At 39.3% G+C, this 72,089-nt stretch overlaps 1 protein-coding gene across 1 annotated transcript; it reads right to left on the bottom strand.

The window, feature by feature from the left end:
- Nucleotides 1–37,973: 37,973 nt before the first annotated feature.
- Nucleotides 37,974–69,002, bottom strand: LOC139730628 (bcl-2 homologous antagonist/killer-like). Its single transcript, XM_071641485.1, has 5 exons — nucleotides 68,943–69,002; nucleotides 63,802–64,503; nucleotides 58,662–58,805; nucleotides 49,924–50,101; nucleotides 37,974–39,547 (listed from the first exon to the last, which is right to left on the bottom strand). Exons 2-5 carry the CDS (start codon nucleotides 64,059–64,061, stop codon nucleotides 39,434–39,436), a joined length of 696 nt encoding a protein of 231 aa, XP_071497586.1. The 5' UTR covers nucleotides 64,062–64,503; nucleotides 68,943–69,002; the 3' UTR covers nucleotides 37,974–39,433.
- Between the last annotated feature and the right edge of the window lie 3,087 nt (nucleotides 69,003–72,089).

The following is a 72,089-nucleotide window of genomic DNA, read 5'->3' as shown; positions in this document are numbered from 1 at the left end:
ATTATGGATACATTACATAACATATTAAATCAAAAGTGTGCGCCAGAAATGCCACATCTTTGAATCGCAATCATAAAGATGCAAACGCTCTCTCATGTAGGAGGGGGATACATCCTCCCACATCCTTCTCCCGCTTGCTCTCCCTCCATAGATGACTTACTACACTCGTCTGAAACAAATTCCAAAATATTCCTCCTAGATTTTGCATCAGATCGTTGTACAATGTATTTCAATTCTAAAAAGGCAAAAGCTCCCTCGTGTGGGAGGGGGCTACCCCTCCCATCCCCGCCTCCTCAACTTCCATACATTTATTACACAGTGATGATACACATGCAGAATAAGAGTTGATTATACTCCAATTTTATGGTCATTCACATTTTTGTAAATATTATTTTTCATATATACTTATTAAAAATATCAACAAAAGTGTGCGCCAGATCGCTGAATTTCAGGTCTGAAATTTCAAAATCTCCCTCACACCCTCCCCCTTTAGGTCTCCTTTCATGAACTTATACAAAGTAGAGATCCACACACACGAAACTCTGATACAACTTTCTAGATATTCCGCCAAGAGTGTGCATCAGATCATTGTATTTCAATTCTAAAAATGCAAAAGCTCAATCGTGTGGAAGGGGCCTGGCTATCCCTCTAATCCTTGCCTCATCAACTTCCAGTAATTTATTACACAGTGATGACGCACACGCGGAACAAGAGTTGTTCATACCCCGATTTGATGGACTTTGATATTTCTGTGAATATTTATCCTTTATACATTTTTTTTTCTTCAAATTTCACCAAAAGTGTGCACCAGATCGCTGAATTTCAGGTCTGAAAATCCAAAGCTCCCTTGTGTGGGAGGGGAATACCCCCTCCCACACCCTCCCCCCTTAGGTTCCCTTCCATGGACTTATACAAATTGAAGACCCACACACAATTCTCAGATACAAATATGGTCATATTCCACCAAGAGTGTGTATCAAACGTTGTAATTAAATTCTACAAATGGAAAAGCTTCGTCGCATTGTAGCCCCCCTCCCCTCCCCGCCTCATCAACTTCCATACAGTTATTTCACAGTGATGACGCACGCATGGAACAAGAGTTGATTGTAGTCCGATTTAACGGTCATTCACATTTCTGGGAATATTTTTTTTTTCATACTTTTTAAAAATTTTTCACCAAAAGTGTGCACCAGATCGCTGAATTTCAGGTCTGAAAATTCAACATCTCTCTAGTATGAAAGGGGGATACCCCCTCCACACCCTCCCCCTGTAGGTCCCCTTCAATGGACTTATATTCAAAGTGAAGACCCACACTTGGATCAAGAGATAACAGATACCTTGTTCAACAACATTACATCCATGAACATACTCCAGTATTAACTTTTCTTTCTGTTTTGATTGAAGAATTTCATAATTTACGATGATTTATAAAGTGTGTTGAATTGCACTAAAAATGCAAAAGTTTCCTTGTGTGGTACAGGGCTTTCTTACCCTCGATGTCCCAATCCCCTCCCTTCACCTACCCCTACCCCCCCCCCCCCCCCATTGTCGACAGTGCTTGTATGGCCTATGCATCCTCCCCCCCCCCCCCCCCCCGCCTTATACTGAAACGCTGCTATTATGGTCCGGCAACCAAACGGGTGAATCAGGGGTTCTGCACCCCTGTGAAAAAAGTTGCTCCCAGGGGCCTGCCTCCCATTGACCTAAACTTCTATCCCCCTCCCATAGAAAAGATAGGATAATGCTGAATACCGCCAACATTAAAATTGCCTCTTAATAATTGCCTTACTCTGTATTACGATTTATCATTGTTCGTATTTCATTCAATGTCTTTGCGGTAACGCACTTGTGTCTCCAGTTTACATGTTCCAAGGCTTTTTTTTTTCAGAAAGCTACAAAATACTCTGAGAAGAGATGATAACAAGAAACAACCAAAGACAAACGTATGATATGAGAAGGGAAACTTAACGACGACTATACAGCAGGAGATAAACATACAGCGTTTGTTTCATTTAATGATGTAATATAATAGTATAATGTAGTATAATATTCCCTTTAATTCTTTTAGTAATCTTTTATAGGGTTACTATCTTTTTACGTTTCATTTTCTGACGTTAACAGCCCTATACACGGCCTTTTGGGTGGCTTCGGTTGTGACCCTTTCGATCACTATTCTAGTAGTTGCTACAGCCCTTTAAATTGTTCGGCCGCGGCCCTTCCATGGCTTTGGTTTGGGGCCTTTCATTCACTATGTGTTGGGCAGCCCTTTTAATCGTTTTGCCGCGGCCCTTCAGTGGCTTTGGATGTGGCCCTTTCATTCACTAGTTTGTGCAGCCCTTTTGATCATATTTTGGCCACGGCGTTGGTTGTGGCCTTTCATTCACTACAGCCTCGTCTTAACAGACCTTCTCCCCGGGTGCGCCCGGGCGCGCCCGGGTTCACCCGGCGAAGATATACATTCCACAGATTCCATGAAACACAGAGTACCCCGTTTTAACTCTTTATGTGCCATGGTGGAAACCCCCTGTGTGCCACGTTATTCCGAGACACGAAGGTAGTCATGTTAAGAGAAAGAATTCTGCTTTTCCAATTTGTATAACTTCTACAAATTTTTGTTAAGGTGGACATAATAGTAAGCAAAGTTAAAGGGAAATTCCAAACTTTGCTTCGATATAAATTGTATGGCAAATCTATTTTTAATTTGTATTTTGAATGACCAGTTGCTACATTACTGTAAAGGCATGACTTTTGCACATAAAACCGTGGATTCCATGACATTTGCTCCGGCGACATATGCTCCGACGACAATTGCTCCGAAAAATGCGACAAATGCTCCGCGACATTTGCTCCGCGACGTATTGCTCCGCAGAAATTTGCTCCGCCGACAAATGCTCCGGCGATATTTGCTCCAGCGACATTTGCTCCGGCGACGTTTGCTCCTGCGACAAATGCTCCGGCGACATTTGCTCCAGCGACATTTCCTCCGGCGACGTTTGCTCCTACGACAAATGCTCCGGCGACATTTGCTCCAGCGACGTTTGCTCCGGCGACATCTGCTCCTACGACAAATGCTCCTAAGGTGCGACAATTGCTCCGGTGACATTTGCTCCGGCGTTATTTGCTCCTACGACATTTGCTCCGACGTCATTATGATACAAATGTCTGAAAGTACACACAGGTACGACATTTGCTCCGGCGACAATTGCACCGGTGACAATTGCTCCTACGACATTTGCTCCGACGTCATATGATGCAAAGGTCTGAAGATACTCACAGGTACCTTTGCTCTTCCGACGTTTGCTCCTACGACAAATGTTCCGGCGACATTTGCTTCAGCGACGTTTGCTCCGGCGACATTTGCTCCGATGTCATATGATGTAAGGGTCTGAAGGTACACACAGGTACGAAATTTGCTCCGGCGACAATTGCTCCGACGACAATTGCTCGAAGGACATTTGATGTAAAGGTCTGAAGGTACAGACAGGTACGACATTTGCTCCTCCGACATTTGCTCCGGAGACAAAATGCTCCGGCGACAGTTGCTCCAGCGACAAATGAAAGTTAAGAACATCAAACACGACACCGTCAGCGTTGGAATAACAATTAAATTAGAATTGAAATACATTAATTTTAAGTGCCCCGTCCAGCAGGGGCGAAAATTTCGCAATTTTCAGTTATATTATTGACAAGTTTTAGACAAGAAAAGTGCCTTATTGTTTAATTTTGTCTTTAATTAATTGATTTATTAATTATTTCTTGACCGTCCGGGGGCACATTCGTTCCCCCCGAAGAAAAATTCTTGGGGGGGGGGGGGGTGGGGGGAGGGCAAGGGCCCACTCTGTCTCCCGATCCGGCGCCCATGTGTTCAATTCAATTCAATTCAATTCATTTGAGTTTATTGATCTGATCCAAACAAAAAGGATTACAATAAATTTTCGACAAATAGTATATGATTTTCACAATTGAGGAAATAACGAAATAATATGACTTTCACAATTTTCAAAATAACAAATTAATATGACTTTTACAATTGACAAAATAACAAATACATGAATAGCAAAATCAGAAAATACGTATCTATGAAACATTACCATTAACATAATTCAGCGAACTGTAACATTGCTAAAACAATTATAGTGTTATCAAAGTAATAAGTGGTGTATCATGATGATTAACTACCGAAATAAAATCGCAGATTTCTTCTGGCCATGTTTTAACACCCCCCGAAACCCAATAACAAATCCATTATCCACCCATTCTTTTTCGCACTAGGAAATAATGTAAATTTTAGACCCACATATAGGTTTATAGTGAGGGGGCAATCCTTTTTTTTAAATCCTCGCTCTTTCTCTTCTCCTTTCCCTTTTCTTTTTGTTTCTTTAGTTTTTTTCTTTTTCTTTCTTTCTTTTTTTAAAGCAAAATCATAGGGGGCGCCTTGGCGCCGCCCTGCACCAATACATAAATAAAAAACAAACCAGTAAACAAACAAAACAAAAAGTCCGTTAAGGATGTTTTGGATTGCGTGTAAGCTTTAAACAAATACCTTTTTTCAATGTACTCCTGCTCTTAGCATGAAAGAGAGATATCACAAAGGGTTGTTGTTTTTCAGGGTTAGCTCAATGAGGTTATTAGGTGATCTCTTTTAGTTGCAGGATAGGTGTAGACCAGAACAATTTCTATCGGCATGTTTTGTGTGTCTCTAATTTAAATCAACTTCGGATCCTGAAAGAAATTTTGAAATGGTCTTGTAACTAACAAACAGTCAAACAACATCCCAATTTGAGGAGAACTTTTGCTTTGCATTCTTTGGACTGTGTTCTCGCATATGTTTTGCTTCTGCTGAACGCATTTTTGTAATTTGTTGACGACACGCTTCATTCCGAAAAAGAGTACTGGAGTATTTATGGCAAAGAAGCGAAGGAGTAGCAATTGCAATGGAGCCATAGCTCCATTGCAATTGTCTTGCAAAAGTCTTTTGTGTTTCCTCTATTCGTATTATAGTTCTGTGTTACCCAAAAACGTTATTGTTTTGATTCTGTAATTGCTCTCCTGATTCTGATCAATAAACAAAATAATTTATTTCATCACAACTTTTTACTCCGCTTCAGACTCGGAAGTATAAATCCAGCATGCTTTCTTTCTAGAAATCACTACAAAAGAACTACATACCTAGCAGACTTAGGCTGTATGCAGTATTTTACCCTGTGTATGTGTTAAATTTATTTTATTTATTTATTTCACATCTTTAAAAATGGTAGCCCGAGTCAGCATTAGCTGGTTTTAATCGGGGCCCATTAAAACACAATACATAAAAACAGTGCAGAATCACAGTTACCAGCAATACATTTCAAAACATTTAAATACAAATCGAAGGACAAAGCATGATGATATTAGTATGGTAATTAATAAAAATGAAATACTAAAACGATTCCTGGGTTAAACGAAGGTGAAAAAAACATACATCAAAATTACGTTAAAATTGGTACCCCGAATAAATTCAGTAGATACAATGAGAATAGGTTTTAGGAATTGAAAGACATATGCTTACAACAATCCAGTGTACAATGGTAACTTCAGATATTGCATATAGAATCATATATAATAATATACATACTCATATTTCATAATAAACCGTTTTATAAAAATGGCATAAGTACATGGGTTAAACAAATCATAATTGATAGAAACAGAATTGGATAAAATGGACTTTGCAACAGGTGACATAATTGATGTAAATATAACAACTTCAAGTATAATTGTTTTCTGGTAGGAAAAAAAAGGAATTCTTGCATTTAGTCATTTACTACTGGGAAGATTTTTAAAAGTTGAATTGTGAAATTAATTGGGGGAAAATGAACGATAACATTTTTATTACACAAATTAAACCTCTGGTATAATTTATCCTGGGTGGGTATTGACTATTGAGAAGGGGTCCTCCTGGTATGAAAAACATATATGCATATCATAATTTACTTTTAAACAATTCTAAATTAGGGGAACAGCGTGTCTCTATGGGCAGATTATTCTAATCGGATATTGATGAACATATATATATATATATATATATATATATATATATATATAAATGATCGCTTGTAAAATTCAGTATTACATCTAGGAGGCTCAAGTTTGAGTTGACGTGAATTACGTGTTATACGTTGCGCTACGTCATCGTGCAAAACAAATTTGTTTTGTGTGTGTGTGTGTGGGGGGGGGGGTTCGGGTGTGTGGGGGTGTGGGTGTGTGTCAAGGAGGATTATCTACAATAATTCGATATACGTGCGCTATATATCGTATTAAACCGGGGGCCCAGAAGATTTATTCAGCTGAAAAGGGTTACACTTTTTGATGGTCTCATCATAATTTATAAGGATGTGGCCAAGGGTCAATAAAATGAATTGCTGGCAAGTCACATCCTGTACCGTAAGCCCAGGGGCCACAAAGAGGGGCCCCGAAAATGGATTTATTCAGCCGAAGGGGGTCACGAACAAAAGTTGGTGGATATTGTTCCTTTGGGTGTACTTATCATGAAAACAGCAATGCCAGCTATTTTAACTTGTACGGGGCCCTAGACAGTAGCCCCAAAGGGCCTCACAAACATTGATTTTATTCAGCTGAAAAGAGTCACGGCTAATTTCTTTTGCAATGGAAGGAGTACCCATCAGAGATATCCAAATCACCAAAGCCAGCTTTTTTATCCTGTACGGGCCCCGGACAGTAGCCCAAAAGTGCCCCCCCCCCCCCCCCCGGCACACACACACACACACATTAGTTTCATTCAGCTAAAAAGGGTCACGGCTAATTTCTTATGCAATGGAAGTAGTGCCCATCACAGGGCCGGCACAGCGTTTTCAAAAGTGTGGGGGCCCACTTCCGGGTTTCATGAGCTAACAAGCAGAAAAAAAAAGGTCCTCAGCTATGATGCACATAAAGTGTGGGGGCCCGAGCCCCCACGGCCCCCACGGCTGCGCCGCCCCTGCATCAGAGATATCCAAAATACCAAAGCCAGCTATTTTGTCCTGCACAGGGCCCCAGTCAGTAGCCCCAAATTGCTCCCTTCCCCCCCCCCCCCCCACACACACACAATTCATATTGATTTTATTCAGCAGAAAAGGGTCATGGCTACTTTCTTCTGCAATCGGAAGTATAGTGGGCATATCAGAGATATCCAAAACACTAAAGCAGTTATTTTATCCTGTACGGGGCCCCAGACAGTAGCCCCAAAGTGGCACCCTACACACACACACACACACACACACACACACACACAATAGTTTCATTCGACATAAAAGGGTCACGGCTAATTTCTTTTGCATTGGAAGTAGTACCCATCAGAGATATCCAAAGCACCAAACAATTGCCAAAGCCACTTATTTAATCCTGTACGGGCCCCCAGACAGTAGCCCCAAAGTGCCCCCGCCCCCTCTATTGCACATGCATATACACACACATACACACATACACACACACACACACACATTAGTTTCACTCAGCTGAAAAGGGTCACGGCTAATTTCTTTTGCAATGGAATTAGTACCCATCAGAGATATCCAAAATACCAAAGCCAGTTATTCTATCCTGTACGGGGCCCCAGACAGTATAGCCCCAAACACGGGTAATTTCTTTTGCACTGGAAGAAGTACCTATCAGAGATATTCAACACACCAAGGCCAGTTATTTTATCCCGTACGGAGCCCCAGATAGCTCCACAGTGTCCCATCTATTATACAATCATGTACTGTGAATCAGCTGAAAATGGTCTTACAAATTCTTTTGTAACGTAATCAGGGCCTACTGAACAGAGATATCACAAACACCAAAGCAAGTCATCTTATCCTGTATACGGGGTCCTATAGGTTACAGTAGCAAAACACCCAAGAAATTTGCAAAGGAAGCATACTTCTGTATAGTGCACAACCGAGATGACCGTAATTATTACGAAAACCAGTCATTTCATCCTGTACTGGGCGCAGTACAGTAGCCATAAAGTGCCCCTTCCTCACATAATTATTATGACATCAATTAGCTGAAAAGAGTCATAGTTGTTTTTCTTTTACAATTGAAGTAGGCCTTAGTTTACATCATAGATACCCAAAACATCAAAGCCAGTTAGGTTTTCCCAACCAATTTCGCACTTTTGTCGGTTCATTTGATAGAAGGTTCGAATTCGTAAAATGGGTTTTCAAATTGGATGGTACCCTACGTTCATTCAAATTCGCCCTAACTTGCCGAAAAGGGTATTTCAGTCATTAAATTTCGTGAAAGACAGTCAAACTCCAAACGTGTTCATTCAAATTTACATCATGCCATTTCTTTGTTTTTATAGGTGAGAACATTTTAACGTGTCTTTCTATATGTGTTTTTGCTTCATCTATAAATTACTGTTATAAAGCAGTAAAATTATCATATTTTTTTATCTAGTATGATTGGATTTGGTTCTGTAACGCTCCTTCTCTTTCATACATGTCATTATAGGCCTATACGTGTACCAGTAATGCAGATTAACTTCATTTTTTATAGTCATGACAGCACAATCTAGAAGACATAGAAAGAATTATTTAGAAAAAAATTTGAGGATCATAACCTTGACTTCCTGGAACTGGCCGACCGCTCGTAATAAAGCGCTCGTAACGGCCAGATAATTTGTGGTTTCTTACTTCTTCGGATTCAATAAGCACGTTTAAAAAAACTGTTGTCAAAGTCTCTTAAACGAATACGAAAATATCAAATGTTATGATGCTTACAAAACAATAACTACGATGAAAGGAAATAAGGAAAGAGGTAAAGCATGAACATATCTGTTTACTGCAGAACATGTTAAATTAGATGCCAAGAAATCAATCTGAATGAACGAGCGCAGCATGTGATCACGTGACTATAACATTATGAATTTATGAATGAACGGATAATGGAATGGTGCTTGTCTTATGGATTTCAGTTGAAAAAGTGTTATTTAGAATAAGGTTAGAGGTAATGTGAATGTTTCAAAATGAATTTGAATGAAGAGATCATGACATTGAACTATCATGTCATCTAGGCGAAATTTTTGCTAAATTTCATTCAGCATTAAAGAATTGGAATAAAAGAGGTGCGAATTGGCCCGGATACAGGGCCCTTGACAGGTATAGCCCCAAGGTATTCCCACCCCATATGAATTAAGTGTTTTTAGGTGAACAGAGTAATGTATGCCTATTTTCCTTGGCAGTGGAATTAACAGCTGAAATACCTAAAACACAAACCCATCCAGTTATTTTTATTCTTTAAGGGGCCCCCAGCCAGTAGCTGGAAAGTGCTCCCTTATTATTTTGTTCTCAGTGAAAAGAATCACTGCTATAATTTCTTTTGCAATGGAAGTAAGTAGTACTCAACGAGGTATCAAAAACATCGAAACCAGTTATAGCTGTACGGGGCCCCACGGAGTGTTCCTAAAGTGTCCCCACATGTAATTCCACTATCAAGACCTGCATCCCGATCTATTCAATCTGTCAGATCGGGAGAGAGCGGCAAAAGTGTACGGGGACCGGGAGCATCGTAGCAGCAGCGTTTGGGTGGTGGATCTGGCAATTTTACAGATCGGGAAGAAATTTTGAACTGGTTCAAATTTTCTTCCCCATCTCCCCATCAAGATTGACCTATTTTGAATCGTAGCTCAAACGGGGAGAGAGCAGTGACAGTGTAAATACCGCGGGATGAGCGTAACGTTCCAGGTTTTTCTGACCGTAGTAACAGCGGCACAAGAACGGAAAGTAGTCTTAACTAGACACCGACGTGGTCCCGCTGCTGCGCCGCTTTCTTGATCAAAGCACGACCTTCCCGCTTTATAACGACGTTCTCTCTATAAGTTCTCTACTCTTGTATAAAATCAAGGCCTGTTCCTACGACGCTTCATTCCTGCTTCGATAACGCTGTTGGCCGCTTTAGCTACGCTGTTCCTACGCTTTCCCAGACTTAATTACGCATTACGAACGTAGCCGATACGCTGGAAAATGTTTGCCAGAACAGCAAAACTAATGATGATGAGGAGGACGTAGGAGCTTTAGATTTTAGACGCGCGGACGTTCAAAGGGAAAAAACAGGATCTGAGCGTGCGCAGTAGCGCGGATCATTATACTGCGCACGCTCAGATCCTGTTTTTTTTCCCTTTGAACGTCCGCGCGTCTAAAATCTAAAGCTCCCTAATGAAGACGAAGGATCGCATATTTAAGAAGAAGAAAAAGAGATGAAGACAAAGAAGAGAAGAAAGCAAAGCACTTTGGAGCTACTGTCTGGGGCCCCGTGCAGAATAGAATATCTGACTTTGGTATTTTGGATATCCGATGGGTACTACTTCCATTGCAAAAGAAATTAGCCGTGACCCTTTTCGGCTTAATGAAACCAATATAGTGTAGCGCCCTACGTCTGATTTCAGGCCTGCTAGTATTCAGATACTCCTTACCTTTAAATGCAGCAAGTGTTATTTGTACAGGATGAATACTGATGTAAGCTATGCATGATCACTTACCGTTGACTGTAGATGCATCTATAGGCATTCCCTTAGTGCAGTCGGTGCCGTCGACGTGATGTAGACCTATATAGCGAGTCTTTCTGGCCATCCTTTAGAAATCAATTGTTATATATCTGTAATTTAACCGAATGAGGAGCATCCCTATATAAATTCTTGTAGTTAGATAGCTGGATTTAGGATGAATTGACGGCTCCATGTTGATATGACCAGCGTTAGACGGTAAATGAATACTGTACAGTACTTGAGCACTACGCGCAGCGCGTATTGTTCATTCATGATTGTTTCCGGAATGAAACTCATTTACATACGAGCTGCATTTGGATCCGTCAAACTTACTCTTAAATGTCTAAAATTGTTATCATAATGAAATAGTAGAATTTGAAGACAGGCAAATGATATCAGTCAACGGCATTTTGTTATGACTACGGAGATATGTTTTCGTATGTTAGTGTGTAGTAACTTCGAAATATGAGATTTTAATGTCATAAGTGTTTGGTTGTGCCAGGGAGGTATACCTCCCTGGTTGTGCCGGGATTCGTGTCCGCGGAGAATGTGCACTGAAGTGAATTGGAATACGTTGTGTTTCTCGGATATTTTCACCTTTTCGGCTTATTATTGATTGCGCGGACAATAAGAAAAAGGATAATCTACATGATATTAATAAAAATTGTATTTTCTTTCCAGTGATGTTTATCATACATCAGGTCTAAAGTTATATTTTAAGATAAAGGCAATATTACGTCATTAAAATAGTACGGAATTGGCACGGATCGCCATTTTCGGGCAAGTGCACGTAGTCTCCGCGGATCGCGATCCGCGTAGTAGGGTGTTTCCTACTACGTCTGCAATAAGCGTATATAAAGGGCAAATTTTAGCGTGAAAATCAGAAGGGGATGGGGTTACCGCCGTGAGCGGTCAAGGTGTAGACAACCCAATAAGCGGTCTGCCGACTGACATAGTCCAATGTAAGGACAAAGTTAACCGCTGAGAGCGGTCTTTTATAATTATAGTTCAAAGAATAATTTAGCCCCCATATTAACTTAAGATATAGAAAGACAGGATTTTATAGTATGATGAGTATTCCATAGAGGTTCTGTATATGATGTAACAGTGGCGATAAATTGGTTTGTAAAGATGAGTTAATAAATTGATGTTTAGTGTTATTTCACTTTGAATTCAAAGACAAATCTCTTCTGGCTTTTTATTTGTGTGATTACTAAAGTTACAAACATTCCGGTATACAACCTCTGAAACATCTTACGCATTCAGATTTCCCTTTACTTCAAGATCATATATTTTGATCGAAACGAACTTATTCATTTGATGGATAGTGCCCCCTGCTTTATTACGAGAATTAGCTTCAAAGATTAGTTAGCTTCAAAGATTAGTCTTTCCGCTCGGGACTTAACAATCTTACACGCGGCCTGATTACACGATGAATCCTGACAAACGACAACACAAGACAGAACACGATACAACACTGGTCAAAGATGGTGTAGGCTACACTCTCGAACCCCCAATAATGATGAGCGAGGAGAACAACGGCTCGGACAACGAAGTAGAAGCGGGGGGCCGCCACAATATATATATATATATATATATATATATATATATATATATACATATGTATAATATATATATATATATATATATATATATATATATATATGTGTGTGTGTGTGTGTGTGTGTAGGGGGCACTTTGGGGCTACTGTCTGGGACCCCGTACACGATAAAATAACTGGCTTTAGTACTTTGGATATCTCTGATGGGTACTACTTCCATTGCAAAAGAAATTTGCCGTTACTCTTATCAGCTGAATAAAGTCAATGTGTGTGTGTGTGTGTGTGTGTGTGTGTGTGTGTTTGTACGTAAGGCCTTTAGGGGGTGGGGCACTTTGGGGCTACTGTCTGGGGCCCCGTGCAGGATAAAATAGCTGGCTTTGGTGTTTTGGATATCTGTGATTGGTACTCCTTCCATTGCAAAAGAAATTAGCCGTGACTCTTTTCAGCTGAATAAGATCAATGTTTGTGTGTGTTTGTACGGAGGGCCTATGGGGGTGGGGCACTTTGGGGCTACTGTCTGGGGCCCCGTACAGGATAAAATAGCTGGCATTTGTGTTTTGGATATCTCTGATGGGAACTACTTCCATTGCAAAAGAAATTAGCCGTGACCCTTTTCAACTGAATAACACCATATTTGTGGGGCCCTTTGGGGCTACTGTCTGGGGATCCGTACAGAATAAAATAGCTGGCATTGCTGTTTTCATGATAAGTACGCCCAAAGGAACAATATCCACCAACTTTTGTCCGTGACCTCCTTCGGCCGAATAAATCCATTTTTCGGGGCCTCTTTTTGTGGCCCCTAGGCTTACGGTACAGGATGTGACTTGCCAGCAATTCATTTTATTGACCCTTGGCCACATCCTTATATGATGAGACCATCAAAAAGTGTGACCCTTTTCAGCTGAATAAATCCTCTGGGCCCCCGGTTTATATAGTCTTTTCTAAACCGTTACGAATAATGTCCTGAAACAAAAACTTGACAAGCACACAGTTTGAATATCCAACGACGAACAATAATGGGGGAAATGTGACAAGATTGAATTATCACGTTACGCAGCTTTAACAATGCGGTATACATGATTATGAGTAAAGGTGTATACAAAATACGAAGATAACATTCCTGCAATACCAATTATTGACATCAAGAAAATACGATCTAACATTTTTCTTGGAACATTGACCTTCAATCTATTGTGTCACTTTCAGGAAAGTTCCAGAGACTTGGATCAGTATGTGAAAGCGTAATTTGAGTTAATGATATTGTGAGAAGAAGAAACTATGGGTTTCCTTGTTTAATTGTGTATTTCGTTTCATTCGTTCGTTATCTTTATTAAGGATTCTGCATTTGATCTTTCAAAAGTAATTTAAAAAGAGTCAATATGCAATAACTATGAATAAAACAAAGAAACAAAAACATGTATAATTGTTAGGAGAAGTCCAGGAAGATTTTTTTTTTTTTTTCCGCCGGAGAAGTTGTGAGGAGGGCATTTTTCACCCTTGAAATTGTCTCATCTTCTAAACAAATTTCGTCTGATATAATTTCACCAGATCAATTATCGAACCGTTGGAACAAATTGCCGTCGGAGGACCGTCCGAGCAAATGTCTCTGGAGCATTCGTCGCCGGAGCAAATGTCTTACCTTGTATAGCAAAGGTGGTACAAGAAGTTTTCGTAGGAGCAATTCTCGCTGGATTAAATGTCGCCAGAGCAAATGTCGTACCTGTCTTTACCTTAAGACTTTTGCATCATATGACGTCGGAACAAATGTCGTAGGAGCAATTGTCACTGGAGCAAATGTTGTACCTGTCTGAAGGTACAGACGTACCTTCAGACTTTTGCATTAGGCCTATATGACGTCGGAGCATTTGCGGTAGGAGCAATTGTCGCCGGAGCAAATGTCCCCGGAGCAATTGTCGTGGGAGCAATTATCGCCGGAGCAATTATCGCCGGAGCAAATGTCGCCGGAGCATTTGACGCCAGAGCAATTGTCGCAGGAGCAACTGTCCCCCGGAGCAATTGTCGCACATTAGGAGCAATTGTCGTAGGAGCAATTATCGCCGGAGCAAATGTCGCCGGAGCATTTGACGCCAGAGCAATTGTCGTAGGAGCAATTGTGACAGGAGCAATTGTCGCCAGAGCAAATATCGCCGGAGCATTTGTCGCGGAGCAAATGTCGCGGAGCATTTGTCGCATTTTTCGGAGTAATTGTCGTCGGAGCATTTGTCGCAGGAGCATATGTCGTGTCACCATGACTTTCTGCTTCCTCTGGTATAATCAGATCCACTTTGGTACATTTAGGGCTGTCTTTCTTGTGCTGCTTCCAGACGAGATTGATTGTCTCTGCCAATTTCTGCATGTCTATCAGTCGGTGACCTGTTGCCAAGCCATGCTCAGGTGTCAAAATTTTGTCAGCAGCGGTCGGTTCTGTCCTCTTTGGCCGTAAAAGCATCACTGTTTTACTTTGTTGGGAAACATAATCTGGATCTTGATGACCATTTCCATATGTGTCAGAATTTGTTGTGCGTTCAAAATCTTCTCTCGTCAGGCGAATATAAGTCGTTTGTGACTTAACATTTGATCTTCCTCCTTTAAATGTCATCCCTTTGTTCCACGGTTGGTTACCGGGTAAGAAAAGGTTCTTTTTTTTTTAATACAAAGCAGTTTAGGCCCCATGTACTCTTCTTTCTGTAAAAAGGAGGGGGTTGTGCGGTAGATATATATACACTCCCTCAGTCTATATTGCTTTATTTCAATCCAACCCTTGTTGCAACCTTATGTATCCCAAGTTCATGTGTTAAGACGTTCTTCTTTTTTTTCATACTCCACTAAACTTCTTAGTAAAGGATTATTTCTTGGAAAAGCCAGTGACATATTCTAGGATTTGCTCATGATGGAATAAATGGGGTATCATGACCATTTTCCAAACATTCTTGATAAGGTCAGTTAGTGATGTCATCACGAGTTTATGCTGTTCTATTCTGTCTTTCATTCCATCCTTTCTCACAGTTACAACCATGGAGACAGTCTGCATTCGGTGATTGATGACAGCTCAGGGAACATAATCCATAACGACTGGTACACACACTCTAAACCGTCAAACTACCAAGCTCACACACAGGCAGAAAGCACCCAGCTAGATTGACCTACTTTCCCCATACAAGCTCTGCTGGTCTATGTTGATCTATTCTGTGAACTCTTCCCCCCCCCCCCTCTCTCTCTCTCTCTCCCTCCCTCTCTCTCTCTCTCTCTGTCTCTAACTCTGCTTAACTACATTTTGTTTTCTTTCATGTTCTTGTGATACTAGATCTTGAATCAATAGATAATAAAGTAGTCATTATCACACAAGTTTGAATGATTGTGGTATTTCAATGTATTTCTTTGTTTTGGCTGCCACTGAAACATAGTTCAAAATACAGAAAGTTAATCTGTTTGATAAATCAAAGTCTTTTACAGTACTTTGCAGACATAAGATGATAATGATTCCCCCTTTTCCAAGGATAACTGCACATATTCATATATTCATCTTATGTAGAACTACATTGACACTGCAAGATTTTTTTTTTTGAAAATACCTCAATGTGCATCATTTTCAAAAGTGTCCCTTTGCGCAGCTTTAAAACCCTTTAATGCGCAATTTCTCATATGATGTAGGGGCAAATATCATTAAAAACACATTTATGATGTTAGAAAGTCAAATAAGAAATATGACCTCCACTATAGGGCTCACACCTGTAAATAAAATGGAATGTTCCAGACCCCTTCACAAATTCGTACCAAAGATACCAAAATAAATGAAGAAAAAAATTAATTAAAAATCAGAGAAAGCAGTGTGGTGAAAAGTGAATAGCTGCAGAGATTGAGTATGAATTCCTCTACAAACTGCATTTTGATTGGAAGATGAAAGCTTTTCTCATGGGATTTGAAGGGACTATATTTCATTGGGTGTATGTATGGAAAATATGTGATTTTTTGAGTAAACAGAACTCGTAGTCTGGCTTTGCGGACCCTTGGACAGAGTTTGAGCCGAAGAACCCCCCTTGAAAATTTGATGGATGAAAGGGTATATCTCACTTTTTCATGTTACCGAAGATGAAATACCTCATTTCTCCCAGCTATTTTACAGAACTTTTTGCATTTTGAATTTTAACACACGTCTCTATGGAGAATTATTTACCCGTGTGAGCCCTATACTGTGTAACAGTACGAACTCAACGCCTAACTGCGAGGTCCATGCACATGCGTTCAAAAACCAACTTGTACACTGATAGTCTTTGCTCAAGTGACACAATTGGCAATTTCGACGCGTTAGGGTTACGTAAAAAAAAAAAAAAAAAATCGCCTCCGATTTTTTTTTTCCGTAACCCTAACGCGTCAAAGACTATCAGTGTACTGGCTGGTTTTTGTACGCATGCGCGTGGACTTGAATAGGCATGCTGTACTGTCGCACAGTACTAGTGGCATGGTCGTCTGCTAACACAGAATTAGATTCGAATGGCACGCCTTCATGCCTTGCAAACATAACGACGGGTTTGTGTGTGTGTGTGTGTGTGTGTGTGTGTGTATGTGTGTGTGTGTGTAGTGTTAAAAAAAGAAGGTGATTCTGCAACACAAGTGTTTGCGTATTAACCCTATCAAGCCCAAGCTATTTTGACCCCTCGCAGGCCCAAGGGGGGGCACATTGTGCCCCCCCTATATAACTTTTTTATTATTTGATGTATCATCGTTATATTTGGCACATGGGTAGAGTAACTCACACTCTACATGACTGTACATTTGAATTTTCTCAAGGTTACCCATGGAGGGCGCTATTTTCCAAAATATAAAGAAATACATAAGAAATATGCCAAAAACATGATTTTTCTGTATAATTTCTTTATCCCCATTATATATGTCTTATTATAGACCAATCATTTTCATATTTGTCACAAATGATAAGCAAGTGAAATCTTATTATTTGTTACGGTTGAAATTTCTCAAGGTCACCACATGGGGGCGCTATTCATGTCAACATAATAATACATTATGAGACCTGAGATGAAATGTTTCGTATGGGTACATATATAATTATGACACTTCATATTTGCATAATAGTGGAATTTCAAGATTGCAAATTGATAATGTGATAAACTAATGATATTAGAGGCATAACTTGGGTAAGGGAATCAAAATAACACAAAATAGAAGGGCAATCTTTAGAAAATATTATTTTTTTTCAATTATCTCTATTATATCTATTGTTTTATGCCTTTGTCTCATAAAAACAAAGGAAATAATAAGAAAAACTTTCAAGGACCATAATTACTTCAAATTTTGCTCCTTCAACAAATTTCAGCGAAGAAATACCCATTTCATCCACTGTAATGCTCTTAGATAAAATGGGAACAGAAAAAAGATGCAAAATCTGACTGACATGGTTGTCAGTTTATGGTTACCATGGCAACCAGCAACATCAAATATACTGAAATTATATATCAAAATGTTCGCAATAAGATTTTAGGAAAAGTCACCAAATTTGGTTGAAATCGGATAAAGGGCGAAGGAGTGGCAAATGAAAATCTGGTAGGGGGGCACAATGTGCCCCCCCCCCCCCTTGGGCTTTATAGGGTTAACGGAAGACAGATATGGATTGGCTTAAAATTACTATAGTGTAAGTATTAAATCAGAAAGCTTTTTCTAAGATTCATGCAGACTTCTATGACAATATTTTATGCATGCTATTTTATGCATGGTACAACTTGTATATATAGGCCTATATTGTACTGTATATTAAGAAAAATATGATTTAGGCCGGCTACAAGAGATAAGAATTCAGCTGCTTATTTTTTGTTCAAATTAATTTCATTGTAAACATGGGCCTGATGTCGATGAAATTCTAATAAAGAATATCATTAAAAAAATGTTAGGTGTATTGGTCTGCTCGCAGTGAAGTATACACATAACAGTAACATGTTCCCATTAATTGACGTTACAGAGGAAACTGAGACGTTAGGAAACAAGTCGTACATGGTAAATTGGAGCATTATTCGAAGATGTTTCGCATGAGCAAGTCGTTTAGGATCATCATTAGGATCATTAGTCATCATTTACAAAACTCAGTAGTCAGTATACGTGTACAACATCAGAAGGGAGGTGACTCACCTCGCCGGCATTAGCAGGGAGGTGAGACTAAATTCTCTCACCTCCTTGGTATTAGCATGGAGCTACAAACGCTCTTTGGTATTAGCAGGGAGGTGAGTACTCCCTGGTATTAGGCAGATTGAAACGAAAGGGTGCTTTTTTCTCTGGTCACTTTCATGCACTGACAGCGATCACTTTGTTTTCAGATCATTTATGGGCTGTCTTACTTTTACACATTAACCCGCGGCAGCCAAAAGTGGAGTGAGCGCCAGGTGGTGTCCGTTGACAAGCCATGAATGATGTTTTATTTTTTTAATGGGGGGGGGGGGGGGGGAGGGAATAGGATGATAGTGCTGCATGATGTAATGATGTGTACATAGGCCGTGAGGGGGAAAGAAATTGCATTTGCATCCATATGATTGCTTTTTGTTTGTTTGTTTGTTTTACAACAGCTATATACTGTACGATAGTAATTTGCTATTCAAGAGTGTCAGGATGGGGTTAACAGATGTCTGTGAAGGGTACCGTTAGTGCAGGATTGCATTTGTATTACATCAAATTGATTGTTTAAATGTTTGATCTACGGTATTAAGATGTTAAAAGGAATGATAATATTAAGTGAAAAAAATGTGTCAACATCCATGTGGCGTGATGAAGTAATAGAACTGTCATCACAGAGGTTATTATTTTGTAAAATATTTGGAGTGATTACCATAGAGGATGCATTTAAAATGGAATATGATGTATTTTAAAGGTCCTGTTTACCTTTTGGGGCAGTGATTTTTTTTAAAAAAAATGTTCAAGATATTACTTTTGATGCATATCATGTGTAGGTCAGTTGTATCACAAAACATCCTACCATATAAAATGTTTTCAATAAAGCATAAAAGGACATAAAAGGACATATCACGGGTTTTCTCATGAAACCATGACTGTATAAAACTGTTTAATCTGGAAACATTCTTAATTATTGAAACTATTTTAACATTTTGTATATCTAATAATAACATCGACGATAATGGTTCAAATATTTATATTGATTGTTTCTATTTCTACGGCGCATATTTTAGAACTATTCTTAAGCACCAATGATGTGTTTTAGTTTCATTTGCATATGTATTATGCCTTTGAGTTACAATGTTATTTTTAAATACATGTACTTTCTTTTCTATTCTCTTGTATAAGAAGTCGCTGGAAACGTCATAGATTTCCTGATTTTATTGATCGATTATAATTTGTTACAAATTAGAATGATACCTTTCGTACGTAAGTTTTCCTCAAATTTTAACCAATCACATATATTTTTTTATTATTGTCACGGGTTTATTTCTATAGAAGAAGTTATCTTTGAGGGTGAACTTCCCCTTTAGGTTTCACACCCAGACCTGTGAATTCATCTATTTCAACGTTTGACGTTGTATCTCAGCTCAGCAAAAGTTGTCGATTTCTACAGCCTGGATGTATTGATATAGGATGCATGCAGAAAATGCACAGAAATTGGTTTGAGTAAAAAAAAATAGCACTAATACTATATATACACTGTAGTCATGGTTGAATTGGAAGAAAGGAATGGAACCAACTTTATGATGAATATCCCAGCTAGCAGACGGAGGTCAAAAGGACGTCTTAATTATTTTGGTCGCAACTGGTCAAAGTGGTCGCACGTCTGATAATGACCAGGAAATGACGTGATTCCAACGTATTTTTGAAACGAATTTATCACGTCATGTTATGGACATCCTGACGTGAATTTTAAGTCAGTTTTCCGACATATTTATTACGTAATATTAGTGACATTTTAAAGACGTATTAATGACGTAAAATCTATGTTGCTTTGCAATGTATTCATAGCGTTATTTAAATGTCTTGCATACCGCAATATTTACTTTGTTTTGCAACGCATTTATGACGTCATATGAGCGACGTATTAACATGAACTTTTCCTCAGTTTTGCGACGTATTTATGACGTCATATTAGCGACGTACTAAAGACTTAAAATTCAAGTCAGTTTTGTGACGTATTATTCACGTCATATATACGACGTATTAGTGAAGTAAAATTCACGTTGCTTTGCAACCTGTTTACCACGTCATATTAATAACGTATTAATGACGTTAGATTTACGTCAGTTTTGCGACGTCTTGCAAAGAAAACAGACGTCATTTAGAGGTCTCGACCTGACGCCAGAAAGTCGTATATCTGCTCAAATGGAAGGAATCTTAGAGACGTCATATTTGTGACGTCTCTCTGACGCCTGGGTGGTTATACAAAGACGTCGTAAAGACTTGTAAATTACTGATTTAAAGTCTTTTAGACAAAAATAAACAACGATTCTTGACGTCATATAAACGTTTAAAACTGACGTGAATATGTCGTATTTTTCAAACTGACGTCAATATGTATTTTTGATCGATGGAAGTTGTCCCAAAGATGTTATTGGTGGTCAAAGAGTCGTCTTAGTGACGTGTAAATCACAATTCTAAAGACAAGATGTACGTGAGAATAACGTCATGAGCACGTCGTTACACGTCAATTCATGACTTTTTCACGTATATTGGTAAAGAAAACAAGAAAGACTTCTGAAAGACGCCTTTTTCACGAAAACTAAACAAGGAAAATGGACGTGATTTTGACGTCATTTTTAAGGTCGTGGCCGGTTGGTTAATCAGTATTTCATTTTAAGATCTAATAAAGCGCCTGTGAGCACCTCAAGGTACAACCATGGTACAAATCTGGTTCCCAGCTAACATTTGAAAGTTTTCTCAACGTTCTTGAAACGTTCCAAGTTTGTTATATGGACGTTTTGTCTAAACGTTTTCAGAACGTCTTTCTGTGGAAGGTTTTTAACGTATTGAAAACGTTTCAAATGGACTTTTTTTAGACGTTAAAAAACAAAAACCTTTCGGAATTTTTAAGGAACTGCAGAAAACCTTTTGGACATTATAGACGTCAGTAAAACCTTTTAAGAACATTCAAAACGTTTTGTGGACGTTCTGCGGACGTCCAGAGAACTTTTGAAAACTGTCTAGAGAACGTCTAAAAAGTCTTATGACCCGTTCCAGAACGTTTAGGGAACCTTCCATATCCGTTTTGAACGACCAGAAAACCTTTTGAGAAGGTCTAATGTTTATTTTATTATTGGGTATTTAAAATAATGTAGGCACGTACCAGAACGTTTAGAGAACCTTCCATATTCGTCTAGAACGACCAGAAAACCTTTTGAGAACGTCTGTTTATTTTATTATTGGGTATTTAAAAAAAAATGTAGGCACGTATATCTGGGATTAATGCACCTTAATCCTAATCCTACGTATATAATCCTATCCTAACCTGTTCCTAATGTCCTATAACCTATACCTATACTACATCCTATTCCAAATTGATGAATCTGTATCACATTCTTTTATATATCAGCAAAATGATGAGATGCATGAAGACATGGTTACGAAGATTAGATCACACACACCTTAAATTAGGCCTATCAACATATGAAAATAACTTTTCATAACACAATTTGAAATTGTGAGTGACTGAAGAATAACTTAAGCATATTCTTATGATCACAGAAAGTTTGGACCCAGCATAAATCTTTAGATTTCAATGTTTTTTATCTATTTCCACTAGTTTTCAAATTATTTTAATACTTTTTATTTGAATATTCATAAATAGGCATGGATATTCATAATAATGAAACCAATGACGAACACGTAGCGGACCAAATAAAAACCTTTTTTAAACGTTCATTAAAGACGAAGTGGACGAACGAAAACGTTTTGTGGGCGTTTATAAAGGACGAAGACGTAGTAGACATAATAAAAACGTTTTTTAACGTCCATTAACGTTTTTAAAACGTTTCCGCAAAAATCCTGTGCTTTGCGGTAAATGATAATTCCAACTTTGACGTTGTATGTACGTTTTAAAAATGTCCCTTTTTACGAATACGTACGGAACCTCAAAAAAACGTTTATGAAACGTTCTGAAAACGTTATGCATTTACCAGGCTGGGTTACAGTTCGTTATTCCAAAGGTTCTTTATTCCGAAGGTTCGTTATTCCGAAGATGCGTTATTCCGAATGTTCGTTAATCCGGAAATAAAATAGGATTCGCTATTCCGAAGGTTTGTTAATCTGAAAATGAAATAAGGCTCGTTAGCGATTTTTTTTTCCGTAACCCTAATGCGTCGAAATTGCCAATTGTGGCACTTGAGCAAGGACTATCAATGTACCAGATGGGTTCTGTACGCATGCGCGTGGACTTCTTTTCTGCCGGTGGTATGGTACCACCGAACTACTGCTAACACAGGATAGACTCGAATGTGAATGGAAGGCGAATGACGTGTTTCCACTCTACACTCTACACAATTCAATGTACAATTACGTATCGTCGCGATTGGCATGGTCGTTTGCTAACACTGGATCATTAATTCTCTCTTTCGCCTGCATTCTTACCGATATAATTCTGTATAAAAATTTTGCATATTAAATGTAGGTTGTATTTTATCATGGAATCCAGCTTGCTTGCATCCACGATGAAACGTGCTGTAGTTTTTTTCCCTTTTTTCCTTGTTTTCTTCTTTCTTTGTTCTTTTTCTTTCTTTACCCCTTCCTTCTTTTTTTTGACAAACAAGTGTTTGTGCCTGCAAACTAACTTTTCATACCAACTGGTAGTTCAGGTGACGCTGATCGCTATTTCAAAGTAGATTGTTCTAAAGCAGATGAGATGAAGCAAAAAATATTTTTCAAATAGAGGTAGTAGCTTGAAACTTGGCACCAATCTTGTTAAGACAGAATTTAGATCAACCACTCAAAAAAAAAAATCAAGATGACAGCCATCAAAGTTGACATAGTGTATTGCGCCAAATTAAATGTATTATTTCGATTTTGATACAAGTTTGTCTGTTGTGCTATCTATTTATATGTTTTTATATATTTTGAACATTGTAATGCTATTTTAAACCGTCTTAGGTTTTTATGGAGACATAAAACCAGTGATATTCTACTCTCCGAAAAAGAAAAAAAAATCAAATGGAAGTTTTCACTTTGAAGGAGTGAATAACAGAAAACATTGAATTTAGAGTGAAATTGGAGTGAGTTTTGAGTGAAAATGTTCATTTTCACTCATTTTAGAGTGTCCTTATGGGTCACTCGTCACTCTTCGAGTGATCCCTGAGGTCACTCTAAAATGAATTAAAATGGCTGAACATTTTCACTCTCAGGTGATCCTGATATCTAATACACGGGAAAGCATCTACCAATGGCACAAGTTCAGATCAATTGTGACACTATAACCCACATGAAATCAGCCTAAAAACAATGTAAGAAAAATCTAATAATAGTAAATACAGTTTCAGCATGCTTATTTGTAAATGTGAATATACAGCACGAATAATCAATTTGGAAAGTTTTATTCGAACAATATAGTGAAAAGTAATTTCGCACAACACAAATTTGAGAAATTGCCGCCATGTCGGATTTTTTTTCGGGAGGGGGGTGGGCGGTTTTTTTTTTTCTCGGATCAGAAGGGCTTTCAAGGACATCTACGGATCAGACATTATTACACATATACCATCATCATTCACGTTTCTACAACAGCAGAGTAACATACAAGTAAAAAAACATATCTTTGATACAGAAGCATGTCTTTTTTTTTTAAATCAAAGATCGGGCCTTACCCAAACACTGGAATGAGCTCCACCCCCCCCCCCCCCAAAAAAAGACCCTTAATATGGTTTACACTAGTACAATATCGTTCGGATGTATAGAAACATATAATAGATGGCAATATAAGAAGATTAAAAAATATATCAAATCATAAGTTGAGATTTAACTTTGACGCAACACACTAACGGTATTTACCATTGGGAGAGATATCACATTCGATTTATACGTGCAGGGTAATTGTATCACAAAACATTCTACCATGTAAAAAAAAATTGTAATAAAGCCCAAAACATACGGAGATATCACCATTTCTTTTGAAGAAACCATAACCATGATAACTGTTGAAAGCTTAGTATAAAGAAAAAACATTCTTATCAGATCTGTTTAGTATATCTCACAATATTTAGCATTAATTATAATACTGATTTAAGTACATTAGTTGTTCTATCCCTAACTCACAGTTTAGAACTAGTTTGAGGAATGAACTAAAGCTGGGCTTTTGTTTCACGTGCACTAATGGTAAATAATGCCTTTGACAACCTCGATTAATTACCGCCATCTTGAATTTTGTGTGGATACTATTTTTGTCGCTAAATATGACACATTGGCAAAATTTGTGCCAAATTGCAAGCTCCTATCTCTTTTTGGAAAATACTTTCTGTTCAATCTTATCTACCTCAGAACAATCTACTACATGTATGAAATGCTACAGTAATAGCGACCAGCGTCACCTACCATGCTCTTGGCATGAAAAGTAGTTTGCAGGCACTTGCAAGTCATTAGACCATTACAGTATTACATGTGACCATGGTAAACACATTGTATGCAAATTTATAGTGTATAAATATAATTTTTTCAAGTTTGAGATGTTAAATTGTCAACAGTGTATGATATTGCCTGTAATTCCATAAATATGAATTGTGTCTCAATCTCAGTAAATCTCAATCTCAATCGCAGGTTTCAAAATAATCCTTCACTTCTTTTTTGATAAGTACTAAATCATATATTTTTTAATCTTCTTCAGTGTGTGCGACTTTATGTTCGTTTTGAGGTGCACGATCACATATTATTATGAAAAGACAGCAAAACAGACAAAATTGTATCAAAATCGAAATAACACATTTACTTTGGTGCAATACACCATGTCAACTTTGATGGCCTGCAATCTTGAATTTTTTGAGTGCTGTTGATCCAAATTTTGTTTTAAACTTTCTATAGCAAGGTTGTTTCAAGCTTCTAATTTCTATTTGAAAAATATTTTTTGCTTCATCTCATCTGCTTCAGAACAATCTACTTTGAAATAATAGCGATCAGCGTCACCTGAGCTACCACTTGGTATGAAAAGTTAGTTTGCAGGCACAAACCCATTGTTTGTCAATAAAAAAAGTCTACGTTTGCCAAGACTACTACACGCACACTGGCACTGCTACAAGCGCCAGTGCCAGTAGTGCGTGTAGTAGTCTTGGCGCGCGCAGACTTCTTTACGACCAATAAAGTCTCGGTCACAACTAAAGTGGCCATTTTTACATAGTGAGTTTGAGACATTATAACTCCTGAACCGAAAATGGTACTGACCCCTAATTTTCTCCAAATATTAGTTATATGTCAAACAAAATTCTTGAAACGTTTCAAGATAATCCTTTAGTCTTTCTCTGATTTATGATGAATCAAGCATTTTCATGATTTTCCTTTTTTTTCAGAAGAATATAAAAAAATGAGTGTTTTTGCTTAAAATCTCAATCCAGTTATCACAACAACCCACAAAAATTGTATCAACTTGTAACAAATTTTATTCTTTTTCATATGATATCAAATTGGTTGAAATCTGATGTTTCTATCAAATTCTATCTTTCAAATAACAAATTCAGTAAATATGGCGGCCATCTTGGACGTCATCTTGGATTTGGAGGCTTTCGCAACAAATTTGTTGAGGTAGACCAGTGGAATGTTGTTTGTTACAATTAAAAATTGAAAATAAGCATGGTCTACTTAGTAGTTTGTAGAGAGAGTGAAACTCACTCGAAAAGTAAGCGAGTTTTGGGGGTTTGACTCTCCGGTTAAACAGCGCAATTTTCGATTTTAACTACCAGTTTCAAACTTTGCTCCACACTATCGCAAACAAACAAGAGCGGGGACAAACTCCCACACGGGGGACAAAACGTTTGCTTCCGCGGCAATTGCTCCAGTCTTATTTTCTAAACTTGGGCACAGAGTTAGGGTTGTGATAGGTTTTTAGGTTTAAGTGTGATGTGAAAATAAGGATGAGGATTAGAGTTAGGTTTGTGGGTAGAAATTATATTTGGCTTAAATAGCATGAAGATATCTCGGGTGCACGTCACGAGACCTGCACCCACGAGTCATACAGCCTATGAGTTCGACACTAAGCAAACAAGGATCATGAAACCCACACATATCAAACCCCGTATTATATCTGTCGAACTTGTGGGCTGTTTTTACCTAGTGTCGAGCTCATGGGCTGTAGGACTTGTGGGTTGTATAACTCATGGGTGTTGGTCTTGTGGGATGACCCCGATATTTCATGATTGCAGGAGCAAATGTCATGGAACCCCCACATGGTGTACCAAGATAAAAAGTAATGAAATGAAAATGTGCCATTCTGTCAAGGAGAAAACAAAAACCTAATGCATCTACAATTATGAAGTATTCCTTTGATCCTGGCCTGATCCACGGAATGCTTAGACCATGTACTCTCTCTAAAAAAAAAAAAAAAAAAAAAAAAATCGATTGAAAATATTCACTCTTAAAGGAGTGAATACAAAAAAAAAAAGAGTGAATTTACAGTGAAATTGGAGTGAATTTTGAGTGAAAATTTATTTTGGAGTGACCTCAGGGATCACCCGAAGATTTTGGAGTGATCCCTGAGGTCACTCTAAAACAAGTGAAAATGGACATTTTCACTCCAAATTCACTCCAATTTCACTCTAAATTCACTGTTTTGTGTATTCACTCCTTCAAGAGTGAATATTTTCACTCGATTTTTTAAGGGAGTAGACAATTTATGGGTCTGTGTCAAATTGAGCGCCTACACATAGGCCTACACCTATATATAATGCCAAGTCCCGATGCTATATACAATGTACTAGTATTGTATCAAGCTAGACATATAATATAGGCCTACTGGTTGCCTTTACACACATTTGGTGCTACAGTTAGGGGAAAAACAAACACACAAAAATAGAAACAGCAAATATCATTAGTGATACACCACTGTCATCAACTTCCACGACACAAGTTTCATGTGAAAAAAGGGCCATTAACTGGCCTCATATTACAAAGGCCTACATTGTAGTATACACCTCTTCCATTAGTTCAACATTCATTCATGATCATGATCAGTATCTCCTGGGGAAGTAGTGCTTACAGAAACATTCCTAATATCAATGAATTACAACTAACAGCATTAAGACACCAGCTGAAAAACAAAACACATTAGCCACGGTGTGAAAGAAATATCAGAATCTGCAAACAGTATTCAGAGAACACTGGGTCATGCAGCTCCTAGACCATCACACACACATACACACACACACACACACAAAATAATTCATATCAACACCCACATTTCACATTCTCATCAGGAATTAAAATGTCTCATTTCCATCGTGTTGGTATGATTATATTCTTCTTCCATGAGTGAGATGTTGAAAATAGTAAAGAGCTGAAGGAAAAAAAAATAACTAAATGTACAATCCGAATGTCACTTTGGCAAATGGTATGCCTCTTGCTGTATCGCATTATTCTCCCAATATGTTTGACATGTGAGACAACTTAACACACTTGGCAAGAAATTTAAATGACATACATGTTTCAAAGTTAAATGGCACAACCAATAAAAAAAAGAGAAAAAAAAAGAGACCTTGGGTCTCACAATCACCTGAGTATCACAAGTTCATTTTCCACACATTCTTGCAGATTCTTACCTCAAAACATTGCAAACTTGGAGTTGAGGGGCAGCTTTGAGCATTGGGGCATGGTGTCCATTTGCATATTCCATCACACTGGTGATAATACCTGTCAAATACACTGTTCTTGAAAAGTTTGACTATGCAGTTTGAACAAGAAAAAAACTTGAAGCTCTATCACTTCTGATCTAGAGAAGAATATTACTTAATTTGGGAGTTTTGTACCCCCAAAGGGGAACATGGTGTCCATTTGAACAAATTAAGATCCTATCCCCCTATAGGAATGCTATTTGCAAAGTTTGGGGAAAATCCATCATGTTGTTTTCACGAAGATGAAAATGTACAATTTAGGCCCACGTTCAGATCCCCCAACCCAATCCAAGGGGGGGGGGGGGGGCACCACTGGATCTTGAAACTACAGTCATCAATGTACTAACTCGTAGTTTTATCTTTGCTTTCACTTCTGGTTCTAGAGAAGAAGATTTGTTAAGTATTTCTCAATGGGGTGTGGGTGAGTTTGGCCCCCTTTGGGGTACCCAAGGGGCATATGGTGCCCAGTTGAACAAATTGAGATCCTACACCCCTAGGCATGCTAAAATACCTGCCAAGTTTGGTGAAAATCCATCCAACTGGACCCTATGGAAGACCAGCTTAGCATAGCTAAATATGGGCTATCCAGCCATCTTCTCAGATGGAAATGAACAAACAAACACGTTTTCAAGAAGAATATGAACATGTACAATTTAAGTCCCGATTTGCACTCCTTTTTTGCCGGGGGGGGGGGGGGGGGGGGGGTGCTAGCACTGATTCCACCATGAACAAACTTGAAATAGCAGTCATGAATGTACTCTGTACATGTACTTACTCATAGTAGGCCTAGTAACTTAACTCTATTACTTCAGGTTCCTGGAAAATTTTTTAAAGATTCCTTCATGAGCATTATGAGGGGGGGGGGGGGGGGGAGGGCAATTGTCAAACTGTACATGTAGGCCTATACATACTAGTACTACGTTTCATGAAGTCACATTTACCTTCAGCCATTTTCGAAATTTTAGCATTTTCCCTTAGAACTTTGACGGTAGAAACCATGGTTTTCTGTAGATAATCTTTAATTGGTAATACATGTTTATACTCAGTTTAATCAAAGTACATTCAGGCATGGTAAACTTCAAGGGAAATCATGAAATTGTAAAAGTTGACCTTGACCTTAGGCCTTCCGTGCATGCACCAACAAATTGATAAGCCTAGCTTCTTCTATTCATATATACATGTGCCAAGTTTCATTTGGATACCTCACAATTATGGTTAAGTTACATATTCCACAAAATCGAAAACTGGCAGACAGAAGGAACAGATAGATGACCAGACAACCCGAATAATGCCTCCAGCGACAGTTTGTGGTGGACGCATTAAAAATTACTTCATCTACATTTCCTAAATAAAAAAAAAGATTATATAAATATGATGAATTTTACTTTGAAGTGCAACTTAATTTACTCCTTCATAAGCTTTATCTTAATAATTCTGAAAGGTATAATGACTCGAAGCAAATTAACATTTGTATTGCATGGCTAAAGGAAGTAATGAAAGCTTGCAAGCAGCCATAAATGTGGCACATTGCACGGCTATCTTGAAACTCCTCAGGAGCATTTCAGTTGCAAGCAAATATTGTTGGCCAATCTGTTGAATGATGCAAAGAGCAATGAAAACCAAACAAATCTCATTCCAACTGCTTGGTTCTTAGCATTTAACAGTGTGTTGTCCTCTTGTCTCATGCAAGCAATTCCAAACATAACTTAGTTGGTAAATTCAATACATTTACCATGTCTAAACACAAAATTGCTCAAACTCCCATCATAATGACCATAGAACATACAGTATACTACTACTACTACATACTACTACTAATAATAATAACAATGATAAGACTTTGCATAGCGCCAAATCAACTATGTAGAGTGCTCAAGGTGCATGCATACGTACTACAAGTAAAGAAAAGACATTTCCCACTTTTGATCCTTAATAGGTCAATAACTACATATCAGATAGCACTGACATTTATGAGCCCTAGCTGAATAGTGTACACTTTTGTTTGAGGCAATTCACAAATGATGGCATAAATCAGTTTCATTAAATTCAAGATTTATATCTAAACTAGGTTTAAACTAGGTTTGTGATTTTTCTGTTTTCAACCCTCTGTACAAAATCTTAATTTTGCACAGGGGTCAATTGGTGTGTATGGGAGTGTGTGGTTAACACCCTGCATGACAATGAACCTGAACAATAGCCAGGATTGAACCCTCTATTACATATTCATGAGAAATTCCAATATTACAGCTTGTCTTAACTCATCCTGAAATGTAGTGTACGCAAGCACATGAAAACATGTGCTTATTTTTTGCATGTGCATACATTTTACCCTTTACCATGAATTCAGACTAGCAGTGCCCATGGCAATCTATCATGAATTATTAATAAAGCATTCATGGGCCATTCTCAGATTAAGGGTTCAATTCCATGTGAGTAAAACCGAAAAATCAACCACAAAGTAATCCATTCGAAGATGTGTTTTCGGTATCTTCAAAACCGGTCAAATACGCAACAAAAAGTGGAACATTCTAAATGATGGCCATTCATTGAGTAAAAATGAATTGAAATAGAGCATCATATATGATTTTTGATCACCAATCAGATACGTTACCACAAATTTACATGTTGTAATGGACTTCTAACTTTGAATTAAATTTATTGTTTTGATCCAATTTCTGTTCAGGAAAAGACATCTGTCCCCCTAAAGATATTGTTTTTTTTTTCAAGAGGTAAAGATGTTATCATTCCTTGCTAATTGGTAGAAATTATTTCTGTGTGGCAGGTTGAAATGTTTTTTTGCTGAAATGAAATATAACCTTAAGATTCACTTTGTATTTTTAGCAAATTTCGCTTACAAATAAAGTTTTGAATCCCACAAATCATGCAAAGGGAACGATTTGATCTGGAATTTCCACAGGAAACAAATATGAATTGCTTTCCTGGGGAAATAACTATTGAAAAACATCGAATCGCCTTTGGTAACGTATCTGGTAAAATATAAGTAATAATTTTAGTTGTGTATGAATTAATAAATATCACCTGTTTGATTATTTACCTCATGAATTGATGTAAAAATGAATGATGTAAGCCCAGATTAACCATTTTAAACATTGTACGTAATATTCAAACTATGAAATGTCGTGGAAAAGAGCCCTAAATGTGAAAGCCGAGTTCTTCATTCACAGAATATTCTCATCTTACGTCTGAATGTATTCATCCATCTGACTATAAATATTCATTAAGTTTTGATGGATAATGCAAACAAGGTTTAAAAAATATATTTTTGCAGGCACTTAGAAGGAAGTAGGTACAGTCTCTATGAACTCGATATACTAAAAAGTTGTTTGACCTATGGTAACGTATTTGGCTCACCCCTTTTAATGAAAATGAATAAATAATTGTCCAACTTATCAATGAATCTTGAGTAGTTCTTCATATGTTGAAAAACACTAGAATAAATATGCAACAGAACACTGAAACTTTTCTCGGAAGCTTTTCATAAACTGCTTTTTACTCTTTCAAAGTTTGGTAACGTATCTGGCGTACCGTAAATGAATCTGTGGGTGAAGTTACAGAGCAATTTCTTCTGAATATTCTTCATTTGAACACAACTTTAATTTTTCTTTTTTATGGAAGCGTCATTCTATGCAGAATTGTTTTATGAACACGTTTTACATAACATTATTTGTCACCGTGGGTGCCCTGAATTATACGTAACGTATCTGCTAAATCTGAAAAGCAAACAACCGATATGCTGAATCATAGCCTCGTCTTGTAAAATAAACGTTCAAAGTTGTTGCATAGAATATGAAAGTGGCTGGGTTTTATAGAATAGAATAGAGTTTATGAGCACACAACGATTTGTTTGTAAAAACATTTACAATTTTTTTTTTCATCATTTTGATTATGTCGTAACGTATCTGTCGGAAAACTTGGCATTAAGTTGTGAGACACTGACGCAGAAAGAAAAATCATGTGGAAGTGTTGCTCTTTTTCACCTCTCTGTCCTTTTGGTGTAAGAATATAATCCTGAGGTCCAACAAAACGAAGCATGTAATCTGTAGGGATGAATTTTGACCAGATTTGATCCCCAGAAAGCACAAGACCAATGAGCAAAATTCGGTCACGTATCTGTGGTAACGTATATGGTCGATCATGTTATTATGAGAGCGATATCTACCAAACATTTCTCACTTGTACTAAACTTTAATGTTGAATCGATGCGTCATTCCGAGGAGTAATGTATAATATACAATTTGTCTGACATTGCAATATCTGTCGCAGTGGGTGGCGTGAAAAGTATGTAACGTATCTGTCCGAATAAAAATGTAGAAAACCGATATTTCAAACATTGTATTCTCAATAAAGAGCTGTTGCACAAAAAATTTAAGTACAACAGTACTTGCAATGTATGAAGTATATCCTCAGGGTTTCATATACACAGGGTCATTACATAGTCTTGTTATTTTCGCAATGCTGTAACACTACAGAAACTGGTAACGTATCTGGCGGTGAATTTGGCGACAGGTTTCAAAAGGCTATAAAAAAGAAGTCAATAAATATTTTTTAACTTTTGGAGTATTGTGATTAGCACTCATGATAGGCTCATCGTCCATGAAAATGATATTTGGAAAGTGTGTTTGTGGACGGAGAGGAGCAATAAAACATAATTCTGAAATAGCCGGGGACACTGCGTTTTGGGGGTCGTAACGAAGTTTAACAGCAAAATTTTATACAAAAAGGCAGACAACCGCATTTGATCGTGTTTATTCCCAACAAATAAAGTCCTCGTGATATATTATAAACATTTAAATAGTATCTAATAGGGTTTCAGGGAACCGCAAACTGTCATGGAATGTCGGCGACACCAAAATTCCGTATTTGAACGCTTTTACTGAGAATGGGCCTCATGTGCCTTGGGGCTAGAGTCCAGAAGCGTTGTCAGCAGAGCTCTGAAAAGGTGGTATTTGTAGTATTCATGTCTATTGTTTAGGGTCATTGTAAGCAAACACTCACATACACATCATTGGTTCTTGTGTAAAGTTCAGTTTTTTACAGAGGATTTAAATTTGACCAAAATCTGATTTTTTATGGATTTAACAAAACTGTCCCACATGCTCTCCTATTCAAATCCCTTCCAACTAAATTGTACACTATTCAGCTATTACTTTTATTAATGACAGTGTTATCTGATGTATAGTTTTCGAACTATTAAGGATCAAAAGTGGGAAATGTTTTTTGTAACACCTAGTACTATTATTACCCCAGTCTCTCGATATATCATTTCCAACCAGCACTGACAGTGCTCATTCCCCACTCCCTGAGGAGCATTCCAGCCAGTCGACGTTTTACAGGCGCGCACATGCTGATCAACCAATGGTAAACATTCTCATCCGATATCGGGTACCCATTTATACTCCTGGGTGGAGAGCAGCAATGTCAATAAAGTGCCTTGCTGAAGGGCTAACGTGTCAGGCTTCCCATGAACCCATACCATGCTCATGTGATTCAGAGACATGTGCCTTTGTCCACTTGGCCACGACACCTCTGCTTATCAATGCTGCACATGTACAATGTATTTCTTCCTTGAGAAGTAACAAATGACCGTACACTCCTAACACTTATTCTCCCTAGATATCTCTTATTCATGTAACATCCTTACCCTAATACCAAATTGCTGCTTTAGCACTATTGGTTTACATTCATCAAAATAATTTCATGGTACTGAATAGAAGGATCAGCAATGATAAATTCTTACACATGCATTAACCTCAAAATATCTTCCTCCGTCTCAAAAAGTCAAAAAGGAGAAATGGAGAAAACCCCACTGACGGGTCCTACGCCACCCCAGACCCCCCCCCCCCCCGACTATTGTCCTAATAAAAAAAGCTGCCTGCCAGTATAGCCATGCTTCCTCTTTGTTTTGCAGGTGCATTGTATCTACCCTATAGTCTGGAAGCAAAAGGGAAAGTAGGGCAAGTCCTTACACAGAAGAATTTATCACTTACCACTGTTTCATGATAAACTCTGTCCCATGCCTTTAAATCACAGAGGAGCACAGATGCCCACAGGCTGCTATGGAAAAAGGGTGTGGTCTGAACTTAGTGACTTGATCTCAAGCCTGAGCTGGACAGGCTGGGGCTGGAGGGAGCACAATGTGATGCACAAAGGGCCACGGAACCGAAAGAGGCGTCATGTGCTACTACAGGGGAATCTTGATATAACTAGAAGGTTGGGACCAAGCAGTTTCCTCGTTATAGCCTATATCTCAAGCCACCCCCCCCCCCCCCCCACACACACACACTTTTTTGCACACATACATACCCCGGAAGCGGCACTAGAAAAAAAAAAAATTGTAGAGTGAAGCTTTTGATCGCGGTAAGGCCTTTGATTTTGCACTGAAGCCGTTTTTGTTTCGTTGTTGTTGTTGTGTTTTTTTTTCTTGTTACCTGGTGAAACCAGGAAGTCCAGGAAGTCCAAGAAGTTGCACTGAAGGGAGGACTTCTTCACAAAACTAAAAACCCACTGACTGTGTGACAAGAAATGTATCTCGCTGATGTGAGAGTAGCAGTTCCTTATAGGATCTTGCTACTAGCAGCCAGTCATCAAAGTTACAAAACATTCGGACACCTTTTTGCCCAAGAAAACCAATGAGAATGGTCGCAACCATGTAAAACCTGGGTGCACGTTACAAGACAGACACCCACAAGTTATACAGCCCACGAGTCATACAGCCCATGAGTAATACAGCCCACGAGTTATATAGCTCACGAGTCATACAGCCCACGAGTTATACAGCTCATGAGTCATACAGCCCATGAGTTCGACACTAAGCAAACAAGGAACACGAGACCGACACATTAAGCCCCATGTTGTATCTGTCGAACTCGTGGGCTGTTTTTAATTAGTGTCGAACTCATAGGCTGTATGACTCGTGAGCTGTATGTTTCATGGACCTGTTTTCAATGTCTAACTCGTGGGCTGTATGACTCGTGGGTGTTGGTCTTGTGGAATGACTCCCAAACCCATGGGAAGTCTTTTAGGCCAAAGGGAAGGACCTTGCATTGGTAGAGCTGATCTCAATATTGAAACCCAAGAAGAAATTGCGAAAACTGGCGAACACGCACGTGTAGGTAGAAATCTAGGAGGTTGATAGTGACTGCTAAGTTGTCAACCACGAGCTGGAGCAGGACCACAGAATAAGTCACCAGGCAAAAATGCTGGGGAGGAATGAACTCATTAATACCTTCAAGATTTAGAATTACCTTCATGTTGCGGTCTAAGTCCAACATGCAATGCTAGTGGCTTGAGTTTCAATGCTAAGTTGGTAGACCTCTTTTGCACTCTTTAACTCCCTTCCCACTGCCTTAAAGAACTGTCCCGAGAACATATTATGGTCTACGAAGCATTACAGTTTGAACAGCAAACTATCAATAGCTCTTCTACGAGAACAGATTATGGTCTACGAAGCACTACAGTTTGAACAGCAAACTATCAATAGCTCTTCTAGACCAAGGGTGGAGAGTGCCATCCTACAACGCTGCTGAAAGGCAGAGTTGTGCACACAGTCATCCTGTGAAATGATCAGCTCATTTCCACAAAGTGAGAGATCGATACAGTAATACACTGACACTGACACGTATACAACTAACCTAAGTGAGTGCACAGCCATGGGCCTCGTAAAAAATCTGAGATGTCAGTACAGGTGAGTTCTTCTCCAGTGCTATATACTTGTTGCTTGTCTCCACTTTCATGTGAAAGGATGATTTAGCTGCACAGCCCAGGAACGAGGCAAAGACCTATTTCATGTACCAAGGCAGTTCATACAAATTTTGTAAGTAGAGAATTCTGCTCAAAGACAGATGGCAAAGCTGTTTTCTTGCACACTTCGAAAAACAAAACAAAACAAAACAAAGGAGGAGCCCACATCTCTAGCAGTGGATACCTCAACAATTGGGGTTTCTGAAGTGGTATAGGCATTTCACAAGTAGCATTTATGTAACATTTCTGTTTCCTTTTCCATTGCATTAAGGTTGATTGCAATGCTCTCCTTATCGGGGGAGGCAAACGCTCAAGTTCAAAAGGGGCAGCCTGCCACATCCAAGCTTCCCCTGTGGACCACTGGAGTAGCTGCCAAATGAGGAGCAGAGGAGCAATCACAATGCATGCAGGAGGACACTGGGTCTAGATGCATTTTGAAGGCTTGCCCACACATGTGGGGGGACCCTGGACTAGGCAAAGGCGAGCAAGGGAGCAGAAGCTGGGAGAGTGGCTCAAGACCCCAATGCTAGGAATGTGGGGGCAGGGTGGCATAGGACATATCAGCATGACTTTCTTCTTTTTTTTTTTCTTTCCACTTTACTAGACAGAGGGCAGCGTTGAAGGAACTGCAATTGAAAGGCACAGGTAAGAATTTATCATGAGGCAGATAAGGAACTTGTACTGTAACATTACATGCCATCAAATTTATTAGATAGAGACAAATTAGAGCAATAGGTATGAGGTAACCAATTTATTTGACATCACAAGGCGAAATGGAAAAATAAGTCAAACACATGAACAAATTGGCATGAAACAATTCACATGATTTTTTTCCTGATATACAGATCAAGTCTTGTCATGTCTGCCAACATATGCCTTACTCAAATTGATTCACACCAAGTTTTTCGTTAGACGAGGGATGATAAAGGAAACAAAGGCATATATTTACACATGGGGATTCAAAATCTTAAACAGTGTGCTGAGTTGCACAAACTTGAACAAAAAAAGAAGAGGTTTCATTTAGGATTCAATTGAACTCTGACAAAGAACCCCAAAATATTGACACAACAAAGAAGTGATGATGGCTGCAGCTTCCTGTAAAATACTTCTATCTCAGTCATAACTCTCCACTAAGTGTTACATAAACGCTTCAATAGCAGGCAATATTTTGCAGCTCACATCCATTACAGGTCTGAATGTACAACAAAGAATTACTTGAAGGTACTTTTATTTTCATATATGTTACAATATCACCTACTCACACTACACAAAGCCTTGTATCTTGAACCCAGCAAGCACATCATCAACCAATTTTGATCACTTCTTTTTTCTTTTTTTTTTAGGAACCCTTTTCCAGCAGTTTTTATGAAGTCATACAGTGGTATGGTCATACAGTGATATATGCAAGATGATGAAGAGTACAAATACTGCTTCCCCTTTGTATACAAATCTTGATCACAATCATCTTAAACATTGACCATCCTATATGTCAAACAAGAGACCCAGGTGTCTCACACTCACCAATAATCACAAGTTTACCTTCCGCACATTCGTGCAGACCATAACCAAAGAAAATAGCAAACTTATAGGGGGGGGGGGGGGCTTGGCCTATAAGAGGGTATGGTTTCCATATGTATTTTATCACAATGACAAAAATACCTGCCGGGTATGTAGATAATGTGACCTTGCATTTTAAAAAGAGAAGTTCAATTTAACGATTGGCCCCAACTTTGGTCGATTGCATCTACATAATTAACCTAGAAAGTACATTCACTACTTGTATTTACCTAGAGAATTTCTGGTTTCATACAAAGTTGTTGTTGTTATTGTTGTTTTCTCTCATAAATTTGCTAATATGGATGTTCCAGGAGGGGGGTCGCAAAAGAATCGCGCCTGCAAAACTTGGTGACAAATTTGACCATGTGTATTCACGTAAAACATGAAAATGTGAAAACTAAGCACCACTTTAGTCCCTCCACCCTGCATCGGGCCCATTGCCAGATCTGCCAAGAACAAACTTGAAACTATAGTCACCAATCTTACTCATGGCACAAAGTCAGCTTATTACTTCTGGTTCTAGGGAAGGTTTGTAAAGATTCCTTAATTTGGGTGCTTCGTCTCCCTCCCTAAACACATGGGGCATTGTGCCCCAGGGGGACCTGAAGTGGGGAATGGAGCCCATTTGTATAAACATGAATTCTATCAGTCTTGTGATAACACCTGCCAATATTGGTGAAAATTTGAACATGTTTTCCCAAAGATTAAATGGTAAACTTTGCACATCCCCCAACCCCAAGAGGGACACATCCACCCTCTCCCCTCCCCCCCCCCCCCCCCCCAGCCAACTGAACAAACTTGAAATTACAGTCACCAATATACTAACTCATTGCACTAACTTGGCTCTATCACCTCTGGTTCTAGAGAAGATTTTAGAGATTCCTTGACTTGAGGGCCTTGCCCCTCCCCTGGCATGGTGCCTATTTGTTCCCCTAGGGATGTTACATGCAAATTTTGTGAAAATCCATCGTGGGGTTTTCAAGAAGCTGAATATGTGAAAAGCTCATGCCCGATGCACTACGGACATTGAACAATAAATGATTACAATACAGTAAGAAACAGTTATAAATGAAATTTTGTTACAATGAAGTAAACATTCAGGTCCCACAATAATCATCTATACACCTTTAGAAACTTCGTTTGTTTAGTTATTGTAAAATTTAGATATAACAAAAACAAAACAAAACAACACTGTCAATCCTGAGGCCTAAATCGTACATGTAACAGAAGTCGCTTGTAACTCACTTGAGCCTTTGGCTTTGTGCTAAAAAGTGAAAGTCAGTTTCACTAGAGGCACTTAACTGAACAATTGCAATATTGGTTTTGTTTTGATACCAGAGAGAAATCTGTGTTGTTGTATTTATGTCAAATCTAGAATTCTCATTTGCCATAGCCATAGGAGCAATATCTGTCAGCCATCCCTCCCCTCCTCCCCCTTTACTATTGTGTGGATGAGGAGACTGTCTTGATTTAGGTTTCCTCTCAGAGACTAGTATGGATTAGCTGATCATTTTAAATAGAAATCTAATGATGGTATCTTAACAGACATATCCTTTCTACACAGTGAGTAGCTGAGAAATAATCAAGTTCCTAAAAGCTATTACAGGCAGTGATTTTTTTTTGTTTCCTTACTTTTGAAGAACATGTGATGAGGGCTACTAACTCAACAGCGTACACTCCTTGTGGCATGAATCTGCACTGAAAAGATGGCTGACTGGACTCCCCACGGGATGTATCCTGATCTGACGCCTCTTCTAATCACACACAATCATGTACGGTACAATGCATGTTTTTGTCATTAAGTTAAGTCAGACACACAGAAGCAATAACTGTGAACTGATACACAGTGACATTACAGGATGTGGAAAGACAAACTTATTTGAAGTTTTTAGCTTGCCTTGGAGACACAACCTTGCCATGGTGAATGTTAAAACATGTCTCTACCATTTTTTTTCCCCTTTAACAATAGCTGTCAGCAGTACTATTATTGAAAAGAAACAACTACTAAGCCATGGCTTTCCCTAAATAGCATCATTCATGCTCAGGATGCAGGCCTACAGTACAGCTAACCTCATTGGCATGATGGCAGCTGTCGCACACAAGAGCCCAACTGACATCCAAAACGAGAACTGCATTCACTCTAACTCTCTCTCTCTCTCTCATTCTTACTCTGCAAAGTCTTCTCATAAAATACAATTTGTCTTATGAATGTTAAGTTTATGATATAAATATTCCTAGGACAATTTACCTTCTACCCTATCTATATTTTGTCCAGACATATGCTGTTAGAACCACCAGGGCCGAGATACCAGCGATAGCGACAACACCATTCACGCTGGGATTCTCAAGTCTGAATTGAAGCGCTGCCGTCTGTTGTGGAACAAAGAATGTGTAAGAAAGAATGAGAAAGAAGGCAAAAGGAGAAATGATTAGTCATAAACTTGCATATGTATAATCTTCAGTGGATATCAGAGCACTGTGAAAGAATAAGGAAAAACTGAAGAAAAAAAAAAACCCACAAGTTCACTGTTTAATTACTGACACATCAGACCAGGCCAAAACAATATTCAGAACATTCAAGCACAGTTTAACTGTCTTGTACTGCAATACAGCCTTATAAATGTCTCTCTAGTGTATATCTTCTTACTTTTTCAAGTAATGATTGATCAAAGATGCCACAGGGAGCAGTCCTAATTTCCTGAAATCTAGTTGCAAGGGAGCAAAACAGCAACCAAGCCCAGGTGAGTGCAGTGAGCAGGGATGTGGGAGGGCAGTTTTCCCCCTCCCATGGCCTGGAATTTTTTCTTTTCTAATTCACAATGCTTAATTGCTTGTCTGGTGCAAATTTTAGAGTGTATGGAATATAAGCCATTTTGTAGTTGAACTATGCACATGAGCTGTAAAAATGTTCATTTGCCATAAGAGGCATGTTGGTTTAAATTCAGTGAGATAAAAATCTGTAATATAATGATTATTTATGTAATCATTAAAGGGAATGGCTGGTAACTGATCAGTGGGAATCAGTGGGAATGCTGGGGGATGATTGTTCCAAATCCTTGTGGGGTTCATTTAAGAGTACATTATATACAAATATATATCTATTGTTGTGTGAAAATTATTTGTTTCAGAACGGTCTCATCTTCAAGTACCCGGTAATGTGCAGTTTGGTGTTTCCAGGTTAGCATGCCTGTACAGTGTCGGGGTGATTGTTAGCAGCCCATTTCCATTTCCATTGTGTGTGAGGCGCTGGAGGCAGTGGCTTCTTGTTGCCTGGTGGTTGGCTGTGGCGGTGCTGCCTCGGGTTCCACTCTAAAAAAGGCCGGTCACCAGTACCAGAAAATGGCCAAGTGGCAGTGGCAGGGGCATCAGATCTGGACCAGCCTTTCTTCTTGTAGCTTTGTTGAGCAGCGCTAGCGAGCCATGGCGAGGGCCTGAATCCCCTGTAGGGATGTGGGCTTGAGTACCTCTTTCTTTCTCCCTTCATCACCCCTACCGTAACCTTCTATTCTTCCATGAGGTCCTTAACCTTCTTGCTGAGGTTGTCGCCAAACAGTAATTTGTTTGCAGTATCAGCCTCATTCTCTGGCCTGCACAGTCTGGCACATCTGGTGTTTAGACGTGGTTTGATAAGCTCAAGTCATAAGCAATTCAACTCGAAAGAAGAACTGCAAAGAAGGGCCAGCGCATCTTGTTGTGGGTCTGCGATGTTGACCAATGGAATCGAACGGATGAAGGCACTAATGCCCTTTGTCATTCATTTCTAAATTTTTTGTACTTTCAAGTCTCTTGACTTGTATGTGTCAGAAGACTGTCCCAAATGAAGGGGTTTACTTTCGGAAAATCCATAGCTTGGCAGTTGCTGGGCAAGGCATATTTAGCTGAGCCTGTCTCCTCTAGCACTTTGTTTCCCAGTTGATGTGTGAGCAAATATGTACCTGACCTAGCAATACCTTCTTCTATCGGTTCCCAAAGATTAGCGTTCACTGCGAACTTTGCCGCAATATGTGGAACTTCATCTGGCATGACCATAGGGTAGCATTCTTCATCATCCACGATCGAATGCGTTTGCCCCAAACCGGCACCCGTGTATTCGCTATGCTTGCCACTGTATGGCTGCTGTGCATGTGTAAATGTGTCATCGGCAGTGTGTGCAGCCTGTGGCTGTGGTTGCAGTGTGACAGCGGACAAATGTGATACTCCTGCAGAGTTTCTAGTACTACTTTGAGCTGGTAATCGCTGAAAAACGGACTGTAACAAATCTTCAAATTTACTGAATCTGGTGTTTACATCTAAGCTTGTCGATGACGGGGTTCTTGCAAGATTTGTAGATTTGCCCTTCTTAACTTGCGCTGTGCACTGAGCTGGTTTCGTTTTCCTGCCATCTTGTGTAGTTGCACACTGCTCTGTGAGCTTCCCCCTGTGAGGCTGGTTGTCCGTCCTTGGTGGTGTGTGAAGCTGCCATAGTCTCACGTGGAGCGGCAGTACGAAATTTCTCATTCACTGAGGTCTGCAATGCCCATGAATCCATAATTCAATGCTCAAAAACTGCCTAAACAACACTAGTTCACCCAGTTGCAGAATACAGTTCTATTGTCTGTGATCCACATACCAAGAACACATGAGATTGGCAAAGTCCAAGAAAGGCTGCCAGACAAAACGAAGGATTAACGGAGGAATAAATCCTCCATCTGATTTTCAGCATGCACTATGTCATATCGGCTCTACTGCGAAAGCACACATGGCGGGCTCTCCTGATGTAATATCTAACAAGTGTTACGTAATAGAATATATGTGTGTGTGTGTTATTGCAATTCTGGTAATAAAGTGCTTTACATTGCGCTACTTGTCATTTTAAAAACAAAAAAATGGCCTTGAAATTGACCAGAATAGTAAAGCTGCCCTTTAAATGTAGTCGCAAATCCCTTTTGAATGACCGTGATGCCCCTTGAAATTTGGGTGTATCAAATGCCATTTTGCCCTTAGCTGAAAGTGCCCTTTTATGAATGGCCTTGACCTTCAAAAACTTTATTTCAAGCCCTGATGCAGTTTTCAATATAATGAACCTTATTTCATTTTCAGATTAATGAACCTTTCAAAAAAAAAAACAAATTTTATTTCATTTACAGATTAATGAATCTTCGGTTTAACGAACTTTCCAAATAATGAACATAACTTAAACAATAATTATTTGCAAAGAAAATGGCCCAAAAAATAACATGGAACAGTAAATTTCAATAATTGTATAAATGTTATATATGTTGATAATAAATCTGACCCTGCACCACAAAACAAACAAAAAATCACCAGACATGGATTTCTAGCTAAGGACAGATTCTAAAAGGGCAGACCCTAAGCTTTAAAATGATGTATAACTCAATTCAAATGGACACTCCTAACCTATCTAAATATTGGAAAGAAAGCGCTCAATCTGGAAAAGTGCGAACCGAGAAAAGAGACTCTGAAGTACAGGGTCTATCTGTCTATTCAGGCGTTTAACCTTTACCATATTGTGCTAGCTGTGCGATGAATGGGACAAAAACAGGATGTAAACCACTGGAGCAACAACAATGAAGGGATTATCAGATTAAATTGAAATTCAGCACATTGTATTGAAACATTCTTTCCATGATTAATGCCAAGTTTCAAAGAAATAGTGTTATCCTTTAAAAAGTTATGAGACTTGAAAGTGAAGAGTTTGCAAAAGATTATCAAGAAATGAAAAGGGGCCTCTAAGACCCATACCTGATCGCACTACTCTACAAAAAAAGGTTGTAGATAAACTACTGAAAATGCACTTTCCCATTCATTTTATGATCCCAAACTCAAGAATAATGTAGAAGAATAGCTCTTTCAGAAAATATGGAAAACTCAAATTGACTTGGTTGACCCGTTTCACCTTTCTTGAGTCCTCACGTGAAATCAAAGGGTGCGACTTTTTGTTCGTTTTGTGGTGCATGGTCACAAATGGTGTGTCTTATGAATACACAATTTGATAGTTAGAAAGAACATGATCGGGAAAAAAGAGAAAAAATACTCTGTTTATAGGTACAAACACAGTCTAACTTAAAGGCCCAGTTTACCTTTGGGAGCAGTGATATTAAAAATGTTCAAGATATCACACTTGATACATAGTGTAGGTCTGTTGTATCACAAAACATCTTATACTATAAACTTTTCGCAATAAAGCCTCAAATATAAGGAGATATCAGTATTTTTCTCGATAAACCGTAACTGTAGAGGGTTTAATCTGGAAGCATTCTTATCAAAACTATTGTTCACATTTTGTGTATTTAGCAATACTTATCATCGATTGTACGGATTCAGTTTTTTTTACAGTGGTTTTCTATCCCTAACTCGCATTTTAAAACTATTTTAAAGCACTAATGCTGGATTTTTGTTTTATCTGCAAATGGTAAATTATGCCTTTAACAATTGGCCCCTAAAAGTTTGTTGACCCCTGTCTGTGACCTTTGACCTTGTGGTGATCTTCAACTCCCCAAGAGACATGTACCACCAAAGTTTGGTTGCACACAGTCCCACCGAGCAAAAGATAAGCCATAATCAAACTGCGCTGTAAAAACTTAACCCGTTCCTTACGGGAACCTGGTAAACCTGGGAGCAAACCAGGGAGTAAACCAGGTAAACCAGGGAGTAAACCAGGGAGCAACTGATATACGGGAACCTGGTTTACCAGGTTCCCAAAATGAAGACAAGGGTGCCTGCTTCAGTGGCCTAAATTCATGTTTCTTTGTGTTAAAATTCTCAGAAAAGTGGGTTTGATAAAAAGATCAGAGTTTATTCTATCAGGATTTGTTCTCCTGCTGTTTAAAAAAGGGGGTTTTACAGTATTATGTACCTTTTCCTGATTTAGTTTTTTGCTTGTTCTGCTGTAAACTCATACGAACATGTACATAATGATCAAGGCTGAGATCAGTTAGAAATGCGGGTTCGCTGACCCCAGTCACCTCATTCAGGTACCTGGTTTTGTGTAGAACAAAAGATTCTGAGAGCTCATCAGTGCACGCTCTATTCATACCTCGCACCCGATCGATATTTCCATTGTTCACGGGCACATGTACTAGTAGTTGACAGTAGAAAGGGGGACACAATGAACTGTTTGACTGCCTTCACACAGCTGGATTACCAACCTGTGTGTCTCTTTGTCGACGGGCGAAAAGAATCTCGTTTGGGGGCATTAAAGGCACTCAGAGAATTGTGGAAGGAACGGGTTAACATTGGCCCCTTAAAGTTTGTTGACCCCTGTTAGTGACCTTTGACCTTGTGGTGATCTTGAACTCCCAAAGAGACATCTACCACCAAAGTTTGGTCGCAAACAGTCCTACTGAGCAAAAGTTATAAGCCATAATCGAAACACCCCTTAAAAATGTAACATTGGGCCCTAAAAGTTTGTTGACCCCTTTTTGTGACCTTTGACTTGTGGTGACCCTCAACTCCCCAAGGGACACCTATCATTTAAAGGTGCATGGTCCCGGTGTTTTAGTCAAATACATACACAGGCGCACGGCGCAAGTCTCCTATAGAGACCTATGCTATCGACTCCTCTTTGGCGCTTGCGCTGTGGCCCACTTTCCCGAGTCTGAAGAAGTCCGATTCACTGTAGTCAGTGGTCCGATCACAATTCGACTCATGATTTGGCTGAGGGGGATGACAGCTTTAGCAAACTTCTTTTGTGATGTCATAATGACAAGCACATATGCACGCACCCTGGCATTACAACAGACTGCACGATGCGCAGAGAAGACAACGAATGCAACGTTACTTAGCAACACTTACGCACTTTACTCTTGATGACAGCTCAACTTCGGTAATCTTCGTATCAATGCTAATGGTGATCGGCAGTATCATCAACAGCGCCCTCTACACTACCAGGACCATGCACCTTTAAGTTTGGTCACAAATGGACATACCAATCAAAAGTTATGAGCCATAATCGAAACACGCCTTAAAAACTTAAAGATAGGCCATCCCTTTTGCATTCCTTCCCAAATAGCACAGAACATGATATACTCCACCAGAATGACAGGACTATTGTAAAGCTATAACATTTCTGTGATATTTGAAGGTTGTTAGCAGTTAAAATTCAAATAATGCACCAAGTGCTCATCATAACGCATTCTGTGTATGAGGCACAACTGCATTTATATACTAATCCTCCTGTGGTTGTATTAATGATACTTATACTTGAAACAAAAGATATGCACGTTTAAGCTGTAAGAAAGGAAGAATTCATTAGCTTCTTTTACTTTGTTTTCTATGGTAAATAACAACACACCACTTACATGAACTACATAAGTGCATCACACAGGTCTGTAAAACTAGACTGGTAAGTTTAGATTTGTCATTTTTTCGTAGTATGAAATAATCATTTGAATCTAAGACGGTCAGTTTAAAGGGAGGCAGTCCTGAGAATTTTCACTGTATGATAATTAAGAAGTGTAAAAAATACAACCTTTCACCAATCTATACATGTGGAAAGCAAACACTGTCTCTGTACGCGATTTTTAAAAATAATTCCTGCCAGCGATCGTGCAAGAGCCTGCAAAAAGGTGCAACGTCAATGATGCCCAACTCACTACGTTGACAGCCGTGCCTCAGAAAACCAATTAAGTGTTCAAAATGATCATATCTGATTTTGTCATGAAATGTGACAATATGTGGTTTTATTATTTCAAACAAAATATTTCAAGCTTATTAGGTGATCCGAGTATCCTCTTGGATCACCTTCTGTATCTGTACTGATTCTTTATTCTTCTTTCTTTATTTCTCCTCAAAAGTTGTGCAGAGGTTAGCTCAGAAAGTCATCAGCCTATCAATTTCAAAATTATACCACTATATATGTATCATGTCCCAAAGACGACAGATCTAATAAAATCATAGTGATCAGTCGACCGTGACGTCACTCTGATGTCATTATATGAAAACACATTCTCAATCATATCTCATTAATGGAATGGAATTTTTCAATGAAATTTACGTCACATATATTTCAAGTTATGCGCATTCTACTCATATTCTCAAAATTCATATTTTCTCTTACAACGCGCGCGTATGCGCGCATTGAAATATTTGTATTCTCAAATCGAGCTCAAATTTTTTTGCACACGTTTCAGAACATTTGGAGCATTTTTTGAAAAATTTAAAAAATTGGACGGACGCGTACGCGCGCGCACATATACGCACGCACAGCTCATATGCAATAGAAATTTCCAGTTTTTTCACACTTATCGGATGCCTGAATTGTCCAGGAATATTTCTACCAAGTTTCAAGTCAATCCGACTCAATATGACGTCATACGGGCCCGTCAAAGTTGAAATTCCGCGCGCGCGTCAATGGCGATATACAGTGCAACAATGCCAAAAAACCGCCAATTTTAAATTCGATTTTACTCGTCACGATGGACGGTGACCCCCCATTTTCTTTACATATTCTGAAAGCTGATGAGTTGTACATGTCATTTCATGGATTGGCGATGATGGAAAAATGATTAAAAGATATCAAATTTCTTAATAAAGTAAAAAAGTAAATTTTCAAAATGACGTCATCAAATTTCAAGTTCACTCAAGCTTATCTAACTTATCCTTTGCCAATTTTCACCCAGATTTCAGTATGTTGTAGCTTATTAAATGCTCTTTCATTATCGTATTACAACATTTTGATTGGATGACGGCATCACCTCGTAAGAATGGATTGAAAGTAATCTTGTCAAATTTGACCAGTTTACGTGTTATCTCTTTGGGAGTGCAGTTTTTCTGGAAATGAAAATTGACATGACTGTCCTTTTCGAGCACTAGCTCACTTATGCTTTGGTGAATTTCTCCCAGATTTTAATATGTTGTACACTGTAGCTGAGACTTTTGGTTATCGCAAGTGTGCCCTTTATTCTTTCATACGGTGTCGGGATCACGTCCAAAAACTTGGTTGAAATTAAAGTTTATCTTTGATGTATTTTCACATTCCTTTCTTTTTGCAACTTTCTTTGCAATAACTCAAGAAAAACAAGCCCTATCAGCCCAATATTTTGCACATGTTTAGTTCATGTCACGTACATTAATTCATAAAATAACAACTACTTAATCGCACACCATCTTGGGTATGTAAATTAGGGTCAAAGGTCATAAATGTTTTATCCTGTATCTTGGTGAATACATGTTGTATCTTTCCCATATTTTGCACACGCAAAGACCATGTTACAAGAATCATTTCACAAAATAACCACTTTTTGCTCAGATGCCATCTTGTCTGTGCAAAGTGGGGTCAAAGGTCATACGCATTTTTTTCTCTGTCTTTGTTATGACGTGTTATCTCTATGGGAGGGAATTTTTCTAGATGTGAAAATTGACATGATTGTCTTTATCGAGCACTAGCTCACTTACCCTTCCGTGAATTTCTCCCTGATTCTAATATGTTGTAGCTGAGACCTTGCGTTATCGTTATGTGTCCTCCGTTTTTGATACGACGTCGAAATCATGTCGAAAAACTTCGCTAAAATCAAAGCTTAGCTTCGATGTATTTTCATATTTCTTTCTTTTTGCAACTTTATTTGCAATAACTCAAGAAAGACATTCCCTATTACCCCCATATTTTGCACATATATGTTTAGCTCATGTCACGTACATTATCTTATAAAATAACAACTACTTGATCAAACACCATCTTGGGTAGGTAATTTAGGGTCAAAGGTCATAAATGTTTCATCCTGTATCTTGGTGAAATACATGTATAATATTTTCCATATTTTGAATCTGCAAAGACCAAGTTACAAGAATCACTTCACAAAATAACCACTTTTTGCTCAGACGCCATCTTGGGTGTGCAAAGTGGGGTCAAAGGTCAAATATACTTCATTCTGTATCTTCGTTAGTGTATGCGGAATTTGGTACCAAAGATGGCAGGTCTGACTCTCTTTTCTAAATGAGAATCCAAACATCACAAGACCAATGTCCCCTCAACACAGATTAAACCAGTATGGGCATGCCTATTGGGGTCAGGACTCAAATCATTGATTTCCGAATAGATCGGATCACCTAATTTGTCAGTGTTGACAAATTCTAAGTCTAGTTTATATATATAATTGATAAAAAAATAAATAGTAAACATGAATTTATAAATAACTAGGGAGCGTATGCATGACGAGCAGAACACAGCTGGGAAGAGTTGTGCCTCGGTGACGTCTAACTTTCCGCCAAGACTTGCTCATTAGCATATTCACCATGCAGATTCACACTTTTTCAATCAAAATTTACGAGCTTATTTGATGATTTGAAAGTTTGTTTTTGGTGAAAGTAGTTCATTGGAGGTACCAACAACATCATATTTTTTTGAAATTCGCGAGGACTGCCTTACTTTAACTCAACAAATAAAGACTTTCTTGAGTTCAAAATTTACAGGTTTTCAAACATTAGTGTTTTCTTCAATACCTAAGTGTTCTCACCAAATTTTCAAAAATTTTCATGCAAAAGGGATGACCTATCTTTAACATTGGCTCCTAAAAATTTGTTGACCCAATACTGTGACCTTTGACCTTGTGGTGACCTTCAAATCCTCAATGGGCACCTACCATCTAAGTTTGGTCACAAATGGACATACCTAGCAAAAGTTTTGAGCCATAATTGAAACGCACTGTAAAACCTTAACATTGGCCCGTTAAAGTTTGGTGACCCCTGCCTATGACCTTTGACCTTAAGGTGACGTTCCTATTTGGTAACATGTGTAACTTTGCATAAACACTCTTCACTCCAAGTTTGATTGACATTGAAGCATTCAGTACAAAGTAATTTAAGTTTTTGTAGTGTTACGGACGGACAACAGACGGACAGACGCCGCAGGCGATCCCTTAGTATCCCCTCACCTCCGGTGGGACAACAAACCATTGGAATATAGCCACAAATCTTTGGATTTTCATTTTCAAATTTCATTTTTGCATTAATGAACCTCTAAATAGGGAATTTGCGTGTTCAGAATGATGAACCTTTGAAGAAACAAACATTATTTCTTTTATGGATAAACAAACCTTCCGAATAAGGAACATCACCCTCTAATATATATATATATATATGCCTATGTGACAAGATCACAGTGCAATTTACATCAAAGACACAGACAAGGAGACAGAGACATAGAAAAAGCATAAAGGATGGCCATTTATCCCACTATTTGCCCATTAGTGGAGACTTGAAAAAGATTTGAATGTTTAGCCTGTTTGCCAGAGATTTCAGGAGAGCTTCCCTCTTTTCTAAAAAACAAAATAAATAATAAGAAATGTGGCATCTCTGAAAAATACTTGTGTATGTATCAGAGGACACACTGTTGTTACACATCTGTTGTTCACAGCCATGACATGGCCACACCACTGTATGTAAAGTTTACCTCATTGCATTTGCCCATGTTTGAAGAGGGCCTTTTTCACTAGCAAAAAAGAGAAGCACTTCACTGTTACTAAACTACTCCTCAGCTACAGTGAATAATGGGCATACATATAGGTCGTGTACGAAATTATATCTCTGCTAAGATTTTTGAAATGAGGAATGAAGAATAAAGACAAAAGTATTCAGAAATAATATTGTTTGAACTGAAACAAGACTGATTTTGATGAAAAGTTGACAAAAAAAAACCAAACAAATAGGACAACATCTCCCTGTTGATAAAGAGATTTTTTGACTGCAGAATCAAACTGAAGTTCTTGAGTCTGGTTAATGATCAAAAAGACAATTTCGGTGTGGCTTACCCATCCACCCTGCTGAGCAATCCAGTTGGATATTTGCTCAGAGATGATGAACTTGACAATATGGGTAATGATCTTATTAAGGAAGTCACCAACGCTGGTCATGATGTCCTTGGCAATGCGATACCCAAACATCATGAGGGCTGCGATGCGTCCCCAGTTGATGCCTTTGACAAACAATCTATTTGTGGATATCAGATAGGAGAGAGGATGGATGAAAATAGTGATTGATGCAAAGCTAAGATCTCTGGGCTAATTGTTTGTCCTATATAATGGTTTCAGATGTGTGAGGTTTTTTTTTCTTAATCATTATTTACTCTGCTCACCAATGCTTATCAGCACACAAAATTGCATTTTACCCATAGAAATAGAGCCAATAGCAAGCATACATTATATCAATTTCATAATCAATGACTTGGACTACAACAGTCTTACAAGAGGTAATATTGTCCTACATGAGATAAATGATTCCAAAATAAATGTTCCAAGTACATGAGTAGGTTTAATAACAAGAGACCCAGGGGTCTTGTGCTCACCTGAGTATTGCAAGTTCACCTTCCATGCATTCTTGCAGACTACTACCTGAAAACATTGCAATCTTGGGGGGCAGGAGCAACTTTGAGGGCTTCTACTGGGGGATGTGCTGTCCATTTGCATATGCCACTATATTGATAAAAATATATTCTGTCACATATACTGTTATGTAGCAACTTTGGCTATGCAGTTAAAAAAAAAAAAACTAGATATATCGCTACGGCGACTGATATGCCTCTGCCATAATGCATGGTTCTCCTAATAGGTCTATAGTACAATGTCTTGACAATGTGTGATGACAGTTTCACACAATTGGCAAAACATTAAAATGACAGGTTTGACACATATGTGCTGAATGTTCACTTTCCTAGAACTAGGTTCAATTGGATGAATGATTAAAATGTCAGAGTGCAGGTATTTGGGGAACTGATGATTTTTACTGGACTTTTGACCCTTTCATAAGTTTATGCATTGAGTAATTTTTAAGGAATTGAGAAAAAGTATAATTTCAGTATCAAATGGGAAAATAGCATCATCTAAACCTGGCCTTTGACCTTTGACTTCACAGTTCCAAAGAGAATCACTGTTGGGTTGAACATGCATAAATATGTAAGTTTCATGATGACACCTTGAGTTACTTTTGAGATATGGAGAAAAAAGTGCAATTCAGCACTTTCACTTGACCTTTGACCTTTTGACCTTTGACCTTTTGGCAAGAAACTTCCCACAGAATATATATTGGGCAATACATGTATACATCAAGTTTTAAAAAAAAACCTTCAGGCATTGCATAAATATACATGTAAGGAAAGTAGTGATATTTTGAGGAGTTGACCTTGACCTTTGACCCCTGACCTTTGAACCATGACCCCCAACTTCCCTAGATAATTACTGCCCATTGGAACAAGCATATATACTGAGTTCCATGAGGATACCTTGAACCATTTACGAGATCTGGAGAAAAACATGAATTTTCAACCTTTTTTCCCACAAAATAACCTGTGACCTTTGACCTTTGACCCTGTGACCCTAAAATGCAAAAAAAGTATCATCCTCCCAGGATATACCCTCATACCAAGTTTGATGCAAAACCACCACAGGGTTCTTGAGATATCGACAAAAACAAAACGGGACGGACGTACGGACGGACGGACGGACGACCCGAAAACATAATGCCTTTGGCCACTTCGTTGGCGGAGGCATAAAAAGAGTTTAATAAATGTAAAAACACCCCATCCCGCTTTGATCCCTACCCAATCCCCGGACCCATGATAAATAACATTGAAAGTGCATTCATTAAGAATAACTTAAGAGTATTTCCAGTTTTGAACATAGATAATACATTGAGGTGGGAATTTTCTTCAATTTTGTCTCCTCCACAAATGAAACTAATAAGATCGCAACTGCCCCCCCTCCCCCCCCCCCCCTCCCCTCAGTGCCAAGAGGGGCTCTGCCATTAACTAGCAAAATTGACACTACAGTCATCAATGCACCAAACTCATAGTATTAACTTAGCTCTATCACTTCTGGTTCTAGAGATGAAGGTTTCAGAATATTCTTTAATGGGGGGTGTCCCTTGGGGCTGAGTACCCTGGGTTCTTCCGGGGTAACATGGTGCCCACTTGAACAAACTGAGATCCTCTTCCCCTCGGGATGCTACGTGCTATGTAGAGGAGGAGGGGGTAGTTGAAGACTCAGACGGTTCCTTAACTCTGGAATCTTTTTATCATTTCTGTCGAACCGGAAAAGATAGAGCTAAGCTAGTGCTATGAAGATGTTAATGACTGCAATTTCATGTTTATGGCAGATTCAGGGGTGCCCTGATATGGGGGGGGGGGGGGGTGGAGAGTTGAGGGGGATTTTCTGCACTTTCTGCCATCTTCTTGAGAAATCTATGATGGATTTTCATCAAACTTTGCAGAAAGCATCTAAATGGCAATACAATCTTAATTTGTTAAAATGAGCCCCCCCCCCCCACCTCCCCACTGACCAAAGATGAAGGGTTGCAGTCTCAGAGGCCATCGAACTAAAAAAAAATGGAGCTAAGTTAGTGCTTTGAAGACATAAATGACTGAAATTTCATGATTGATTATGGTGGATCCAGGGGTGCCCTGATCGGGGGGGGGGGGGGGGGGGGGGGGGGGGGGGGGGGGAGGGGGGGAGAGATGAAGGGTTTGAGTGGGATTTTCCACAATTTTTGTATCTTCTTAATCCCCCCCCCCCTCGGCACGAAGAAAACTAAAAAAGACAGAGCTAACTTTGTGCTTTGAAGACATTAAAGGGGAAGTCCAGTCCAAATGTAAGTTAGTCTGATTAAAAAAAAAGAGTAAAATCTTATGAGTGCAACGGTAAAAATCTGACTGAAATCGAATGAGAAATAAGGAAGTTATGACATTTTGAAGTTTTCCTAGTTTCTGCAAAATAGTTCTTGTACAGTGGATATGAATATGCAAATGAGTGAGCTAACCAAGTCATAACCTTACATTTTTCCATTGATCATGTACAAAAAATTATGAAAATTCAATGTTTCTGTCATTGAAGTCTGAAACATGATGTTACTCTAGGTCGAATAACTTCAGAATACTAATCCGTTAGACATACAAGGATATGAGTGGCGGCGGGGGGTGGGCTCATTTAAAAAATTAATGTTATCACCATGTAGATGCTATCTGCCAAGTTTGGTGAAAATCCGTCATAGATTTCTCAAAATGCAGAAAAGTTGGAAAATCCCCCTCCTCCCCCTTACCCCCCCCCCCCACCCAATCAGGGCATCCCTCCATCTACGGTCATAATAACATGAAATTTCAGTCACGAACAGTTTTCATAGCACTAACTTAGTTCTATCTAACATCTATCTATCTAACATCTTTGCTATATTAATGCAGAAAACCCCATTCAATTTGGTTAAGTGGTCAAAGAGATATGTGGATCCTTGTAAAGCATGTCATGGGTCTGATTCTTCAAAGTTAGGCACTTGGATGCTCTTTGAACTGCATATGGATCATGTGTGAACACAATGGACAGAACATGGAAGGAAGAGATTCCTGACATGTTTTACAAAACTCGTCATTTCTCTTTGGACACTGAAGCAAATCGGATGGGGTTTTCTGTAAGATGTGGGTAATAAGTTATAGTTTCTTACACTGAAATTGTATTTGGATTGATTAACCATTTTTGAAGTTATTATTGCCAAGGGTCCTGTTGTCATTTTTGGCGGGACATAAGGTAAACGTGGATTGAGCGAACGCGTCAATATTTTTATAACACATCAGTGAAAGCTTGAGGAAAATCTGACAATCCATTCAAAAGTTATGAATTTTTAATGTTCCTGTGCAGTCATTGCTGGATGAAAACCCTATGATGTCACATGCGCAGAATGATATAAGGAAAATATGAAGAGATTTCCACAAAATCTAATCTTTTGAAACAAGGCAATCGCCAAATTGTGTCTCGCCCATTCGCGTACGAGGAATTCATATTACTCCCAGAAGTTAATTAACCTGCTTATGACCTTTGACCTTGTGGTGACCTTCATCACCCTAAGGGACATTTACCATCCAAGTTTGGTCACAAATGAACAAAGGGATCATAAGTAATGAGCCATAATCGAAACGCGCCATAAAAACTTAACATTAGGCCCAAAAAATTTGTTGACCCCTTTCTATGACCTTTGACCTTCTGATGACCTTTAACTCCCCAAGGGACATCTACCGTCCAAGTTTGGTCACAAACGGACATAGGGATCAAAAGTTATGAGCCACAATCAAAACGCGCCCTAAAAACATAACATTGGGCCCTAAAAGTTTGTTGACCCCTGTCTGTGACCTTTGACCTTGTGACGACCTTCACCTCCCCAAGGGACATCTTCCATCCAAGTTTGGTCACAAACGGACATAGGGATCAAAAGTTATGAGCCATAAACGAAATGCGCCCTAAAAACTTAACGTTGGGCCCTAAAAGTTCGTTGACCCCTGTCTGTAACCTTTGACCTTGTGGTTACCTTCAACTTCCCAAGAGACATCTACCATCACCCAAGTTTGATTGCCATTGTAGTAACATGTGCTGAGTTACGTGTGATAAGAAAGTCTTGCAAGTAAACTTTAACGTATGACCTCAAATGACCTTACCTTATCCTGTGACCTCCAACGGCACCATAACATGAAGGTACCCCCAGTGCATCTATGACCCAAGTTAGGTTGTAATCCAAGCAACTTATGTGAAGTTATTTGTCAAAAGAGAGTCTTGCAGGTAAACTTTCACATAGAAAAGAGAGTCTTGCACATACTCTTTGATATATGACCTCAAATGACCTTTGACATCATCAAATGACCTCTGACAACACCATAACATGAAGATACCCCTAGTGCTTCTATCACCCAAGTGTGGCTGCCATTGCTGTAACAGTTGCCAAGTTATGCATCATAAGAGAGTCTTGCAGGTAAACTTTAACATTTGTGACGGACGACGGACGGATGACGGACGGACGCCATTTGGATCCCATAGTCTCGCCTTCACCTCCGGTGGGCGAGACAAAAAAGTACACATCCTCTCCAATTGTTACTTAATGTATTCTAGGTATTATATTTTTCCCCCAGCCTTGTGAAAGAGGCAAGTGAAGTGCTCTTTCATTATGCAAGAAAAGTGAAAATATGTTGGATTTTCTTCACATTTTCTTTATATTGTTCTACACAAGTGACATTACAAGCTGTAGTAGTCTTCTCCTCCAGTAATGACAGCCAGAACTTCCAAATTCATAACTTTTGAACAGATTTTTCTCAAACTTTCACTTCACTTATAAATGTGTGTCAACTAATATTGCTGCATTCTTTCAATCCACATGTTTGTCAAGATGAACTTGGCTATATCACTTCTGGGTTCAAGGAATTCCTTAATTTGGGGGCTGGTGCGGGGGGGGGGGGGGGGGGGGGGGGGGTGGGGGGGTCATGGTGCCCATTTGAACAAATTGAGATCCTATCCCCCTAGGGAGGCTATCTGCCAAGTTTGGTGAAAATCCGTCTTGGGGTTTTCAAGAAAAATATGAAAATGTAAAAAAGTTTATATACGATTAACGACAGACAACGAACGATGGATGATGGATGCCGGATGAAGAGCAATCACAATAGCTCACTCGAGCCTTCCGCTCGCGTGAACTAAAAATCAAAGCTGGATGGAGTGGAATCTCCTGCACCAAAGTACCAAGTTTAGATGGCTTTGATACTATGCTCTTTGCATGTAAGCAAAACACTAGTCTAGATACAGTAACAATTTTTATGTAGCTTCGAATTGTTGCGCTGAAGACTTTTTAACCGTGTGCAAGTTGGCTACTACTACAGTGACTTCATGTATCTATCCATCCTTGAGGAAATGTTACACACATCCAAGGGACTCCATCATAAATAGACCGGTTCGTAATTCCACTTTGCGCATGAGCAGAAATGGGTCTTGTACCAACAGGCATTTTGGTTTGTAAATTCACTGAGATAAGCATCTGTGATGAAATGATTATTCATGTGATTCTTATCTAAATGGTGCTTGCCAGCACATCCACCTGACAGCAAGAATGGTATTTCGCAATATAAAAGGAAATAGGCTGTAATTACATTCAGTTTCAATACAAAGCAATGAAATGGATGCCTGCTAAATTGTCAACTGATGTAGTATTCTGATCACCTGATCTCAACACAAGTTCATTCTTTGTTTGAACATGAATTCCATAAATTCTTACATCGGGCAAGCTTATGCATTATGCCGCTTTGAAAACGAGAGAAGTGCCTAAAGCTAGTATCTCACCAATGGAGACGTCTCCGCGACGTCTCCAACTGATCAGTCACAGCAGTCGCGGAGACGTCTCCAACACAAAAATGTCCAAGGAGACGTCTCTGAGACGAGCTATGGCAGGTGTCAAAAAATTTCAAATATGAGGGAGCTGTTGCAGGATCACCTGACTTGATCTAGGCAGGATGTCAGCACGCAGATGGGTCACGTGGTTTCTAAAGTAGGTCAAACAGCGTCAAATAGAGTCGCGGAGACGTCTCCGCGACCTCTCACCAGTTTTTCTGGTCTCCAGCAGGTCTCGGCGACATCTCTGAGACGTCTCAGCAGTCGCGTATATGATTAGTCTCCGGGACTGATGGAGACGTCTCAGAGACGTCGCAGAGACTTCGCGAAAAATCAAACATGTTTAAATTTCTTGCGACTAATCGGAGACTGTAATTTTCAGGCCCCTGAAATCAAAATGCATGTTGATTTGTGCTGATTTATGATACCCTCAACATCACTTTTGCAGTGAAACGAATATCTAGAAACATTCCATATATTTTTAATAATTTTTTCTTCTATTTTTCTTCAGATTACTTGGGAATGCCCACAAAAAATCCTTCCAAACCAATTTTCCTCAGATGACCTCATCTTTCAATCATTGCTTAAGTACTCAAATGTTCAACAAAAGACATTGGAATGCACCATCCCCTCAACTCTGCATAAATTGCATATTCCCTCGCCATGTCTTTTGTTAAGCCATGTTCAGATGTATTTCTAGTCGGAGTAAAAATATATGGCACGGCAATCAAAATTAAAATTAATGCATATCTTACCACGACCCTTGTGTCCACACGACGGTCGTGGGAAGAAACTCTGACCAATTATTTATGTGCAAGGGTCGGTGTAACCGTTACAGCTCGTTATTACGAAGGTTCGTTTTTCCGAAGGGTCTTTAGTCCGAAGATTTGTTATTCCGAAGGTTCATTGTTCCGAATTTCATATTCGGATTAACGAATCTTCGGAATAACAAATCTTCAGAATAATGCCACAAATGTTCGGATTAACGAACCCTTTTTCATTTTCGGATCAACGAACCTCTAGGTATAGAGAATTTGTGTGATTCGGATTAACAACCCTTCGGAATAACGAACCTTCGGAATAGCGAACCTTCGGAATAACGAACAGCACCTGGTGTAACTTCCGGAAGTGGTAGCGCCGCGCACGTCGACCATGCGATTGTTTTTTACCAGTGGCATTTGTCTTCTTCATTCTTGTTGATGGAAATTTCTGCATGAGCGCTAGCTTCTTGGTCGCGATCGGCTAGGTTAGCATTGCACTACATGCACATGTGTACTCGCAAAATGTCAACATTGCGATTTGACCCAGGAAGTTTTACCTAGGTCGTAAGGGATGTAAGTTCATAGATACTCCGAGGGCTTGTCCGCACGGGGAATTTACTCCGACCGGCTAGTCGTGGAGTATCTCGTTCGGAGGAAGAGGTCGTGGTAAGTTCCTCCGATCAGAGGAAGTTACCAGGACCTTGTTCAGACAGGCACTACTCCGAACTCTCCTCCGAAGTTACTCCGACCAAGCTTCCTCCGACCCTTCCTCCGAAGTTACTCCGACCAAAACTACCTCCGTCTGAGCACAGCTGTTGTCACATTAATATCACAGAAACATGCAAGTTATGCTGAATCGAGGGGAAGGTGCATTCCAATGTCTTTTGTTAAACATTTCAGTACTTTAGCAATGATTGACAGATGACGTCATCCGAGGAATATTGGTTTGGAAGGATTTTTTTGTGGGCGCTCCCAATTAATCTGAAGAAAAATAGGAGAAAACAATTGTTTAAAATGTATGGAATGTTTCTAGATATTCGTTTCACCGCAAAAGTGATGTTGAGGGTATCATAAATCAACACAAATCAACATGCATTTGGATTTCAGGGGCCCTTTAAATTTCAGCATGCTACCATTATACTGCCCAATTAGTTATCTTTTTAAAAATAAATTACTACTTGTGTAGAGTACTCTGTAGATAAATGGCAGCTTGTTTTCATGATTGATGTTAACATTATGCCATTTATTGAGCAATGATGCATATCCAATGATTTATTGTGAATTCTGCTGGTGTGATCTAGAGTCAACAAGTAGTGTGTGAAACTGCCCAGACAAGTGTGTACCATCCATCGCATGTCAAACCTGTGATTGTGTCTCATCAGAATTGTTGCTCAGTGTGAAAACATGTCATTTGTGAAAACCAGTTGGTATTATCAAAATCAATTATAAATCTATAGAAGTGATTACCATTACCAACACTAAATTATATTGCTCTTGTAGGCAAGAATTTCTTTGTAAAAGTTGAGTAATTTATCTTTAATTTCAAGTTTCCTATTCAGAGCAATTTAAGTGAAGGCGCAACCAATGAGTGACAGAACCAGAGCTTACCTCCTCGCAACTCCAGCAAATGCCTGGTAGGCCGTGGATGGCGTAATGTTGAGTGTCTGAATCATCTGTCGAAACTCAACCTCATACTGAACGTTGATTTGATCTCCAATCTGGGCCAATCTCCTGCCAACTCTCGATGTTGCACTACAAAGTACATTTTTGTTTTAGGTGGAGAAAGATTGAGTGATACTGTGAAAGGTTTGCAGTGGAATTTACTTGAATGGAATTTGTCGTGGAGCTACTTTTTGGGATGATAATTTGGTAATTATAATGCCAAAAATAGTGCAGAAACAGAGTACAATGGAGGTACATGTAGTCTGCATAAAATGAAATATGACATACCATCTGTAAGACACTAAGTATATTACCAACAGGGATGCTAGGGAAGTTAAAGAAATTTGATTGCAGCAAAAAGGGTCAATGCCCCTTCCTTTTCTGACCTAATGGCAATATTTGAAAAGAGCATGGAATTCAGTAGTACGAGGTCTCACAGATGATGATAATTGTTTGCACTTTAAAGGACAAGTTCACCTTCATAAACATAAGGATTGAGAGAATGCAACAATATTAGTAGAACACATCAGTGAAAGTTTGAGGAAAATTGGACAATCGATGCAAAAGTTATGAATTTTAAAAATTTTTGTGTTGGAACCGCTGGATGAGGAGACTACTACAGCTTGTGAGTCATATGCGTACAACAGTATAAAGAAAATGTAAAAGAAAATTCAACATATTTTCACTTTTTTCGCATAATAAAAGAGCTCTTGACTTGCCTCTTTCTAAAGGCAGGGGGAATAATATTGCCCATAACATTTGTCGGTAACGAGTCAGGGGAATGTGTACTTTTTTCAAAAGATGGAATTTTGTGAAATTCTCTTTATATTTTCCTTATATTGTTGTACGCAAGTTATTCATACACTGCAGTAGTCTTCTCATCCAGCGGTTGCTGCACAAAAATTTTAAAAATTCATAACTTTTGAACGGATTGTCTGATTTTCCTCAAACTTTCAATGATGTGTTCTACTAATATTGCTACATTCTCTCAATCCTTATGTTTATAAAGGTGAACTTGTCCTTTAATGTGTCAATACACTGCCAAGTACCATTTCAACAGAAAGCAGGAGACTCGGCTTTATAAAGCAATGATCTGATACAAAGAGGTCTATACACATACAAGTGTATATCTCAGTGTCAATAGAATTGAAGGACAGTCAACTCTATATATGTTAAATCTCTGCCCGACTTAGAAAAAAAAAAAAAACTAGAAATGTCGTGTATGCCTCCGCCATAATGCACGGTTCTCCCAATAGGTCTATAGTACATCTTGACAATGCATGATGACAGTCTCACATACTGTAAATGTGTAAAATTTTGTGGTGTTGAAATTTCACGAATTTTTGCACAACCAGAAACTTGTGCAAAAATAAAAGCACGCGAAAATTTTTGCTTGCCATATGCTCCAGATGTTGATGTCTTGATTCCGCAGAATTAAAAACAGGTGAAACTCTTCTTGCCCAGCTGAGGGCGAAAAATTAGTCACGCGAAAATGTCCACTTTTACAGTAAATTGGGAAAATTTCAAAATGACATGGCTGCGACACAAATTGTTGCCCCCTGAAACAGGCGACAAATTGTGCATGGAGCTGACGGCACTAATTGTCGCCCCAGCACAAAATGTCGTCTGGCCACATTTTGTGCTGAGGGCTGACGGCACATATTGTTGCCCGCCCTCAAAGCACACTTTGAGGGGTAATATCATTCTTGACATAGTCATTGAAATACCAACACATAATTAACATGGCTACATCCATGCAAACAAGCCATGTAAAAAGTCACGGTGAGGTTTCATGGAAATGTGTATGGGCGCACATGATAATTGAGTGTAAGCTCATGTGCGTGTGTGTGTGTGTGTGTGTTATTGCATATTAAGGAAGAATGTGTGTTGAGGTGGTTTCTATGCATTATGAGTATTTGTTTGAGTGTTTTGTTGGTGCTTGTTTATAACGTATGTATTTGGGGTGTGCATATATGGCAGTTTGTTTGTGCTAAAATCAACTAACAATTGAAAAATTATTTATGGCGTGTCGAAATTATTCGTTCATGCATAGAGCATGGCAAACTTATTCTGGGACAAAGAATAGTGATATTGAAGTTAAAACTGATGGAAGAATATTAATGCAGTGAAAAAACAAGTAACAAAGACAGACAACATTTAGGGAGGGTACCTCCCTTGTATGCCTTTTTTCTTGGTCTCTCTCTCCTAGCCCGCCTCACCGCTGAAATTGACACACCCAAACTATTTTGAAGTCAACGCGGCTGTGAACTCTATAAACACATGCTCATACAAGTTGAAAGCATTTTAATTGCCACAGTAGTGCCTGCTACTGTCCAAAAAGTTCTTTTGCACAAACATCAAAACACAAACAGACACACGTACGAACACACAAACCACTACCACTATACAACCACCACACATGCACACAATTTCCATATTGTATTATTATAGTCCAAACATACTGTACATACACACACAGCTATGCGCAAACTCATACACAAGTCACATAATACGCACCTACAAATCATACATAACACATACCATGCAGCCCCCCCCCCCCCACACACACACACTTGTATACGCATAACTTACCAGTCATACCCACCCCACCCAAGCATAACACCGGAGCAAACCACCCCAACCACACAATTCATAGTGCATGGCCGACGACAATTTGTGCAGCTATGTTTCATTTTGCCAGCACAAATTGTCGCCATCGAGGTAAAAAGTTTGGAAGTGCACAAGCAGCACAATTTGTCGCCAGGCGACAAATTATGCAGGGGCGACAATATTTGCGCCGTAACAGACATGTTTGTCACAAATGTGTTGTTCACTATCCTTGAACCAGGTTTAATTGGATGAAAGGCTACATTTTCTAAAGAGAGCAGGTATTTGGGGATTTGAGGATTTTTACTTGCCTTTTGACTCTGTTAAGTTTATGAATTGAGTAATTTCCAAGATATTGAGAAAACATTTAATTTCAGAATTGAATAGTTAAATTTTAGCATTTCAACGTGGAATTTGACCATTGACTTTTGATGCTTTGACCCTAAGATTCCCAAGAGAATCACTGTCAGGTAATACACGCATAAATAAGTACTAAGCTTTATGATGATACCTTGAGCAACTTTCAAGATATGGAGGAAAAACTGAAATTTAGCATTTTCACTTGACCTATTGGCAAGAAACCTTTCCTAGCAAATTTCTATTAGGTGATTGCGTTTACATTAAGTTTCAAGAAAAATCCTGAAGGCATTGCATGGATATGACGGAAATAGAGAAATTTTGAGGAGTTGACCTTGACCTTTGAACCCATGATCCCAAAGATAATTACTGCTAGTCAGTATATGTATGCATCTGCACCAAGTTCCATGAAGATACCTTGAACCATTTCCAAGATACAATGTATGGAGGAAAAAGTGAAATTTTAACATATTCACTTGACCTTTGACCTGTGACCTTTAACCTCATAGCCCGAAACTTTTTCTAAACAATCTTCATTGGGTAGTACCTGTAATGTATACACTAAGTTTCAAGAAAATACCTTCAGGCATTGCACAAATATGGGGAAAATAGTGATACATGTACTTTGAGCATTACACCTTGACCGTTTGACCTTTGACCTTGAGCACGTGCACCCAAAAGTTGATTGGCAAAACTTGCTCATTCATACAAAATGTACATGTACATGCCAAGTTTCAATAGGATACCTCAAAACGTTTTTTGAGTTACGCTGTCCACAAAATTGATTACGGACGGACAACCCGAAAACATAATGCCTCCGCAACACTTAGTGGCGGAGGCATAAAAATGCTTGGATCAATATTATGCAGCATGTCCGTACAGGAACATGACATAAGTTAAAAACGTCTTGCCCAAATCAAAGCAGGACATATATTCTCCAGTCCTGACAAACTTGAATTTTAAGGCCCTGTCACACCTTTCTGGGCAAGCTACTCGTGCTTGATGAGTGTATGGATTTTCCAGCACGCAGGGTAATTTTCTGCGGGCTGACAAGGATTTGGGCGAGTTTTGTGGGCGCCTTACATGTACCTGCTAGACCTGTGCTACTTACGTTCTACTCACGTTCTAGTTACGGGCAAGTTGTCTGGGAGTTCCTGTGAGGTGCTACCACTACGGCACTTCTACTGGTGTTCTGCGTGGACATCTGAGGGCAATCCCTGCGACTCATCCAGAACCCAGAACAAGTTTGAGCAATGCTCAAGGGCCCGTCACACCCTTCCTTGGAGGCCTTGTGACTTGCGGGGAACAATTTTTCTATCCGGAGGTCCCCGTAGATGGCCTGCACAGTGACAGTACCTAGCAAGTAGTTGCCCGTAGCTGCCCACACTAGTTTGACTTACCTGCAGCCAAGTTTAGAGCAACTCGCGGGATTGCCAGCAGAGGTCCATGCACAACACCAGTAGGAGGCCCGTAGCTGCCGCAAGTCACAAGCAGTTGCATGCTGAGGGTCAGTTACTGCTTTTCTGCTGGTTAGTCGAGTCGGCTGTGGCCAGGATTATGACATTCTCTGGGACCTCTGCCAAATAATTCCTTCAAAGGAATTCCTTCACTGAGTTGTCAGCCCCCACGAGCCTGACACACACAGGTCACACAGAATACCTGCAAGTAGAACTTAAGTAGCACGCATCCAGCAGGTAAGGCGTATGCAATACTCACCCAAATCCTTGTCCGCCCTCAGAAATTGTCCGGTATGCTGGAAAATCCCCAAATGCAAAAAGCACATGTAGCTTGCCTGGAAAGGTGTGACAGGGCCTAAACATGGCTGCGGGTAAATAGGATTTGCGTACGCACCTCCGGGTGAGATATGTGCTAGGTACTGTCATATGCGGGCCATCTGCGGGGATCTCCGGGTAGCAAAAACTGCTTTCCGCAAATCCCACACAAGGCTTGCCCGGAAAGGTGTGACAGGGCCTTTACACAGAGTTACATACCACAACTATAGGTAAGAATTACATTGGTAATATGTTTAGAACAAATCAATTTCACAGATGCTAATAAAAACTGAAATGAGTCTTACAAGTGTGACTGTTTGAAATATGCAGGTACCGGTAACAAATATTACCTCATGGGATCTGCTGTAAAGTTCTGGAATTCTGGTAGTCTTGGCGTGGAGATGTTTAAATCACTGCTCTGGTCCTGCATGTCCAGTGTCAGCCTCTGGTACATGAAATTTCTGACAATTGACTCTGTCTGCTCATTCACCTCCTCTGTGTCCACCACCTCCACTGTCTGTGTTACTGATGAAGACCCTGTCGCCATTGTGACAGTTTCTCCCTCTAATGTTCTTGTGCCGTATAGTGTAATTCCAACACTGAGGTGCATCCGACTTGCCACTCTGTGTTCAGGCCCTAATGCATGATAGATTTGTCCGCATTCATACACTTTAAACTATTGACACACAAATGATGGACGTACTGAGTGTTAGTTTGCTGTCCTTGAAGTTCAAGCAATGCCAGGGATGACAAGTATGACTTTGGATGGCAGGAACTAATCTGTAGAGTGTTGCAGTTCTTTTGTGATAACATTCATTGTTGCAACTAAGAGTCACGTGGTGAAAGTTTCTGTTTCATCGCACATATATCAACACTATTTGTAGCTCTCTGTCACAATGCAGCAAAATCTGTCTATTGGAAAATAGTGTTCTTCACCAACATTCCAGTTGCATCACCAATCTTTGTACTTCACATTTGGACGAATTGGCCCAAAGGTATTTGTTCCAGCACTGAGGGAATACCCCCAGTCATCCACCTGTCCTCACAAGTTCCTGTTGCAATAGAATCAGAAACAAGAAAATATTCCTGAGTCACGTACTTCAGGACTAAGATCAAAAGTGATCAAAAGGAAACCCCCAGCTCCCAAGATGACTTATCTATTAATGGCACATATCCATTACCCATGAATACAAATAAAAATTGAGTAAGTAGTCCACGTGTTGGTGCAATAATGTCAAAAATAAATCAGAAACAAAGTTCATGCTGTTATTACCAACAGTTTTAGCACAAACACTTTTAAGCCAAGCGTCCTTTCTCAAGTGTTCTTGATTCTGAGAGAACAATAACAAGTCATAATGATATTGCAACAACGCGCTTTAAAAACGCATAGATGCTGGGTGTCCTAGCACCCAGCGAGCATCCTGGCAGCGGCATCAGTCTCACATCACAATACAATGTACAAGGACAATTCAAAGCGTACATAACGAGAGACCTGAGGGTGTCACGCTCACCTGAGTATTCCAAGTTCACCTTACATGTATTCTTGCAGACTCTATGACCCCGTTTACAGTGAGTGCACATGAAAAGGCCGGGCTCGGATGCGGCCGAGGCCCGGCCTTCATTTTAGTGTAAACTCGCAAAAGGCCAAATGCGAGGCCAAAAAGCGGGGCCAAAATTGGCTGCGCATTTGGCCACGCTCTGGAGGTGGCCTCAGCCATGGCCGAGCCGCAGCCGAGCCCAGCCTTTTCTCAGTGTAAACGCAAACTGGACCAAATGCGGTACCAAATTTAGTCTGGCTTCCAGACCCTCTCTCCATACTATTTCGCTATTCAGGATATTAACGCCCTCAACGTTGAAAACTAGTATACCCTTGTAGTTTAAGGTGGTTTTGTCCTGCAAAGGATTTTTCCTTCGGCAAAGGCGGCGACTTTGTCGCCGCCGTGGAGTCAGTTGGCAAAGGGTCTGGAATGGGCAAGTCGAAGATAACGGCGCGCGTTACATATGGGACATTCAGAGACTTTATGACCTGAAAAATAGTGTTAATGGCTTTTGATCATATCAAACTTTAACATGGTGATTGATATCTAGAAGTATAATCATGCAAAAAATGGAGAAAAATGACCTTCACAATTATATTCTAGAAGAGAAAATATGTGCCGTTACGTATCATATGGGACGTGTATAATGTGCCTGACTAAAAGTTTATTTACAGCTTTATTAGAATAAAAAAAATATACCCTAACTTAGGTCTCGTTTGTGTCGACTCCTACTGTAGGCCTACTTACAGTAGGCCCTACTAACATTAGGGTAGTAGTGTTCTACCGTTTACTCTCTACGCAGGCCTAATAAAACGTACCAAAACTCTCAAACTCTTTCTACTCGATTGTCTAGGTCTATGTAACATCCAGACGTCTATTTTGGGGCATCATTTAACAGACTAGTAATATCAATGACATTAGTTTCTAGCTAGATTTCTAGTCTAGACTCTAGATCTAACGCTAGACTCTATATCCAGGTAGGGGCTAAATCTAGAGCTAGACTGTCTATTGGGGATCTAGGCCTAGGCCAAGCCTATAGTAGATCGAAGAATTCAAAGCCTAACTTGCCTATCTAATGACTAACAGTAAGTCTATAAAGTCTATAGCCTATAATGTCTAGTATTGTTTTACTCTACTAGTAGGCCCTAGAATGAATAGTGGTATAGATCACAGATCTAACGTTAGATCTACGTTTCAGATCTATTTCTAGGGCTAAATGGTTATAATTTAGCTTTTTAACCTGTACATTCTACTAGATTCTTCATATTACAGACTTAAAGAATGTCTAATCCGAATCAAATCTAGAAAAATAGAAAACTGAGTAAAGACAGAATAACCGGCGATTCAGCCGAAGTTAAGTAATGGTAGGCCCCAGTAGTCTAGTTAGGCCCCTACTGCACAACTCTACTGGGAGTACCGGTACGGTATCGGTATTATTATTAAAAAGTAAACTTGTAAAAGTGTTAGTATTGGTCAATTTCTGACATCTATAGGATTGGATCGAAAATGCCATCGTGATGGACGGTATCCTAGATATTGATGTCAGACAAGATGCAAACTATAACGTTTGTTCGATCTAGAAATGCTCAAGGCTTAAATAACACTAGATTGTAGCACAAATACTGTATACGCTATATATTTCGCGTGGGTTTTGTTTTCGCGAATTTCGCGAGTCGGGAGCTATTCGCGAAATTAAACAACACGCGAAAATATTACCTTCCAAAATGAATCCCTTGCCTTGATGATACGAACATTTCAGTACTAGTATACCATGTCACGGCTTACCGAACAGACCATACTGGCTCAGCTTGTTTACGTTTACGCACGTCCACGTCTACTTACGAATACTGGTAGAGAGCCAATCCATTATCGCAAGGGGGACCACTCGTCAGAAATCTAGCGCGATGGACTTAACCACTTCAAAAAATGTTGAATTCTAACTTACTAGTTCGCAGAGCTTGGGTAAGTTTTTTCATGCAGTGTATAACTAGTATCATTCTTATTTGCTAGTAAGTTGAAAATTCACACTTTCTTTGCCACTTCATATTTTCTCTGGTCCCCCAATCGCGAATTTAACCACTCGCGAAAGTGTGTGACAGCGGCAATTCGCGAAAATTTATGTACGCGAAAATTATAGCGTATACAGTAGTAAGGCATACCGCATATTGACCTGTTTTGAAGCCTGCCAGTCTATGAAGGGAAAGAAAGTGGCAATTTCCCCAAGAGTAACGAGGGTTATTGCTTTTGGATCCATTGCTTTAGCGTGACTTTCGTCGTGTACAATACTCCGTAGCCGTACGACGTGTCCAGTGCCATATAAGAGAGTCTGATCAACTCATAAATTGAATGCCATGTCGTTACCCAGCGTACAGTGCGCTTAAATGGTTTTAGCGTGTGCGCTTTGGGGTTAGCGCAGGCGTCCCAAAGGCGCAATGCATTGTGTTGCTTGATTTTTTTTTTTTTTTAGAGAGAGAGAGAGAGAGAGAGAAAGGGTGTAGGTTGGGGAGGGGCATTCATTCATTCCATCCATGTTGAACAAAGCCAACAATCAATCATTTTTACACATTCAAATAGACACAAGCACACAGGTATATTTATAAACAATAGGGAAGGTGTTTAAAGGACATAATTCCTGAATATGAATATGATATATTATTGCTGTATAAAGAATTCACAGTATGTGTCGTAAACTTTCATTAAACTGTAGGCCCCTATGCTATATTGTATATTTAGCAAGTTGTTATTGTATAACAAAATGATACAATGTTATATATTTACAATTCTAGCTGTACTGTGCACAGACGATAAACAAATTTCACCAGTTTTACTGTTTCGCACATGAATAACCATCAATTAACATCCTATTTAGTACCATAAACTGACATGAAGGCCTATAAGTACTAGTATATAGTACGCAGTAGCGCGCGTAAAGTCAATCTATTTTTAGCTTGCGTCGCCCGAGTTGTTTACTACGCGTACTGGGCTATTTTCATGTCTGCACAGTTTGCGACGCAGAGAGCTTCTTCATGCACTGGTCATATGGGGGCGCGATTTTATTTTTTATACGTTGCGTCCCAGCGTAATCTAAAGCTACTTTTTCACACGACGCAGGAAGAGGAGAACGTCCAGCGCAAGCGTCGGCTCAAACGTTCGCGCGGTCAAAATCTAAAGCTCCCTAATATACGGCACTGGACGTGTCTAGCTAGCTAGCTAGCAGCACTGCTAGCTTGAACGCACAGCGCGTTCGTCACTACCAAGGCCGCGCACGCGCGTGCTAAGATATGCCATGTCCGTGCGGGATGCAGGAACACTTGTCCTTGGTCCAAGCGTTGTCGTAAGTCGACTTACGCAAGTTCTGCCTGATTAACATCAGAAAATTCATTTCGTATCTCGACTTACGCAGTTCTGCCAGATTAATCGCCCTCTCTCCTCAGGAAAAATTACTTTCTAAAAATAACTTTTGTACCGAATCACAACTTATTTTTTGGCCCACTTGAAAGAGCATGAGAAAAAACAACACAAACCTCAAAATCGACCAAAATCGACTTAGGGAGGGAGTTCTGCCAGATTACGGCCGAGATGGACGAACCATGTATCATCTTAACATCATGACTTATCCAACAACTGTCTCCTGTTTGCATACTTAATACTAACAAAAGATGACATTCAAAAGGAAAGAACAACGAACAAATGAGGAACGGAAGCGATCTGTGCTGTGTCGTGTTGGTCAATTGAACGCATATTTTTTGTACGTGTGGGACTACATAAAGACGATTACTAGACTAGATGCTAGAACGTTGGTTCCATTAGGCTGCACTGCATTGCACATGACTTCGTGTTTAGGCCTACTAACTATCAAACGTAAATCGCTGACAATCATACATTCAAAACGTATGAAGTGGTCGTATTTCCCAATTTTCTTCGATAGGCATCCATAAGATGACAGAACTTACATGTAATATTTTGCGTCATAGGTTGAAAAACCGTTATCACCAGTAGGACGTCGTGTGTACTTCAGTGTGTAACGTGTGTCAGTAGCTAGCTGTACAAATGCAGTGTGCGTTGCATGGTCTCAAGACCTGCGTAATCTCCATATACCCAACAACAACGTACAAATTTACGTACTATATCGGCACTCGGCGCAGGCGCAATTAACATGGCGTTGTGTGACGTCACGTTCAACTCGTACTCGGAGCTGAGTAGAGGTCATTATGAATATAATAATAATTAGTCCGGGAGCCAGCGGGGGTCAGCCTAGCTGAAAAAGGTTACCAATTTTTATGTATATAGCAATTTAGTACATATGCCATTAAGTATGGAAATGCACGTCTGGCTGGTCATCGGTGGGTGGGTGTGGCCAGGAGGGCCAAAAAAAGGACCCCTCAAATTTAGGCTAGCCTAGCTGGAAAAGTAACCCCATGAAAACAATTGGAACTTGTTCGTTACACTTACAGGATAAATGAATGACCATTGCCAGACGTTTCAAGTGGTGGGGTGGTAGCCGCCAGACGCTCTTAAAGGCCCAACTCCAGCTAGGCTAGCCTAGCTGAAAAAGTAACCTCATGAAAACCACTGGAACTTGTTCGTTACACTTACAGGATAAATGAATGACCATTGCCAGACGTTTTAAGTGGTGGTGGGTAGCGCCAGACGCCCTTAAAGACCCAAATTTTTCCAGCTAGGCTAGCCTAGCTGAAAAAGTAACCTCATGAAACCCACTGGAACTTGTTCGTTACACTTACAGGATAAATGAATGACCATTGCCAGACGTTTTAAGTGGTGGGGGGTAGCCGCCAGACGCCCTTAAAGACCCAAATTTTTCCAGCTAGGCTAGCCTAGCTGAAAAAGTAACCTCATGAAACCCACTGGAACTTGTTCGTTACACTTACAGGATAAATGAATGACCATTGCCAGACGTTTTAAGTGGTGGGGGGTAGCCGCCAGACGCCCTTAAAGACCCAAATTTTTCCAGCTAGGCTAGCCTAGCTGAAAAAGTAACCTAATGAAACCCACTGGAACTTGTTCGTTACACTTACAGGATAAATGCATGACCATTGCCAGACATTTTAAGTGGTGAGGGTAGCCGCCAGACGCCCTAGTAAAGCGGACTCAACTTTTTCCAGCTAGGCTAGCCTAGCTGAAAATATAACCTAATGAAACCCACTGGAACTTGTTATTTACACGTACAGGATAATATGCATGGCCGTTGCCAGACGTTTTAAGAAGTGGGGGGGGGGGGGGGGGTAGCCGCCAGATGCCCTCAAAGACCCAATTTTACCAGCTAGACTATAGCCCTGGCTGGAAAAGTAACCTCCTGAAACCCACTGGAACTTGTTCTATGTTTGTATCTCACCTGATAAACACTGTCGACATAGTATTCTGGTGTTCTTTCAATAACTTTCCACACTTTTGAGCTATATGACCACCAAATTCACTCCTCAGATCATCTAATGATTGCTGTCAAGTGTTAATATTGGTGAAGTCCGACTACGTCAACAGTCAAAAAGTCAATGAACTAGGCCTGTGCCATTTGAAAATCTCTGTAATCACAAAGTCGATACGTGGACGAGACATCACTTCGCTTTTGCCTTGTTAGATGGTGAATATTTGTAAGCTTCCGTTTCTAATTCATACAGCACCAGCATTGTCATGTCTGAGAATAGCGGTAAAGAAGATTAGAGTCTTTGGCAACAAGTGCAAAATTAAATTCTGTGCCTTATTTGCTAAACAAACGTGGTAGGAGGACAACGACCTGTTAGGCAATATGGCGGACCAATAGCTCTATATTATTAGTGTTATAGAATAAATGACAATGATGTACTTTAGTAGTTCTGAAGCATACTTTTCATTAGATGCTTTTGCAATGACTCAATGTATACTTTTAATCGAACTAAGTATATATCCATGACTTGCTCATGAATTACGGCAGAACGATTCGGTGAGGAAGGTTTTCTGTCATGTCATTACGGAAGAAGTGAACGTGTCAATATTTTGCTATTTGTTCCATAATTATTTCTGAAGTGGTTAAAGGTATTTTCCTAAAACATTTTTTCTTTTATATAATACCTACGTTGCATCCAAATGCCTATTCGTTGAAAAAATGCGGGCCATGTATTCAAAGGTCAAAGATCATAGGTTAATGGAAGTAGGGCATACATTGTACAACATTTCACTAAGTTGTTTGTTTGTTGTTGTTGTTGTTATTTTTTTTTTTTGGTTGTTGTTGTTGTTGGTTTTTTTTTTTTTTTGGGGGGGGGGGGGGCATGATTCAAAGTGTCCTAAAACCTTGTATAATACATGTATTTAGTTTTGTAGTCACGACTCTTGCTATGTATGATGCCAAACTCTTCCCGCTCATACAAATGCAGCCGTTTCAGGGAAATAATTATGATAATGACTGGTAATGCTGAAGTGGTTCATAACATTCCATTGATACTATGTATAGAACAGAAAGTGAATTTGACAATGGTATATGATATCCGCAATTTACTCTTTGACAGGTTCTATCATCCGATTAATAACGTATAAATTGAATATACAGTAGTCCCCTATTCAGTAACTACAGGTTAAGTTAGATAAGCTGCATTCATTTTGCACGCGACCATGGCGTTATAGCCAAAGATGATTGAATTCTGTAAATCTCTGTGTGCCTGCACAGGATTGGAAAACGAAACAACTTTCTGTGTATAGAACAACGAAACAGAAACTGGTGCATGCATTATTCTCAGTCACTTTGTTATGCATAATGATGGTTTGCTCATTGCAGTTCCGGAATCTCAGCTCGAGGGACTCGAATATTGATCCCAAATCAGTCGGCATGCGTGTATCACCCAAAACAATATCTGAACACAATTATAACTGCAGTCCTCCATAGTCTGTATTGGTTGCCGATAAGGGCTGGTATCAAGTTTGATTTTCATATTATTTACAGTACCTTGTATTTAAATATTTTCATCGAAATGCCCGTATACGATATGCGTATCTCAGTTAACTCTTTAAACCATAGTTGTAATCTACGTGCCAAGAATCTCATGTTTTCAATAAGCGTGAACTCCAAGACATGTCGAAAAACGGTTTGGCATCGTCATGATAAAACGAAT

The sequence above is a fragment of the Diadema antillarum genome, unplaced genomic scaffold (genome assembly GCF_040938485.1).
Source record: "Diadema antillarum isolate AM-2024a unplaced genomic scaffold, OU_Dant_1.0 seq00000324_RagTag, whole genome shotgun sequence".
Classification (NCBI taxonomy): Eukaryota; Metazoa; Echinodermata; class Echinoidea; order Diadematoida; family Diadematidae; genus Diadema; species Diadema antillarum.
The sequence above is the reverse complement of the archived record's forward strand: the minus strand, read 5'-3'. Positions and strand labels throughout refer to the sequence as shown.

Excerpts from the sequence above, each read along its gene's own strand:
- LOC139730628 (XM_071641485.1), bottom strand. The coding sequence starts at position 64,061 with ATGCACCTCAGTGTTGGAATTACACTATACGGCACAAGAACATTAGAG. Across the intron at positions 58,806-63,801 it reads TTTACAGCAGATCCCATGAG|TGCAACATCGAGAGTTGGCA; the intron begins GTAATATTTGTT and ends TGTACTTTGTAG. Across the intron at positions 39,548-49,923 it reads TTGCTCAGCAGGGTGGATGG|ACGGCAGCGCTTCAATTCAG; the intron begins GTAAGCCACACC and ends GTTCCACAACAG.